The sequence below is a fragment of the Dromaius novaehollandiae genome, chromosome 11, assembly GCF_036370855.1.
Source record: "Dromaius novaehollandiae isolate bDroNov1 chromosome 11, bDroNov1.hap1, whole genome shotgun sequence".
Classification (NCBI taxonomy): Eukaryota; Metazoa; Chordata; class Aves; order Casuariiformes; family Dromaiidae; genus Dromaius; species Dromaius novaehollandiae.
The window spans coordinates 1,597,535-1,666,768 of NC_088108.1; the positions used below are offsets into that span (position 1 = coordinate 1,597,535).

The 69,234-nt window shown below is 54.3% G+C and overlaps 2 protein-coding genes across 4 annotated transcripts in view; one reads left to right on the plus strand and one right to left on the minus strand.

Moving 5' to 3' along the window:
• Positions 1 to 34,557: 34,557 nt before the first annotated feature.
• On the minus strand, positions 34,558 to 47,087 carry LOC112990888 (uncharacterized). 2 transcript variants are annotated; one of them, XM_064517946.1, is made up of 8 exons: positions 46,745 to 47,087; positions 45,134 to 45,229; positions 44,515 to 44,558; positions 39,744 to 43,362; positions 39,256 to 39,384; positions 37,181 to 38,887; positions 36,626 to 36,695; positions 34,558 to 36,446 (listed from the first exon to the last, which is right to left on the minus strand). In XM_064517946.1, exons 4-8 carry the CDS (start codon positions 39,810 to 39,812, stop codon positions 36,292 to 36,294), a joined length of 2,130 nt encoding a protein of 709 aa, XP_064374016.1. In that variant the 5' UTR covers positions 39,813 to 43,362; positions 44,515 to 44,558; positions 45,134 to 45,229; positions 46,745 to 47,087; the 3' UTR covers positions 34,558 to 36,291. The 2 variants fall into 2 exon arrangements, with proteins under 2 accessions (XP_064374016.1, XP_064374015.1); XM_064517945.1 differs by lacking the exons at positions 39,744 to 43,362; positions 44,515 to 44,558; positions 45,134 to 45,229; positions 46,745 to 47,087 and having other exon boundaries at positions 39,256 to 39,686.
• A 13,402-nt stretch (positions 47,088 to 60,489) lies between these two features.
• LOC112990895 (tumor necrosis factor ligand superfamily member 10-like) overlaps positions 60,490 to 69,234 on the plus strand; it is an 8,832-nt gene continuing 87 nt past the window's right edge. Inside the window, exons 1-5 of one of the 2 annotated variants that reach the window (XM_026112947.2) lie at positions 60,490 to 60,828; positions 65,305 to 65,466; positions 65,775 to 65,811; positions 66,357 to 66,464; positions 66,745 to 69,234. The exon at positions 66,745 to 69,234 is cut by the window's right edge and continues 87 nt beyond it. In XM_026112947.2, coding sequence (XP_025968732.2) covers positions 60,616 to 60,828; positions 65,305 to 65,466; positions 65,775 to 65,811; positions 66,357 to 66,464; positions 66,745 to 67,187 — 963 coding nt within the window. In that variant the 5' untranslated portion in view covers positions 60,490 to 60,615 and the 3' untranslated portion in view covers positions 67,188 to 69,234. The remainder of the gene's footprint in view (positions 60,829 to 65,304; positions 65,467 to 65,774; positions 65,812 to 66,356; positions 66,465 to 66,744) is intronic. The other variant, XM_026112949.2, reaches the window with a different exon arrangement.

The following is a 69,234-nucleotide window of genomic DNA, read 5'->3' on the forward strand; positions in this document are numbered from 1 at the left end:
CTTCTGCTAACAGGTCCCCAGAGACCCCTGGGGCCTTCTGCAAGCACCCGCCTGAGTCTGGGAGGTGGTCGCTGGTGCTGGGGGAAGGGGAGCCAGGAAGGAGCCCCGAGAGATGGTGTTTGGCCGGTGTGTGCAGGAAGGAAGAGCCTTGGCAGGCCTGGAGCGGGGCCCATGGGCCTGCTGCTGTGCCCATCCCCCTGCTCCAGCTTCTGAGTGTGTGGGAGCTGGGACTAGGTCCTGTGGGATCTAGTGGTGGAGCAGGGAGGTGTGTCCTCCAGGCCCCTGGGATGGCTGGAAAAGGGAGATCTTTCCAGCAGAGAGGAGGATTGTGTGTATGTGCACACGTGACCTCGGGGAGTTGTCAGAAGTCTGTTTTCTCAGCAGTTTCCCAAAGGGGCTGGGAATTGAAGCCAGCTCCTGGGCAGGGCAGCACCATGAGAGCTCCTGCCCCAGCCCTTCCAGGAGGCATAGCAAAGCTGCTCTGCTGTGTGGGGCTTGGGCTGGGCAGAGCCCCCGCCAGGCCAGCCTTGAGGAGCGCCCCCAGCCCTGCCCCAGGGCTGCTGCTGTCCTGCCATGCCCCTGGCATCTCTGCAGCCTCTGCTTGCATGCTGACGTGCTGTCTGGGGTGGAAATCAGAGGGAGCCTCCAACTAGTGTCCGTGCAGGCTTTTGGGCTGGGCGATGGCCTGGGCAGTTCCCTATGTGTAGCTGAGGCTGAGGTTGAAGTCAGGCCTTGACTCAGGCCCTAGGGAGCAGGGCTGCAGCCTGGCCTCACCAAGGCTGCTGCCACAGGATGGTCACAGGCTGCTCAGAGGCTGGACCTGGCACCTGGGCCAGGCGGGGAGCCACGTTTCATGCACGCAGCCCTCCCTGGCAAGGCCCTTGCATGGCCCATCCTGAACCATGCCTGGCACCTCCATGCCCAGCGCCACCTGAGCTGTCCCTCCCCTGCCTTGGAGTGGGGATCTCGTGCCAGGTGATGGGGCCAGAGCTCAGCCACATTTCTGTTGGCACATTTGAACAGGAGCTCCTGCCCAGGCAGCAGCACCAGGAACAGCTCTTTCCCAGCCCTAGGGGATGTGCACACTCCAGCTGCGGCTGCATTTTTTGGGCTTGCTGGGCTTTAGTCTCCTGGGGCTCTAGCTACAAACTGTCTGTTTCTCAGGGACCAGGAGCAGTCAATCCTGCCTTCCCCTCCAGGAAGCCAAGCTACAGCTGGGTCCAGCCCTGGTCCTGGCAGAGCCAAGTCCGAGCCCAGGGCAGGTGCTGCCAGCAAAGGCTGTCTGAGCCACAAGGGCCACGACTCCATCTCTGTGCTCCCACAGTCCAGCGCTGTGGCTGACAGGAGTGCCAGGGCTCCTGCCGTGCTCCTGCAGGCCCCGTCGAGGCTGCTGCTCCCTGTGGAAGGCCCTGGCCCCTGGGGATGGGCTGTCTGTGCTGACCAGGCCCTGGGGAGAGGCAATATGCCCAGGGCCCCAGGCTGGGGCCAGGCAGGGCCTCACAGTGGATGATCAGGACAGGGCTGGCTGAGCGTCTCTGCCCCGGGCGGGGCTGGGGCACCGCTCTGGCCTCTCCAGCCCCGAGGAGGAAATTTGCTGGAGGAATAAAATCAGCAGCTGATCTCAACTGCGCTGGGAGATCCCAGGTTTATTCATCAGGTTCCTCCTCCTCCTCCTCCCTTGCCTTTTTGTGAGGGCTGGTTTGGGGGTGGGAGCAGCAGGGTTGTCTCCCCTCCAGATGCTGCAAGACCTTCCCCAGATGTCCTTGCTGCTGGCTGGCCTCGAGCTGTCTGAGCAGTTGGTGAGCAGCTTGGCCACATGCCTTCGGCCTTGCTGGCTCCAGGAGGCCAGGTGGGCTGAGCCAGAGCGAAGGGTATTTTCTGGGCATGGAGGGGCCCCAGGAGCTTTGGGGCTGTCTCTGTGTGACAAGAGCAACTCCAATTTATGGTGGCGGGCGGCTGTGCAGGGCCCTGGCCTTCTGGCTGTGACAGCCGGGCTCTCCTGGCCACAGCTTCTGGGACGGATCTTGCTGGGCACCTCCAGTGCTTCAGGCCCCCTCCTGCAAAAGAGTGAGCTGGTGGCCGTAGCGGAATGGGTTTGCCCCAAGCAAAGCAGAGGCTGGCCTCTTGGAGCTGTGAACTGTCAATGAGAGCTCATCATTCTCCTCACCAGCCCCAGCTGCACATCTTTTGGGGATAGTTCTTCCTCTCTGTGTAATCATCCATTAGGGGACAACTCTGATGGAGTTTAATGGTGCTACCTGTCCCCTCAGGTGGCTGAAAATGTTATGTTCCATAAAACCACCTTTTTGAGCTTTGAAGGCCAACAGGACACTTGGAGACAAAGAGGCCTGCAGTGGTCTAAGTTGACCAATGGTGTAAGCAGCTGTCATTTGTGGGGTTGTTGAAAATTTGTTGTGTGTAGCCAGTTACATTTCTTTGGGTTTTGAATCTCTCTAGAGCTTTACAGCCTAGTAACAGTGTCTGGTTTGGTGACTAGGAACTAGTTCAGTCTCCAGTAACCTCCTCATAGCCTAGCTGATGAAGTATGGGCTGGCTAAGTGGACCAGGAGGTGGGCTGGAAAGTGGCTGAGCTGCTGGGCTCGGAGGGTTGTGACCAGAGTCTGCTGCTCTCCTTCCTCGCTTCCCTCAGGGTCTGCAACTCTACTATTTCATGGTCACTACAGCCAAAGTAGCCATGGACTCTCCTGGCCCCAACTCTCCTGGGTGTGAGCTTCCCCTTCTGGGTCTTAGGACCCTCATTATTCCCCTCACGCCCCAAAAGCCCAGCACTCAAGTGCACCAAACACGCACGTGAGCGTTGACAGTCTCTTCCCACTATGCAGTCAGGACTGGCCACCAGGAAGGGAGGCCCAGGCTCAACCCCTTCTCTGCTTCAGAGGGCTAAACCAGCTCTTCCCTCTTATCCCCAGAGACCCCTTGTCACCAGGCCATGTGCTGGCCAAGGCAGGGCTCTCTCCACAGCTTTGTCAGGGACCAAGAAGAAACAGGAGACCCCCCCTCCCCCTTGGCCACAACCATCACGGCTGCAGCCAAGGAGTTACAGCATGACCTCAGGAGAGAGCTTTCCTGGCAGCAGCAACTGATACCCAAGCCCTGACTCCTGACCTGTTGTCTTCAGGCCTCTCCAATGCTCACATGCTGCTAACAGCAGAGTTCACACCCCACCCAGGAAGGATCCACACCAGTTGGGAGATTTGGTTTAATTCAACAGCACAAAACTTCATGTGTGCTGGCATGGCTGACAGTCACTGCTGCTTCTTCATCTTCTTCTTCTGTTTCCAGACACAGCTCTTCTGCCCAGCGCTAAGGAATGAGGAAGCAAGAGGCTGTGTTACATACAGGGAGAAAGGCAAGAGAAATACTGCAGACTAGTTCAGGACATGTATGTTAGGATGTGCTTCTGATGGTGTTTCCACGCTCACCACCATGTGACAAAGGCCCCTGTGTCCAAATGAGGTCCCACGTGCTGCTCATCAGCCTGGGGCTGAGTTCGCTGGTGCCAAGACCGGGGGTGAACCTGTGTCTTGGCTTCAGCATTCAGGGAGAGGTTTGAAAAGGTGCAGACGAACACTGGAGGGATCCCTTTGTGCTCAGCTGTTCAGGACTTCTGGGTCCCACAGCTGAAGCCTATTCTGAGCACCCAACAGCTACCCCTTGGATGGAAGGGAAGTCTGATCCAAGGGCCAGCGTGGCTTGCTCATGGTGAAATGTGGCTGCAGCAGCACTGACACCTTTTCTCTCTCTCTCTCTCTCTCTTTCTCTCTTTTTCTCTCCTCCTCCTGCCTCCCTCTCCCTCTCTTTCTCTCTCTCTTTCCCTCTTCCTCTCTGGCAGAGATCTCTCCTGCTTCTCTCCTCCCCCAGCTCCTCCACCCTTGTCCCATTTGCAGTCACAACCCTTCACCTCCAAAGGAATGCTGGGCATTTGCTTGGGGCTGCAGAGAGCTGCTTAGTGTCAGGGTTGAACTGAGGTCAATCCCATGTCGTGGAAAGTCACAGGAGGCTCTATCCAACCCAGTGGCTCTGGCCTTGGGAGTCTGACCTGTCGGTGGGTCACTACCACTACACTGTCCCAGGCTTTTCCTGCAGCTGGCACTTATGTACTCTGTTGAGTCCCATGCTGCTCATCCAGCCTTTTTTCCTCCTCATCTATGTGGGAGAAGTAAACATTCAGGGTCACTTCCTTATCTTGTCCGAAGCGGTACTTACCAACTTCCTGAATACTTGGCTTTTCAGCCAGCTTCTCACCAGTCACCTGCGCTTTCCCACCTGGTGGCAGGATTGAGCCTGCCTGAACTCTTGGCTGCGCTTCAGTTCTCTGCTGAACCTACAAGACAATTCCACACAGATTTGTGCCCCACTTCCAAGTCCACTCAGCTGTTCTCAACATGTGCATCTAAAGCAGCCAGGGTCTGCAGGACCTGTGCAGTCACCAGCCCCTTTGGTCTGGCCTGCCCTCAGGCACCCCAAATGACAACTGCTGCCCCAGGCAGGGACACTGCAGCCTGAGCTGGAGAACAGTGAGAGGCACTGCAACATGCCCCAGGCTACGTCACAGCCTGACAGGCTTCACTATCTTTCCCGCTGACACTTCTTGCTCAGTCTCAGATCTCTCCTGGTGCCAAAAATGACAGGAGGGAATTGCCACTTGCAGAGCAGGAAATCTGCAGTGCAGTCCTACTAGGGAGGGAGGTAGCAAAGGGGCAGTGGGGGATACAGTAGGTCTGTTTCCCCTGAAGGGAAGGTTATTTCTCACTCTCCCCTCTGAGCCTTGTCTTGAGCCTTTCCATCAGCACCATTTTGCCCTTAAGTGAATCCTAGCAAGACTGAACATCATTTTATTGTTCTGACCAGTCATCTAAATAATCACAGAGCTGAACAGAAACTCTCCATCTCCTATCCCAGAAAGGCCCAACAGTGACATTTCCACCAGAAACCGGGCTCAAGAGGGTCTTTTGGTGTGATCATGGAGAATGCAGTAGCAACAGATGGACTACAAAAATAGAGCACAACCAGCCTCTTTGAAAGCAAGCCCTGGACAAAGTCCATCAGGGGTCATAGGAACACATAGGAAGAGGTCTTGTACAGCCACTGCCCATAGAACAATGCTTTTCCATAATTCAGGCTGGCACAAGAAGGATCTCAGTCAGGAGCACCTACCTGTCCTGCCCTCTGAGGGTCTTCATTCACTGGACGTGCAGCTGGCTGTCTGGCCTCAGGAGAGTGCTTCCTCCCACCTGTCGCTGCCTTCCATGCAGAACACCCTGGGATGGCTGGGAGCACACTACAAATACACACCGCAGGGAGGTGGTATGAGCACAGGGGGAGCTGGGTCTCTACCCCGCACTCACAAGCTGGGCGCCTGCTTCTGCAGCAGAAGGCAGTTCTGCAGGACAAGCACGTGGGTTCAACTGACTGTCGTCACAGCAATGGAGACAGAGATCACCCCCTGCCAAAACACACTACATGCCCAAAGGGAATCTCAGGGGGCTCACATCAAGGTTTTCTATCCATGCGGCAGGAGAGCAACAGGGTCATCTACAAGGACAGGCTCCAAGACACACCATTTCCCCCTGTCCTGCCAAGTGCATTAGCCACTGCTCAGTGGTCCCAAAGACTGTGTGTTTAGGGATGGAAAATGGATTGTTGCTGGGCACACAGTGCCAAAGAGGGAGAAAGGCATCAAGGACGTAAAGCTTTCCTGCCATTTTCCTACCCCTGGCACTCTGTTGTGCCAGCCACAAAAACAGGCTTTCAGACAAAAGACAAGGTTGCTTTAAAACTACAGAAACCTACGAAACTACGAAACAGGAATAACTGCTCTCCATTGTACTCCTTCAGGCTTCAGTCACTCATGTTCCACACTGAAATCCTCTGCTAAGCATCCCAGAACCACCCCTTGCCTCTAAGGGCTGCCTGATCCAAGGGCATACACTCTCAAACCTGCTGCTTCCCATCGCGGGACAGCTGCCTTGAAATGACCCTCATTCCTTATTGCTGCTGGGAGCAGAAGGAAGGGCATTGCACAAGGGGAAACATCCCTCCTTTTGGGAGATATTCACCCAAGGGACTCCTCCCAAGGGACTCCTCCCCTTCAACAGCATCCCTTGCACCCCTCTCCCACTTCGCTTCTCTCTACCTCCTCAACTAGGCTGCTCACTGCAGCTTAACGGGCCTGGAGACATTACTGGGAAAGGATCCAATGACAGCAGGGACAGAGGCTCTCTCTCATTCTGATGGGGCCCTCCTGCCTCTCCCAGCTCCTCCAAACACACACACACACACGCACGCACACACACTCCCTTTTGAACTCACAGCCACCAACTCTGGATGAGATTTCGGGACTCCTCTGGGGACACAGAGAGGAGCCTGCCAGTAGGGTGTAGCCACACCCTGCTTGTGCCAACCACAAGACCAGATTTCACAGGAAGAAAAGGGCTTCAAGGACACTAAATTAATCCCAAACTGCAATGTCCTTGGCAGGATGTCCTTGGTCGCAGGATGGCTTGAATTTCATTTTGCCTTACAAAGCAACATGCTTTCCAGTCAAAGAAAGAGCTCCTCTGTGTTTAATCCTGTCTCACTGCATGCTCACTGGCCTCTGGCAACAGCCCACATAGTGGGGCAAAGCTCAGACAAACTCTCTTCTTCAGAAGGCTTTACAAGAGCATGCAGACTTTTCGTCAGCCTCACAAAATGTCCTTATGCCTCCAGTCCTACTGTCAGCAAATAGAAAGGATCCCGTTTACTTCCATCTAAAGGGTATGAGAAAAAGGCCCTCCTCTTCCGGAATGAGGATTTGCATGGAGTTTCCCAAAGGTCTATAACCTGGAAGCAAAGACAGGAGAAACAGGAAGCCAACATGAGGGTCTCCCAAGAACTTGCTCTGGGTTGCAGAGTGATCCCATCCAACAAGGGACCACTAGTCATTGTGGCACAGGATAAAAGGCATTCAGAGGTACTATGGATGTTGCGTTCAAGGGACAAGACAGACAAGGCTACAGGGTCACCCTCATGCATTGTTCCAAGAGGCTCACCTGCCATGAGGCTCCTTCCCCTCAGCTTTCTCCTCCTTTCCTTCCTTCGTATTCGTAGCTGCCAGTTTGGGTGCAGGCTGCCTCTCTCACAGAAGGAGGCGCTGGCCAGGAACATTCCCTGTAAGCAGGAGACAAGAAAACACTTCAGAACAGCATTGCAATAACCATTTGAACAGGAGTGATGTGGGATCTGCTCCAGCCTGTGACAAAACTGTGAGGCCTCAGTCAGATTCCTTTATGCCACATTTCCTAGGCAGTCTAAGGCCCTGCCTCACGCTGGCTCCTGTCCAACTCTTCATTTCTACCCTGCAACACCATTTCTCAAGGTAGTGGTTTTCCACTGCTCTATCATGTCCATGTTACGAACAGGGGGACTCGCAGGGATATGTTGGTGATCTAACGGAGTCTCTTTGGGGCAACAACTTCACGTGAGGGGAATAGATCTGGGGATCCTTCTATGGATCTCACAGGCCTACGCTGCCTCTGGTGACACAGTCAACCCAAAGGCAGTGGTTTGGGAATGGGTGCGAGAAACTCACAAGGAAAGGGTAGAACTGCCTGCTTTGAAAATCCAGCGAAGTCTTGGCACACGTTACCAGACTTTTGACAATCTACTCGAGGTGGCTTTTCCCATTACAGGAAAATACTTTGATTCCAGGAGATAGGTCACTCCTCCCATTTACCATTCTGCTCCAGGAAGACTTGATGATTTGCAAGGATTGTCCTCAACCGCAGTTGGGAGTTCTGACCTGCCCTGATGTCTCGTTGCCTCAGGAGTCACTTGAGATTTCCCACCAGGGTGAGCAGCATTACACCTAGTGCCTCATGCTATCTGAGTCATTGTACTGGAGCCTTGGCTCCAATGACCTGCCAAGGAGGACTGAAGGAGAAGGCACAACCCCCTGCCAGGAATCAGCTGCTCCATTACCTCTCTTGCTGCTGGGGACAGTTTTTCCCTTCTCCTCTTCCCGAGTGGGCTTCACAGCTCGCACAAGTGTTTTTCTAGGGGCAGTCTCAAGCGTGTACCTGCAAAGAGGAAAAAGACACCACTCTGAAGGAAGAGCACCACATTTCCTTTGCAGCTTATATTAATTATGGGGACACACACACATGTCAGAGCTACTGTGAAGCTCATCCTTTCCCAAAGCAGAATATGCAGAATAGGCCAGATCCTGGAGGACTGTCTTAGCAAGTGAAGTGACCCAGTGAAGACCTCCAGTGCTTGGAGGGGCATCGCTTCCTGCTCAGGCTGGTCCAGTGCTTCCCTAGTCTTTCTATGAGAAAGCTTCTTCTAAGCTTTCCGAGCCAAATCCTCCAGGCTGCCATTGGAGACCATCTTCCAGCTCCTGTCCATGCTCATGTCCGGGCAGAACAGACTAGTCTCGTTTCCTTCAGCTTTCCACCACCATTTGAAATTCCTGTCTTGCCCTCCACATCCTTTGCAATCCCTCCTATGCTCATGTCAGTGCATCTGTAAAGGACAGCCTCTAGCACCCAGGCCACTAATGGAACAAAACACTTAGCAAGCTGGGAATCAGGACAGAACTCTGCAGAACACCTCACACAGAGCCCAAACTAAGGCAGAGCATGCCTAGATGTCACTGGGAACCAGGCGCAGGAAAGACTTTGTCCCAAATCACTTCCTGAGCAGCCTTCACAAACCCTGGCAATGCAACACTACCAAACATGCAGTGAGAAGCTGCTCACTTGGTCAGCCAGAGGCTAAGAAGAAAACAAACATACTCACTTTGGAAAGACAATGACGCAGCCGGAATGGGTATGGGAAGCAGCTGTTTTGGTGACTGAGAGGACTGAATTCCTCATCTCTGGCATCTGCAAAAGTGAGAGACACATGTGAGATGCTGCTAAGAAAATGATCTTGTTGCTCACAAGGGCAGCAAATGTTTCCACTGCTCAGAGAAGAAGCTGGCTCTCAGAATCTCTGAAACAAAGCTTGCTGTTCCTCACAGCAGCCCCTCAATTCAACAGAATAGCAGGTGCAGGGGAATACAGGAGAATGGTTAATAACAATTCCAGGCTTTGGGCAAGGGCAAGAATCAAGAGCCGCTGTCAGGGGACCAGTTCCTGCCTAATGCAGAAGTCAATGGAGGCAAGCACAGGCAAAGGCCTTTCACTAGCCTGCATTTCTGGCTGCTGCATTATGTATGATGGCTTGTGCTGCCTGCTCCTGAGTTGTGAACAAAGTGGTCAGATGTGAGCTCAACCCAAGTCTCTCCTGAGATTCAAATGGCTGCTTCTGCAGCATGCAGGAATAGAGACACGCAGCCCGTCCTTTTCCCTTGCACAGCGGGTAACAACTGTGAGTACCAAACTGCTGGTGTGTGTTCAAAGAACCGCTGAGGGTCCTGGTCTCAGACCCACCAGAACGAAGGCTGGAGAAATGGCCCTGGCCCAGAGAATGGGCTGAAAAGACACCATGGACTAGGACAGAAGGGAAAGACACCTGCAGCTGAAAGCCCAGGCTGAAGGACAGGGCTGTACTAGAGACTTGGGGAAAGGCACTGGGTTGGAATGACTATCTCTGTGACACACATAACTATTGCTCCACAACAATCCCCAACACGGCCAATGGAGGCACAGAGTCAAAAGTGATCCTAACTCAAAGGGGCACTAAACCCTGACTTTCTGGAAGACTTTTGGAGGGAGTCTAATGGGAAAAACTACACTAGACCTGCCTTTTTCTTGGACTTTTTCCCTGAGCATTTGGGGACAGGTTTCTGGGCTGGATGGCTCTTTGACTGGACCCAGGACAACTATTCCCCGGGTATTCTGTGTTGCTGAGTCCTCTGAATGCTCCAGAAGAACTGTGCAGGGAACTGACAACACTCTAGACTAGGACTGTCCAGGTGCCTAAACAGGTTGTGGCAGGCCAAGAGAAATCCGTTCACTTTGGCTTTGCTAGGGTTTCAAAAGAGTGAGAAGTAGCGCTGCAGAAATGGAAAACTCACCCCAAGAAGAGCTTTTACCAGCTGTTCAGACCCATTCAACCTTTGCAGAAGGCTTTTGTAAAATCTCATTTTCACAACATTGCCTTCAATAACTGGCATGCCAATGCCCTTCAGAACAAGGGCAACATTATTCCCACTCGTAAGGCAGCAAGAGAAAAGATGCATGGTCTCTTCTACGCAAGTCACCACTGCTTTCCAAGGAACAGAGATGTCTGAGGCTATGCGAGCATGCTGCAGGGGTTCAGCTTTCTTGTGACCTAGGCAGTAACAAAAGAGCAACACAAAAGAGCAACACAGTCACTAACAGCACTTCAGCAGGCTAAAACAGAGTGTCAGCAGCTTGAAGGTCTGCCAGCAAGACAGTGCTACAGAACTGTCTTTTTTAACCCTCTGGGAAAGCCCATAAAGGAGGCTGACATCATCCCTCCCTAGGAGAAACTCAAAGCACTCTGCAACCTCATGGGCCAATCCCACCTTCCTGGCAGAAACAGAAAGAAAGGGTCCTAGCCATCTCTTATGACCACAAGGCAGGATGGCCAGATAAGGAGAGGAGAAAGGGAGCTGGTTTCCAGGAGAAGGGACTGCTCACAGTAATCATGCCCACACTCAGGGCATGCCAGGTTTGCCAAGACTTAGCTGTGGCATGCCAGGTTTGCCAAGACTTAGCTGTGGCATGTCACAGTGAGTGCAGTGAAGAAGGAAAACACATGGCCTGCACAACAGCCCCTCATCTTGCAGGCTGAATCTTAATTCATCTTCTTTAGTAATGCATATTAATTAATTGTAATTTTTACCTTAGTCCTTCTGGCCACTCCCAGGCCATCAGAGTTGCTCAGCACACACCCCCACTGCCAGAGGTGGTGCCAGAGGCCTGCCCCTGAGGGGTGCGACTGATGTTCACAGCACAGAGAAGATGGAGTGATTTGAAAGGAAAGGCCCACTCCAAACACAGCCTAAAGCTCCTGCTGCCCCACAGCCATCACTGATGTCACACTACAGCTGCACGGCTCCCAGCACTGACCAGCAATCATCACACAGCTGGCCTTGGAGGGGTTTTCCTACACACTACTGTTCCCATCTCTGTTTCAAGGTGCCCTACAGATGGCTTTGATCCACTTCTAAGCAGAAGCAGCTTGGGAGAGCCAGCAGCAATGTTGCTGTTTGCCCTTACAAGGTTGCCTGTGGCATAAACATGGAACAGTTTTAACTACGTCGGGCTAGAAGCAGCAGCCCTAAAATACCAGATACGGAGCCAGCTTTTAAAGCAAGTCTGAGGGAGAGAGAGTCTCATTTGATCCTGCTTTATGATGTCATGATAATTAAAAAACACTGAAGCTGTTCTCGGGACCCGGCAAAGGAATTCTAGATTTCTAACAGCCACTGCCGAATAGCAGTTATCCACATCCCACAGGTGTCACAAGGCGAAGTAGAAGTTCCTATTTGTCTTCTTACCAGGAACATAGGCCTTATCATGGGTGAGGCCATGACGCTCTGCAAGATTCTTTGAAAGACAAAACATGGGTCTGCGAATCGTCAGAAGACCATTCTTGCCATCAATGTCTTGCTCTCTAACAACACCAAAGGTTCCAAGTCGAATAATTCTTACATCCTGCAAACAGAATAGAAAAGAATTCTAAGCATGTGAGATGGACAAACAGACCAAGGGCTTCTCAGAGCACAGCCATGGTGCTATGTGCCCTGCCCACTCCTGGCATACAAAGGGGCAAGACTGGAGCCTTCTGGAAAGCTTGGGAGAAGCCTTGGAGAGGTCCTTTGGAAGAACATTCCAGATGGTTTCCTCTCTCTCATCCTCACACTCTCAAAATTACGCGTAAATCATCCCTCACATCCAGAAGATCCATAAGAAGAGGTTCCAAGAAGGGAGATAACCTCAGAAGAATGTGCCAGGCTCTTTCTTTGGCCTTTCACTCTGCCAGGGGAAACTAGGGCCCCTGACAGGGGCTGCAGAGCTGAGGTGGGCACTGCCTTCAGGCTAGAACCTGTCATCTGACCCCAGCAGCGGTCTGGACCTGAAACAGGCATTAGGACATGGAGAGCCTGCCACGGGACATCTACAACGTGTCTCCCAGCTCAAAGCCTGCTCCGCCAGTCTGGAGGCACAAGGAGATCCGGTGGGAAGGACTAGAGGCAGTGGCTGGGCTCCTGGACAGAAATCCAAGTTGAGATGAGGAAAAGTCCAAGCATTCACTTCCAGCACATGCAGTTCCTGCAGCCTTGCCAGAGACCAGCAGGAGCCCTCAGCCTTCTTCAGACACGTCTCCTTTCCTTCCAGATGCAGATCTCATAGGGCGACCCCCTCCCTAGGGATATTGGCAATGGATTTCCACCCAGCAAGAGGATGGTGCTGTGCCTGTGGAAGTCTGGGGGCTCAGGGCATCCCCAGGGGGCTCCCCTGTGGGGCCAGTTTCCCCCATACCAGATCTCCACATGCACAGGCTCTGCACAGCCACCGGAGCAGCTCCAGCTCCTTCCCCCAGCTGGGACCAGGGCACAGTCAGGGCCAGGACCCAGCAGTCCTGGCAGCCACACTGGCACCTGAGCCAGAAGAGACCATCAGTCGGGGCTCTTGGGGCACCCACCAGCCCATCCAGCCTCCCCCACAGCCCAGGGTTTCCACAGCTGTGGTTAGAGTTCATACTCTCGACAACAACACTCGTGAAGGAGCTCCTCAGTGCCTTACCCCAAGGGGGAAATATTGGCACTCCCTCCCCACGCCGCATTCCGTGGCCAGCGTCCCAGAGCTCCATCCTTGTCCTCCTTGCCCTGGGTTAACCCCACAGCGGGAGGTGACGAGAAAACAGCTCCTCTCCTCCTCCTCCTCCTCCTCCTCATCCTACTCCGCCTCCCCTCGCCGTCTCCTGCTCGGGTTCAGTGGCTCCTTGCAGCAGAGCAGTGCCAAGAGCAGCCCCAGTGCCTGGGCTGCCTGACCTCACCGGCACATGTGAGGAGAGGCTGGGGCCAAGGTTTCCCAAAGCAGAGTCTCAAACCCAGAGTATCAAAACCTCATTTACTGTAAGTCGGCCTGAGCCTATGAGGTCACTTCTGCCCCCCTGCCTTGTAGGCCAGTGGCAAGCACATGGCTGCTGGCTGTACTTGTGAGGTCACTTCTGCCTTTTGTGCCTGATATGCCACTGGCAGGCCCACGGATGCTGACTGTGCTTCTGAGGTGACTTCTGCCTCCATGTCTGATAGATCAGGGGCAGGCCTATAGCTGCTGGCTGTGCTTCTGAGTCCACTTCTGCCTCAGTGCCTCACGGGCCAGTTGCAGGCCCATGCCGGCTGGCTCTGCTGGTGTGGTCACTTCTGCCTCAGTGCCCTATAGGACAGTGGCAGGCCCATGGGGCTGCCTGTGCCTGTCAGGTCACTTCTAATTCCATAGCTCATAGGCAAGTGACAGACCCTTGGCTGCTGGCTGTGCTTCTGAGCTCATTTCTGCCTCAGTGCCTCATAGCACTGGGTGTTCTTGTGAGGTCACTTCTAGCTCCGTGGCTCCTAGACCACCGGCAGGCCCATGGCTGCTGGCTGTGCTTGTGAGGTGACTCCTGTTTCCGTAGCTGACATACCAATGGCAGGCCAATGGTTGTGAGGTATGTTTGTGAGGTCACTTCTGCCTCAGTGTCTCATAGGTCAGTGGCAGGCCCATACCTGCTGGCTGTGCTTTCGCAGTCTTTTCTGCCCCAGGGCCTGACAGGCCACTGGGAGGCCCATGGCTGCTGGCTATGCTTGTGAGGTCAGTTCTGCCTTTTGGGCCTGATGGGCCAGTGGCAGGCCCATGGCTACTGACTGTACTTGTGATGTCACTTTTCCTTCCGGGCCTGACAGGCCAGTGGCAGGCCCATGACTGCTGGCTGTGGTCAGAAGGTCACTTCTGCCGCAGTGCCTCATAGGCCAGTGGTAGGCCCATGGCTGATGGCCATGCTTCTGAGGTCACTTCTGACTCAGGGCCTGATAGGACAGTGGCAGGCCCATGGCTGCTTGCTGTGGTTATAAGGTCACCTCTGTCTCTGTGGCTCGTAGGGCAGTGGCAGGCCCATGGCTGTGAGACATTCTTGGGCGGTCACTTTTGCCTCAGGGCCTGATAGGCTAGTGGCAGGCCAATTAGTACTGTATGTGCTTGTGAGGTCACTTCTGTGCCTGTGTCTCTGCCTTCTGTGTCCTCACAAGCACAGCCAGCAGCCATTGGGCTGACACTGGCTTATCAGGCACTGAGGCAGAAGTGGCTTCACAAGCACAAGTATCAGCCATTGGGATGACACTGGCCTATGAGCCACTGAAGCAGAAGTGACCTCATAAGCATAGACAGCAGCCTTGGCTGCCACTGGGCTATCACGCAATGAGGCAGAATTGACCTCACAAGCACAGCCAGCAGCCACAAGCCTGCTGCTGGCCTATAGTGCACTGAGGCAGAAGAGATCTCACAAGCAAGGCCACCAGCCATGGGCCTACCAGTGGCCTATGACGCACTGAGGCAGAATTGACCTCACAAGCACAGATAGCAGCCAATGCCTTCCACTGGCCTGTCAGGCATTGAAGTAGAAGTGACCGCACAAGCAAAGCCAGCATCCACGGGCCTGACACAGTCCTATCCGGCATGGAGGCAGAAGTAACCTCACAAGAACAGCCAGCAGCCATAGGCGTGCCACTGTCCTATGAGCCAGGGAGACCGAAGTGACCTCACAAGCACAGATAGCAGCCACTGGCCTGCGACTGGCCTACACTGCACCGAGGCAGAACTGACCTCACAAGCACAGCCAGCTGCCAGGTTCCTGCCACTTGCCTGTCAAGCACCTGGACAGAATTGACCCCACAGGCAAGGCAAGCAGCATTGCTCTTCCAGCAGCCTATGAGGCACTGAAGCAGAAGTAACTTCACAAGAACAGACAGCAGCCCTGCTCTTCCACTGGCCTATACTGAACTGAGGCAGAAGTGACCTCGCAAGCACAGCCAGCAGCCATTGGGCTGACACTGGCCTATCAGGCACCGAGGCAGAAGGGATGTTGGAAGCAAGGCGAGCAGCTATGGGCCTACAACTGGCCGATGTGGCCCTGAGACAGAAGTGAACTCACAAGCAGAGCCAGCAGCCGTGGCCTTCCACTGTCCTGTGAGGCCCTGAAGCAGGAACAACCTCACAAGCACAGCCAGCAGCCAGGGGCCTGCAATTGTCATATCAGGCATGGAGGCAAAAGTGACCTCACAAGCACAGCCAGCAGCCATTGGGCTGACACTGGCCTGTCAGGCCCTGAAGCAGAGATGACCTCACAAGCACAGCCAGCAGCCATGGGCCTGCCACTGGCCTATAAGCCAGGGAGGCAGAAGTGACCACACAAGCACAGCTATCAGGCATTGGGCTGACACTGGCCTGTCAGGCGCTGAGGCAAAATGACCTCACAAGCAGAGACAGCAGCCATGGGCCTGCCGCTTGTCTGTCAAGCCCCTAGACAGAGGACACCTCACAAGCAAGGCAAGCAGCTGTAGGTCTGCCAGTGGCCTATCGGCCGCTGAAGCAAAAGTAACTTCACAAGCACAGACAGCAGCCATAGGCCTAACACTATCGTATCAGGCAGGGAGGCAGATGTTACCTCACAATCACAGCTAGCAGCCATTGGGCTGACAGTGGCCTGTCAGGCGCTGAAGCAAAAGTAACTTCACAAGCACAGACAGCAGCCATAGGCCTAACACTATCGTATCAGGCAGGGAGGCAGATGTTACCTCACAATCACAGCTAGCAGCCATTGGGCTGACAGTGGCCTGTCAGGCGCTGAAGCAGAAGTGACCTCACAAGGATAAGTATCAGCCATCGGGCTGACATTGGCCTATCAGCCACTGAAGCAGAAGTGACCTCAAAAGCATGGCCAGCAGCCCTGGCCTATACTGCACCGAGGCAGAAGTGACCTCACAAGCACAGACAGCAGCCATGGGATTGACAATGGCCTATCTTGCAATGAGGCAGAACTGATCTCACAAGCACAGCTAGTAGCCACGGGCCTGCCACTTGCCTGTCAAGTACGCAGACAGAATTGGCCTCACAGGCAAGGTAAGCAGCCATAGCACTTCCAATGGCCTATGAGGCACTGAAGCAGAAGTAACTTCACAAGAACAGACAGCAGCACTGCTCTTCCACTGGCCTATACTGTACCAATGTAGAAGTGGCCTCACAAGCACAGCCAGCAGCCATGGGTCTGCTGCCTGCCTCTCAAGCTCCCAGGCAGAAGGGACCTCACAGGCAAGGCAAGCAGCCATAGGCCTGACAGTGGCCTATCAGGCACTGAAGCAGAAATCACCTTACAGGCAGAACCAGCAGCCATGGGCCTGATACTGGTCTATGAGGCACTGCAGCAGGAGTGACCTCACAAGCGCAGGGAGCAGCCATGGGCCTGCCACTGGCATGTCAGGGGCTGAGGCAGAAGTGACCTCACAAGCACGGCCAGCAGCCACTGGGATGACACTGGCCTATCAGGCACCAAGGCAGAAGTCATGTTAGAAGCAAGGCTAGCAGACATGGGCCTACCACTGGCCTATCAGGCTATGAGGCAGAAGTGACTTCACAAGCAGAGCCAGCAGCCATTTTTGGCAATATTTGTGTGCTGTGGCTGTGTGTGTGCATGGTGAGAGGGGTTGTGAGAGAAATGTGTGGTGTGCCTGTGCAAGATGGTTGGTGGGGGAGATGTGCAGCCTGATGGTTTGCAATGCTGACTGCATTCGGATCCACGTGAACAAGACGTGTAAGCTCTGTGTGTGTGTGTATGTGGGCACACACATGCATGCTGGCAGGTGGGTGAGTGCACACACCATGCTGTGCAGTGTGTGTCAGGCTGCGCAGGTCAGAGTCCATATAGACATTATTCCTTTCTGCTGCAACAATTAATTCCAGGATCATGCACAAGGTTTGTACAATCTGTGCAGAAAAGTCCACGACCAGGCATAGGCTGGTCACTCCAGCTGCGAACAGCAGCACTGCTCTTTATTTATAGGTGGATTTTTGCATTTGGGAAGCCCCTCTGCAAACAGCTGCAGTGCTACAAAAGAAACACCGACAGCACCAACGGGAGCTGCCACACAAATGCATCTCCACTCGGCCATGCAGGTGCCATTGCTCGGGGCTGGCCAAGCTTTAGGGCCAGGCAGCTCCAAAGCAGCAGCTCAGGACCTGTCTTTGGCCTTGCTCATGGTGCTCCTTTGCCTTGTGGACAGCCACTGTTCTTAGGGCCTTCCCATCTGCTGCCATGCCAGCATCTTCTCCATGTGCTAGAGAGTTCAACAGCAAGGTGGGCACTTGTATGTCCACTGAAAACCTACTCTGGTAGGCAACAACTGCCCCTTGGATTTCAGGAACACCCAGTTCAAGGCCAGACTCAGAAACTTGCTTCTACCTCATGAGGACTGTCAGAGAAAGATGCCCTTTCCCCTGATGCTGCTGTCAGTGGAAGCATGGGCATTGCAGCAAGGGAAAGCATCCTCCCTCTTTGGAGATATTTACCAGGGCAACTGCTTCTGCTCCTTTTGCTTCTCTCTATTCCTCTCGGCAACATACTTGAATATTTCCCGACGGGTTTTGTATGGGTCCAAGCTTTTCAGAACCTGAGCTGCTCGAGGGGAAAGGTGGCTGCAACAACAGGGACAAATCTCTCACCGGCTGGCTGGCACCCTTCCTGCCTCTCCCCTGGTCCAGCCCCAGCACCCACTCAGGCCCGTGTGTACCCACAGCCCCTTGCAGCCTGGGATGAGTTTCAGAGGTTAGCTGTGGGCTGCACAAAGGCCTCTGCGAGAAGGGAGGGAGTAAACCAGGTCATTGTCATGTCACGAGAAATCAGAGGATGTGGTATGCCACCTCAGGGACTTGCATCCATAATACCTTGGTGGGGTCACAGCCCCTTGACTGCCCCAGGCAGGCTGTGGCTGGAGCTGGTGCACACTTACTCAGACTGGATTCTCTGCAGTTTGGCTGCTGCTCTCTTCTGCTCCGCTGATGGCGGGTTCTCAGCTCTTTTCCATCTCTGCTTGTTCTCCTTTCTCCTGGGCTGGGCCAGAGGATGGGGAGTCCAAGTCTCCCCACTGCCCATCTCCTGCCAAGGACGAGAGAGTGTTTGCAAACCAGATGGGAGAGAGAGGAGCTCTTTCCCAGAGTACCTCTGGCAAAGAGCCTGCAGCAGGATCTGGGGAACCAGAAGGGTCTCCACCACATGCCCACAGGGGCATGTCCTGGTGGGACCAGGGCTACTGGTCACTACAATTGCCAGCTGGCCTTTTGCCTTCCTTCTGATAGCCCTGAGAGCATCATACAGCGGGAGGAGGTAATTGTCATTTGCAGGGAAAGCACTTCCAATGAGCTCTTTCCTGGGTTTGGCAGGGCAGACCAAGTGATCCGAGCCTTTCCAACGCGAGGTTTTACCCTAAGCTTCAGGGCTCACTGCCCCATTGGCTGCTCCCCCAACACCCCACAAGCCCAGCCATGGGCATGTAATAACACCATGACTTTTCCCCTTTGGTGCTTGCTCATTGACTGTTACACCACTGATGAGAAAAACCCTTCATGGGTTTCACAAAGACATTAGCGGGGTGGGAGTTAGTGCTTTCCTTCCAAAGTAGCTCCTACCAGATGTCCTCTGTTGCTGGGTATGCTTCTCTTTCCATCAATTTCAGCCAGCACCGGAGGGCCCAGAATCCTGGAAGAATCTTCCTTGGGGTTCAGGCCTTCCTCAAAGGCCAGCTGTCATGCCAAGAGAAAAACCAGACAATGCACTCTGGAGGGAGGTGAGAACAGAAGTTTTCCCAGCATCTGCATCTTGATTCTACTGGAACAGAATTGGGGGCAGTGCGGAAAAAGTAAGGAGGTGTAGGCTGTTTGTTTGGGTGGAGAGAGAGAGGTAGGCAGATGGTGACAAGCTGTTTCCAGAAATGGCTAAATTAGGAAATAAGGTATAACAAGAAAATGTAGAGGCAGCCAGAAATTCCAGCAGGAGTATCTTCCAACAGTAGGAGCGTGGATGAGCACAGATGGCAGTGAGGCTGCCCTGGAGACCCAAGCTCGTGCTAACATCATTGGAAAACCCACCAGATGCTGCATCTGGTCTGTGCCTGAAAGTCGGGGGGGGGGGGAGGGGAGAGTGAAGTAAGGCGGGGTAGACTTCACCCTAAACACTAAGTGCTGGGGAGGGAAGGGAGATAAAATGGTAGTTCAGGACTAGCTGGGGGGGATTCATAAGACTAAGCGGCTATTAGTGTTACTATAGTTGCATATGCCCTTAAGTTAATCTTGGAATTGCTTTGGTGATTTCCTCACAGTGTCATGCTGAATCAATAAGGCTTGTAGACTGTCAAATCAGTGATGCCTCCAGCCTGCTGTCTCAGGAGAAGAGTCAGATGTATGACATAACAGGTAGCCAAAGCTCAAGGAAGGGGCCATCAGCCTCTGCCCTCATCACAGCAGATTGCTGCTTTTGTCCCTTGCTTTTGACTGGCAGCTTCTCCCTCACACGGATGGGCAGGCAATGCCCTGCCCATCGACTGCACATCAATACTGCCCCACCTTCATCTCCTGGGCAGAGAGGATTGCTCTTGTCCTGAACGGTGTCAAATGCTGCCAGTACCTGGGCCGGCTCTCGAGCCTCCCCTGCAAAGCAGGCTTCCCATGCGGCCCATTCTGCCTGCGTTTGTTTGTGCCGCTCTCTGTACAAGGAGCCCGGGCTCTGCCTTCGGTCCCGCTGTGCAGCCATCTCCCTGGTTTCCGGTAGAGCCACACAAACGCAACAGCAGACAGCATTAGTCTCAGCTCCCAGGAGGGCTTTCTGCCGGTCTTACCCTCACTCCTGCACCCCCGCCCTGCTTCAGCCAGCCTGTTGGCCGAGTTTCACTCCTAAAAGGTTAGGAGGCCCCAAGTTAGGCTCCTCAGTTCATCACACACAATGGGACGGTCTGTTATGACCCACGATCTCCACTATCCCTGCTCTAGAAAAGACTTGTACATTTTCCATAGCCTCAAAATGCACCAGTTCCTGATGCTAAAGCAAGCAATGCCCCAAGGAAGTATCCACATGGGTTTTCTCAAAGTACCAGAGGGAATGACGCACTGTAAGGGTATAGCCTAATCTCTGTCCTGTAAGAGGCTCTGAAGGAAGTAATGGAAATGTTAAAGGGAACACCTCTTCAAGGATCTTTTCAGAAATGCCATGTGCACAGCAGGGCTTTTGTACAGTTCCAGAGAGCACGATAATTACAGCAACTTGTGGCATGTACCTTCAAGAGTCTCCTACAGCCCTCGGGAACAGCGAGTGCAGCTGTGGACCTGGCTGGAGGAGCTGTTTTCTGCTTGCTGGGCTGCTTCGTCCTGGGGGAGCTGCCTGGGCACGGTGGGAGTGGACTGCAAAGAGACACCAGGAGGAGTCTGCATGAGCACAGGGGGAGTTTGTTCTCCATCCTGTGCTCACAAGCTGTGCACGTGCCTCTGCAGCGGAAGGCAGTTCTGCAAAAGAATTAGCTGCATTTGCATAATGGTGTTCACATCAGCAGAGACAGAGGTGACCCCAAGCTGCAACGCTCAGCGGTGGCACAATGTGGCCTCAGAAACACTCCGGAAGCCCCTGTCCAGGCCCCTCTTCCTGGAAAAAGCAGATGAGCAGGGCCTTTTGCAAAGACGGGCTCCGAGAGATGCTCTTACACGCTGCCTGGCCACTGCGCTAACTTCTGCTCTGTGGTCCTTAATAGGGTGTGCTAGTTAAGAAAAGCAGTGCTGCCATTTCCCGATCCCTGGCCCTCTCTTGTGCCTTCCACATCTTCTTTCCCTCTCATGGGAAAGAAGAGGCTAAAAGCAGCTTCATCACATGGTGTCAACGCTTTCCAGGCTTGCAGAAGAAGCAGAGCAGATGGGGCCATTTCCCATACCAAGGTGGAGGGTGGCCACCCCCAGGGCCCTGAGGGTTTGAGAGCCTTTGCCATGCCACATTGAATAGATGGACTGCAGAAGCAACAGAGGACTGCAAAGCACCCCCAAAGATGATGCTGATGCCCATTCTCTCTCCTCCCTGGTACCCTCTGATGGGATCAGCAAATGCCCCTCCGTTGGCTCCAGAGCAGCCTTTCCTGGGATCTGTGTCAGGAACCTTTTCCGAGTCCCTGGGGCTGGTGTGGCCAAAGGGATGTCTCTCCTGCAGGGGTACAAGTGTTCCCCTTGCCCCTTTCCCCAAGGGTCTCACCTGGCAGGAGTCATCTCCTGTGTGTTTTGCTGCCTCGGGCATGCCCCCGAGCTTGGCAGCTCAGGGAGAGGAAGCTCCCTGCAGCTCTGCAGGAGCTTGCCAGGATGCCCCTCTGTAAGGAGGAAAGGAAGGAGGGTGCTCATCAGAGCAGCATCTTGGGGAGTACATCTGTACCTGGCTGAAGTCACCTGGTGTGAAGGACAGGCAGTGGGGACACAAGCTGGTCAGGAGGGAGCTCCTCCCTTACCTTTGCTGCTCCTGAGCTCTCCTTTGGCTGCCTTCTCCCACAGGGAGCTGTTGCTGGCAGTCTTGGCCTTTGGTTCCCCTTCCACTGTGAGCTGAAAGCTGGGAAACAAACGACAACATCGAGTTGAGGAAAGGCCACCATATGTCCTGAGCAGCTTGCTGGCACTAATGCTCCTCAGGGTCATTTGAGACCTTGCGTTCCTTCCCCTTTATGTCCACGCATGGGTGTTTTGGCCAGTCTCCCCCAAAAGACAGAAAATGTAGCCCACATTCCTGTCTGTGTGCACTCAGTCCTCTCTGATGAGAATGACAGCAGGTTGGGCATGAGAAATGCAGTCACGGTTCCCACTCACTCCAGGTGACAGGTAGACACAAGTAGTCCAAACTCAGCATTAGTTAAGTGGCAACCAGTTACTGCAGGAGTTATTCCCAAGGCGATGCTGAGCATCGAGCCCCAGCAGTGCGTGCTCCAGAGCAGGAGCTGGAAAAGCACCTGCTGATCTGGCCAAGGGCTGCAGCGGAAATGCACCTTGGGAACACCTGGACAAAGCTAGGCTGGATGCCTGGAGTGGTGGTGTCTGCACCGGAGACAGCTGGCTCTGTCCTCCACAGTCTCTGCAACGTGACACAGACCCGTTGGGAGGTTTCTAAGGCAGTTTTCTCATTGCACCCCAAAGCAGCAGCCTTTTCTCCTGCGGAAGGAGGAATCTGCTTCTCCAGAGCCCTCTTCAACATCTTCTTGCATGGAGACTAGCCCCCAATTCTGGGGTGGAGAAGCTGCACAGCAAAGAATTGCCACTGGGCAACAACACTGCCAGGCTTTTTGTAGGGGCAAGGATCAGGAAGCTCCGCAGATGCTGTCTTTGCTAAGTCAGCAGGGGCAAGCACCAGGGAGGGCATTCGATTAGCCCACCACCTCCCAGTGAGCCAACAGAGATCAGCTTGCTTGACCTTCAACAGGCTTGCCAAAGAAATCCAAGGGGCCCAGGAAACCAGAGCAACTTACAGTTGAAGGTGGGCCTGCCTTCTTCACCAGCCTCTGCATGCACTCGGCCGAAAACTGCATGCACACTTCCCCTTCTTCACAGGCCAGAAAGCCAATGTTCTTGAAGGTGAAGGCCACGGGCTCCTGGTTGCCCATGTGGGAAGAGAACAAGAGGATGGTTTCTTGCACACACTTCTCCACCATGCACCGTGGCAACGACATGGCCAGTGACACCCGCTGGTAGTTGAGCGGCTTGATCTTGACATCGTCTGCAAGGAAGGGGAACAATGTCATTGCTGCAGCAGGCCAAATGTCTCTTGCTGGGCCAGGGAGAAATGTGGGTGGGCTGGAGCCAATTCTTAGGGCAGCTCTGGGAGAGTCCAACTTCATGACCTATTCAGAGAAAAGTCTTACAGGAAACGTCATTTATGGAAAGAGTTCTTGGGGCAGAGATTTGTCTGGGGGGAGCTGCAGCTGTCCACCCGCCTTTGGAAGGAAGTCCCTACTTCTCTCAGCCCCTTCCAAAGAGCAGGCCACACCCACCCACATTCATGGCAAGGGGAAGAGGAGGGCGGCCACTGCCTTCTCACCAGGGAGAGTCACAGAGGGGTGCTTGAGCCCCCGCAGCCAGTCCGTGTCCAGGGCCAGCTGGAAGATAGATTTTCGAACGGTAGGCACTTTGCTTCTTTGCCGGTGCAATTACTCTTGGGCCATACAGAAGGTCCTGAGCCCCGCTACCAGGACACCCTGCACACAGGAAAGACAAAAAGGCACATGAATAACTACTTCGGATATGGAAAAAGGGATGACTGTCAGAGTGTGGGGACACTGCTCTGTGCCCTCCCCACTCCTGAGGTACAATGGGGAGAAGAGCCACATCCTCTAGATTTTGTCCACAACCTCCTTGAAAGAGCTGCTAACATCCCTCAGCTAGAGATGATGCCCGGGCGTTCCACCAGCCTCAGCACAGGTGCAGGAAACCTCCCCAGTCTCTCTGCTTGGCCTTTCTGCTCTGGCCACGGGCAACAGAGACAGCCTGTGACATGCCAAGCACTTTGTCAGACTAGATCTGGCCTGGTTCTCTCTCCCGGCTGCCTGAGAAGCTGTTCTGTGGCACGCTGCCTGGGCGCAGTGTGCTGCCACAGCACTGGAGAAAGGGTTGCTCCCTGGGGCCCAGGACTCGCAGGATGACAAAACCTTCCAGGCATGGGGCACTGGGGCGCCAGCCCACCTTGTCCAACATCAGTTGCTTCATGATGTAATCAGAAACAGCATTACAGACAGCAACAATCTCTGCAAAGCAAGGGAAGGACATGTCAGGCCCCAGACCAGTCAGCTCACAACCTCTCAACAAGCTCCTACCCAAGGGAGGGACAGGTAAAGGTGTATGTAAACCCTCCAGGAACCCACCGCCATGGCTGCAAAACTGAGCTTTGCCCCCGTTTCAGACTGCTGGCCTTACTCGTAGGCCAGGGGAGGTCCCGAGAGGAACAAGGAACATGGAAGGGGTTTGGGACAAGGGCTGTGGTCAGCTGAATATGGCATCTCAGAGACCAAAACATGCTCCGCCAAGCGGGGGGCATAAGAGGATCCATGGGGAAGGATACGAGGTTCTCCCAAACAAGTAGACGACTTGTGCTTAGTACAAGGTGGACGATCCATTTCCAACCTGGGCGCTTGCAGCAGGCTCTTGAGAGCCCCGCGGGAGCTGCAGCACACCCCAGCCTCTGGGACGCAGGACCCCCTTCCTCCCCGAGCCAGATCCCAATGCCAGGGAAACCTGGCCATGGCTTACCCCCACAGCCCCCACGGGTGGATGGAGCTGGCCCCACAGGGAGCCTTGGGGCACAGGGCAGCCCCAGCACCCAGGAGTCCTGGCTGCCACATTGTACCCTCAGCTGGTTGGGACCCTCAGGCAAAGCTCTCGTGGCAGCTCCCAGCCCTGTGCAGCCACCCTCACAACAGTTTTTGCAGTTTGCAGTCTCTGTGTGACACCTCAGGAAGGCACTCCCAAAGCCCTTACCCTCAGTGCAGAGCCGCAGCAGCACTGGGAACAAGGAACTGCGGTCTGAGCTGATGGTGTCGGTCCAGCAGCCCTCCATCTCGCTTGCCCCCTTGCCCTCAGCTCGCTTCTGCAGCCAAGGAGGAAGGACACTCTTCCCATCTCTGCACCCAAAATGCCTCTCCCACATGCCCCTGCTCCTCTGCCTGTCAGCAAGGGGACCCAACACGGCTCCGCTCCCCGCTCATTGCCACCAAGTGGCTCCAAAAGGCAGCGGTGGGGAGCGCCTTGACATCCCTGAGTCCTGCATTGATGGCTCTGAGTGCCCAGGAATATCCTTCTTCTCTAGACACATTACTCCAACCTCTTGCTCGCAATAGGGTCAGCTATGGTGGCAGAGCAGGTTTCTCCAGCCTTGATCCAGTCTTGAAACCTCCCGGGATGAAGACGACACAGTTTCTCCGGGCCACACTTTCCAGTGCTTAAGCACAGGCTTTGTGGAAAACCTTTCCATCTCTCCAGTCTGGCTTTGTCTACTTCATGACTTCCTCTTAGGTACCAGAAGGCTGCTGTGAGGTGCCTCCAAAGAAATCTCTTCTCCAGGCTGAACGAACCCTGTTCCCTCACCAAGCAAGCACTTCAGATCCCCAACTATCTTGGGAGCTCTCTGTGGTGGTTCTTTTCCCTGCTTTCTCTTTTCAGATGCATTCAGATGTGCACCTGCAGAAGATCTGGCGAGGGGTCAGGCGACTGGCACATGACAGCAGCCCCAGAGTGCGCACAGTAAAATGACTAGGTACAATGACCATTCTGGCCCTTTCCTTATTCTTCTGGGGCCACCCCTCTGGAAACTGTTTTCCTCAGATTGTTCTTACCATGCTTGAGCTGTGCCAAGATGATTCCCTGGCAGTTGGATCAGGGGCGTTCCCGCTCATGGGTGGGTCATCAGGTCCGTGGGCCAGCTGTCGGTCAGCCTGAGTCCACAGAGTGAGAGGCATGCAGTTTGCTTACTTTTATCCTTCCCAGGCTTCCTTCATTACCCAACCAAACAATGCCAGACCACGGTCACACAACAGAACAGATGGACTCAGCCAATAACAGTATGCACACCAACAGTACGCTGGTTCAACAGATAACCCAGTGCCAAATTCCACAGTACCTGGGTGCTTAGAGTGTGAGTCTGCAGCGTCACTTCCCCTTTGCTGCCTAGCTTTGTTCAGCAATCATGAGGTCACTGGAGGGCTACAGCAACTGCACAGTGTGGTGACTCTGGCCGTGGTACCCTCAGGCTTCCTTAGCTCTTGGGGAGCACGGTCTTAGGAAGTTATCTGCATTACCCACCCCTAAACCAAGAGCCCTGTATATGCAATGGCTCCCTCTGGGTGACCTGTTGCACCACAGCATTACCCTTCAAATGATATTTCTTCATCCTAATGTCCAGTCTGAACCTCCCAAGCTACAGTATGAGGCTGCTTCCCACTCCCAAGGAAAGCTCCTGGGACCCCCCAAAATCAGCACATTAGTGCTGGGTCAAGGGGGATAATAAATCCCCTTGTCTGGGTGGCCACCCTCCTCCTAATGCAGACCCCTAGGCATCTGGCAGCTATTTGCATTATTATTATTTGCACTGCATTATTTGCAGTAAGCACAGACCACTGGCACATATGGCCTCTCTCACGGTACCCAGGCCCTTGTCCTCAGGCTGCTCATCAGCCGGTCATGTCCCAGCCTATCCTGATGCACAGAGTTTTTCTTCCCCCTGTGCAGGACTTACCTCTTCTCTTTTTAATACTTCATGAGGTTTTTGTTAGCTGAATCCTCAAGTTTCTCAAGATCCCCTGGACTGAACCTGATTGCGTCAGTTGTTAATGTGTGTGTGCAGATGGCTCACCCTGACTTATGGTGCCTCTAACACAATAACAGTATGAGGAACTGTGTAACTCTACAAGTACTAAAAGGAGGTACTTGTGTAATGGAATTGCTGACCTAGGTAGGAATTGCCATGGCAACCATCTCGGAATGGTTCACTCTCACCCAGCAGCATCTCTACGCTGATGGAGGAGTTGGCCTTGGATGGTATTTATAAATCACGGAAGCTGCAAGTCAGCCTGTGTTCATCAGGGAGTTGCAGAATGGGGAACAAATAAACCTGTGGCTTCCTGCAGAATAAATGAGGATAACAGGCACTTAGTTCTGCAACAGCCCAGCCAGCAAATCTCTGTTTCCTACAGGTGTGAGTGTGATAAATCATCTCTGCATGCCTTCTCTGGTATCTAATAAGAGTTGAGCTCAGCACTGCTCTTCTTCTAATAGTGGGCAATATGCAGAGGGTCCCCCTGACCTTGCATGTTTTCATAAACTTGTAGGAATTGGTGTGTTTGAGAGTTGGTCTCTTCTGCCAAAGTTGGCTGGAAGCTTCTGGGGAGAACTAGAAAGATGGCCCCTTGTTACACCACCCTCACAGTGTTTCATGGTTTTTTTGGAAACCACACCGAAAGTATCAAGATGCTGCTGCTGCTGCTTGAATGATCTCAATGGGATATGGGTGCAGTAGAAAAAAAACCTCTGTTCCAGGGATAACCCCTCTTTTTTCTTCTTCCACCTGAGGGCACAGTGGTACCTTGCTCTGAGCTGGGGGAAATCACTGGAGAAGAGGGGAAGGATCCCCCAAAGGAGCTGCTTCAGCATCAAGCTGACTTTGGTTGTGTGTCTCCCGTGCTCCCTCTTGGGGAAAGGAGCTGAAGGGTCTAAACAGCAGTGAATCCCCACTAGATGCACACAGTTTACCAGGCTAGCCAAGCTGCATGTAGCTAGCAGAGCAGCCATAGGTCTGGTAGTTAACAGTCCTGAGTCCTGGATCTGGGACAAGATCTGGGGCACCCAATTGCAGAGTTGAGACCACTTACTCCAACCCTGAATAGGCTGGGCGTCATCCCAGTCGACTGCCCTGAGAATCCCACCCAATGCCAGCAGCTGACTGTATCCAGAGGAGCAGATTCAGCCTCAATTCCAAATCCTGGCCACACAGTATTCAGCTTTCAAGGTATTTAAGGTTTTATAGTCAAATCACCCACAAGAACAAACTTCGTCAGTCTGAAGCAAAGCAGACAGCAAATCGCCAGTTGCTTTTCTCGCATCTTCTTGCTGAAAGTTCTTTGCTTCAATACCAAAGCAGTGAGTGCTCCCTTGATGTGTGACAGGATCTTTCCAGGTCTGACATTCTGCTTTACTGTATTCATTTTATTTCATACTACATCTTTATCTGGCCTTTATCACTCTCATCTCACACATTTATGAGTCACCGCATGGCTCTTTCATGCTCCCTGCCCAGCTTGGCAAAAGCAGAGCCTATAGTACCCTAGCTATGATCTGCACTGAGGGAGACATACATCTCTCCCCTTTGCCAGGGTGCCCTGCTGCTCAAAAAGGATTCTTTCTATATAGACATGTAGAGAGATAGAAAGGAGGAACATAATTTATGCTCCTGCTGATGCCCCTTCTTGGATCAGCTTCCAACAAGGCAAGTCCCTGCAGTCAAGGGCCAGGCTGCCAAAGCTTAAGGCAGCCCCTTTCCAGCTGCAAGGGAAGTCCCGCAAGTGTCGTGCAGAAACGTGTCTTCATTCTAGAGGCCTGGAGCCAGCCCTGACAGCAGCAGCACGGGTATGCAAGGCCCTTGGCTTTTGGCTAAGTCACCAACTGCTGCCATCCATAGTGCACACAACATCGGCATTATGGTCAGCTCAGTTGTCCCCAGAGTTCTGGCATACATGGGTCCTCAGTGCTGAAGGAACTGGTTTCTTTTCTCTTTCTCCTTCCCATGCCTGGTGATTTTAAGCTCTTTCTCAGGTGCTTTCAGAAAGGCAACATCACTTTGTGCTCTTTCAACCTCTGTCAGGACAAGGACTGGATGCAAGGATCTTTTAGTACTTGTGAGAAGATGCTCTGATTCTCTTTCCCTGGGGAAGTGGGATGATTTTGAAACACTTCCTCCTTCCTCTGATTTGAGTTTCAGACATGGAGATGCAGATGCTGAGGCAAGGCTTGCTCAGGGCCCAGGTTCCCCAGGCAAAGCAACCATTTTACCTGCAGTGTCCCCAGTTTCGTATCATTGCCTCATGTCCAGACCAGCTCCTCACTGCGTTGCCCCTAAGAAAACCTAACTTTGCCACCTTGGCTAGGTGCACACGAAAAATAAAAACAGGCATAACCACACTGCTGACTATGTGATGAGGCTCACTGATAAATTCCTGCTCACTTCCCAGCCTCCTTCTTTCTCTGAAGGGTCCGAATTGGGCAGCTCAAATCTGAGAAGCTCAGACCAAATGCTAGCTTGCAGCATCCTGATAATGGAGCTGGAGGCAGACCTCTGAGCAAAGTGCAAGTTATGGCCTGGTCACCTTTCCAGCATTAATCCTTCTCTTCTGGTTAGCTTGTTCTCCCCAGTGCTCCTGGTGAAACAAAACACTGGGAAAGTCAAAGCATCATTCAGTGGCTCAGGACATCTGACTGGAATGAAGATGTAAGTCTCTGAGGTCTTTCTGGCAGAGTGACATTTGCTTCCAAAGCATAACAAACAGGAAATAATCCCTATCCTTACCATGAAACCAGATAAGAACAAGACCTACATCACAGGCCCTCACAAGATAAAAATTTCCCTTTTGGAAAGCAACTTCTCCCTTGTGGTCAATAACTTGGCCTGGGACAATGAGTGAGTCTACGAACTGAAAAATCCAGATGCCAAAACAGGCAAAGCAAGCTTCCAAGATGTGACTGCTGGTGTTCAGTAACTGGCCATTTGAAAATGCTGGTACACAAAGTTACTGAGGGTGTGATCACCCAGTCTCTTTGCCTGAGCACCAAGGATGTCACCCCTCCCCCATTATTCATGTGTACACACACCTTCCCATCCATGGGTCTGCCAACAGAATAGAGCACACAAGCACTCCTGCATCTGCTTCAGTGCAGACTCAGTCCTGGTATCTCAAAACACTCTCACTGATACCCTAAGGCAGAAAGGAAGACGTGCTCCCAGGCTCCATTCCCCATCAATGCTCCAGTACTGCTCAGCTCTTTGCAAAAGTATGGTAAAAAACAGCTGAGTGACAGTCACATGTTCATTAATTCTGGCCTCCTCAAAATCAAAATCAAAAATGCTTAATCCCTTAGCTGCCTTCTCTAATTGGGCTGTGACAAAATTTCAGGGCATGTTCTGGCCATACCAGGTTAGGAAAGGCCAGGAACAAGGAAGCACAAGATTTGTGCACAGTATTAAATGGCAAAAGGTCAGCGAAAAATACAGTTTCAAAAGAAGTGATAATTTTGAGTCTGGATTGAATTCAGTGAATAATTGCAGATGACAATAAAAGGGATCATTTGTAAACACTGTATTTCAGCATCTTAAAATAATTTGTTTGGCTCTTCTGTTCAAATTGTGTTTTGTTCCAGAACCGACTTTCTCACAATGATACTAAAAAGTGCCTGGAGCAGAATTTTAGCTGAATGAAACATTTCAGACTGACCCAAAAAAGTAAGATATTTTTTGTTTGCTTTTTGTGTTGAGAACAAAAAGAAAAAAATATTGTTAGCAGCAAACAATCTTCCCACATTTTTTTTTCATTTCAGTTGTTCCCCCCAAGGCAATACAATGCAGTTGTGAATTAGCTGTGTCACAGGGAAAGGGAGCAAAGCCAGCTACACACCATTCACAGAAGATAATGCAGTGTGCTGGGACTCAGGAGAAATGGGGTTCAGGCTTCAGATTTGGCAAATTTCTGGGGTGACCTTGGGCAAAAGACCTTGACCTTCCTCTTTCCATATCCCAATCTGTGTTAACACCAGATTGCTCCCAGCCTTGTGTGATATGTCCATTTAGCCCTGGCAGGTAACATCTCTTCCTATGTATTTGAATGACTGAACTCAGCATTGCAGGGCATCCACCATATTCGATGTTAACAAGAGCTGACCCTAGTTTGGGCCCATGACACCTGCAAGCTGCCCTATGCACTGCCAGGGGATGAGGAATAGGGCAGGACCACTGAGACAAATGGTGAGACGTGGGCCCAAAAAAACAAAAAAAAACCCTAAAAACCCAAATCCTGTCTGGAAGCAACGCCTGTTTGTACCTTAACAAAATGTTCTTTCTTTTGCATGTCCTACCTCGAAGGAGCTACCCAGAGCCCTGTAGATAGACCCTTAGTTCACCTCTCTTGCTGCCTGTGGCATTATGGGCAGATCACAAAGCCCACAAGTCTCTACATTAAGCTAACCAGCAGAGATTCAGGGTTCCTCAGCTATGCCAACCATCAGCCTTTGAGCAGAGTACAGTCCTTTAGCATGCCTGGGAACTGATGCAGACCCAAGTGCTGCCAGACAAGTCAAGCGCATGACAGGGAGAAGGAGCTGAGTGAGCTCCATCTCCTGCTGGTGTAATCCAACGGCTTGGCAGCTCCACTGGGCATCCTCAGTGCTTCCTGAAGCCAGGACTGAGGGAGTGACTCAACTTGGTGTGATCCCAAAGGATCCTCAGCGAGAAGAGCTTCATGTTTTGAAGCTGTTAATGTGACATTCCCCTCCCTTCCCCCAACATAAAAAAAATCTGGAGTATCTCTTAACCACTGCAATGCAATGCTTGTCTGAGCACCAAAGACTCTAGAGACCATAAGCTGGCTTTGCTTGCCAAGTCCCAGAGCACAGATGTGAAATCATGTCTGATGCTTTCTTACAGACATCTGTGGGTTTTATTTCTAGCTTTAAAAAATTAAATGGAGCCTGTTTGCTCATTGGGGTGCTTTCTGACCACCCAGAAGTCAGAAGTCACCTCACATTGCCTCTGCTCTGTGACACTTGGGACCAGAGTAGCCCTGCAGCAGCACGCAGCAGTGCTCCTCTGCCCACACAGCAACCTCCTGCTCATCTCAGACATTGCAGGGATGTAACAAGGACTCGTGAGGCACAGAACATAGATGTGGGTGCACAGGTTGTGCAGGAACAGTTTATGTTACAACCTTGGACTGAGAGAGAAGCAAGAGCAACAAAACACCAGGAACAGCCTGGAGAAAGCCAGACACTAGATGAGGGTGGTGTCCCTACCCTGGGAAGAGAGTAGCTTTGCAGTCCGCATCCCCTTGGAGGGGAGATGCTGTGCTGAGATCTTTAACCTGGGATGATGACAGCCTCATTAGCATGGCTCCAGGGGACACAGAACAGGGAAAGGCAAGTGGAAGAGGCAGGCTAGGTGTGACTCCATGCAGAGCACAAGGGGCACAGCCACCCCAGCATGCAGAGGGGCTCTGAATCCCGGGCCACACCTGATACAGCAGCAGCTGGAACTAGGAACCTCAAATCTGCTTGGATCATGAATTCACACCTTTGAACAGCTCTGTGTGCACAAAACCATAGGATGAGCAGCAGTCCCCAGGAGCACGGAGGCACATCTGCAGGATTTGGGCTAGCAGGGCAAACAGGGGGTGCAGAGGGCACAGACACAGAGCAGGGCCAGCTACCAGCACAGCACATTGTCAGTGATGTGGCTGTGAGTGCTGGGAGGTCCCAAGCCAGCTGGTATCAGCCAGCACTCCCAAGTTCTGCTGTAGATAGCAAGCCCTGCTGGAAAAACTCACCGCAGGCTCATGGCTGGAGGGGGGAAATCTTGCCCTGCTTGAGCGTCAAGGCAACAGAAAGTCTCTTGGAGCCTGGAGCTGTGGCAAAGGCCTAAGCATCTCTGTTGGCCTCACCACCCATGTGGCCATCACACACTTGACCTCTGATGAAATCATTGCTGATCTGCAGCTCTTCTTAGCATCCCCAGAATTTGTCTGGGTTGTGTGACTACCCCTGCCCCTTTATCTCTGCTTAGATTTGGGAAACACTAGGGAACAGGGCTGAAGTAAGGAAGTAAACCTCTCTCTCTCTCTCTCTCCAGACACACACAGCACACACAAAGTACAACACTCAAACTTCATTTCCTTGGGATGCCATGATGCCAGCAGGAAACCGTTCTTCATCCCAAACCCAGCTGCATTACAAGAGTCTTCTGGCAGCATGCTTTGCTGTACTGCAAGCTACAGTCTTTCCAGGAATACTTCATTTGTTATTTGTCACCTGAACCATTTTTCAGCGATAGTGGCAATAGCGACAGGCAGATGTTATCATTGTGAAAGCTGTGCTGCACCTTTGGGGACAACGGTTCCTGTAAGTCATTTGCATCTAAGTATGACCACGAAAAGTTTGGAGCATCTGCCCTGTTGTCCGCCACACAGTCCGAGACTGTGCACTGCAGAAATGCAGTCCATATACTGAAATTCAGTGCTAGCCGGAGCATTAGCTAAACAAATGCACTGTCCTTCAGCGACCAGTAGTGTGCTCCAGTTTAATCACAACACAAGGCTGCATTTTTTCATAGTAACCCTTGCTGGAGAGAAAGGAGGACAAAGACCTGTTTCAGTCTTTGTCGCCTACACAGTTTTATCAGCTTGAGAACTGACTGCTGAGAAAAAACTATCCCTCGGAAGGAGGGCAGGGGAGCATTCAAATAACCCAAGAGTTGAATTTAGTGTTATTTTAAGAAGCTCCAAAGCTTCGGCAGAAGCTTTGGCTCTGCTCTGTCCCCTTCCCAGACCCTCGGTTAGAACCCTATAAGTGTCTGAATTTGCAGGGCTCCTCTGTGTCAAAGGCTGTACCTTTCAGGTGCGAGTCGCTACCCCGGTCCTGCCCCACCATCACCACTGCCATCATCCAACACATTGGCAGACTCGGCCACTCCAGTTTTTGAGACGATTTAGGGAGCATCCCAGCAAGTTACACCAAGCAGTTCTCCATTCCTCACTACATTAAATAAAGGCCGTTAGGTACGGAAGCACGCTGCTGGGTGCCCATTTCCATTTGACGACCTTCTCCTTGTACAGTAAAGTGGGCAGTAGCATCATGGGGGTTCAAATACCGACGGAGCGGAGCGGAGCGCTGGCAGCGGAGGAAGAGGCTGGTAGCGCACGTGCGGAAGAGCAGCAGTAAGCGCTCCATCCCTCAGGACCACCAGGGAGGCAGCGCCCCTGGGCCAGAGTCACACAAGCGAGGCGGACACGGCGCACACTGACGGGAGCTTTGCCAGCCAGAGGAGCCACCTGATTCCTGACCAGCCCCTTCTGCCGGCCGCAGCACAGCTGCCATCGCCCACGGCTTTCCACGGGGCTCGGCGCAGCGCCCCACCCCGCTCTGCTCCCGGCAGCCCCGGCGGCGCGGGTGGCCGCTCCCCGCCCCTGAGGCGCCGCCACACAGTGGGGCGCCGCGCGCCGCGGCCGTTGCGGTGGGGGGGCGCTGACAGGCTCCTCTCAAATGTCCTCTCTTCTTTCAAGCCAAAGGCCCTTCCCCGGGGAATTCTTCCCTAGAAACATCCCCAGTGTAGAAATTCCCCTTCTTAAGACACCTGCAGCTTTGAGGAGAGGAGCGAGTACACATAGCATACGCTGGGGTTCTTGGGGGCACAGCAATTCCTTCGGCGGCTCAGTTCCCGTTATAAACGGAGTAAAAGTAGACAGAGCATGAGGGGTTAGTAGTGCTCCCAGGGCCCCGCATGCGCCTCATTTCACCTGAGAGCAGAGCTGAAGAGTACCTAGGGAAAACAGGCCAGAGAAGAGAGGGACCCTCCCGCTGAGCCACCAAGCTTGAGAGGAGCCCCCTTGCTTTGGGCAACAGCCTTTGGACAGTCTCCGTGCGGCTGGACCCCACCCCGTTCTCTCCCAAACTTGCTCAGCAGTTTATGTCCAACACAAAAACAAAACCAGCAACATACTAATCCCTGTCTAGTTGCCTCTTAGATGCTCCCAGATGCAAATGACAGGGCTGGCCAACAGGTTCTGAGCTGACCTTCATTCCTTCAAAAAGTTCAGGTGCAGCAATCTCCAGGTGCTTTGGGAGCCTGCGGCCTGCTCTCTGCCAATGCCCCCGCAGGCATTTCAAGAGGTGCCTTACCTCTCTGTTGGTGCCAGGGCTTCGGCGAGGAGTGACCTGCGGTCCTCTGAAGTGAAGCGAGGTGCGTGCGGTCCGAGTCACTGCACCAAGTTGCCCAATAAATTCACAATACTTTTGGTTTGGTCGGAACAGAAGCTTTATTTGCTCTAGCTAGCTACAGGAAAGAGCACCCGGCAGCAATGGTGACAATAAGCCTCACCAATACGGTGTCTGCTTACAAGACAAGAACAAGGCTTTTCAGGTACTTTCTTCCTTCTCCGAGAAACTTCTTGGCCAAGCAAAGGTCACAGTCAAAAACTTTTCCTTTAAGGAAATGCTATGCTTCCACTGCACCTCAAGAGCCCTTGGATCCAATTTAACTGGTAATGAACTAAGAGTGAATACACCCCTCCCTGTCTGTAAATATGAGGTCCTGCAGAGCACCTCTCCTCACTGGCTCCTCTACCACCCGTATCAGGAAGTTCTGCTGATACTCTCCAGGCACCTCCTGGATTGCTTGTGCCTTCCTGCGTTGTCCCTCCAGCAGATATCGGGGTGGTGAATTGTCGACTCGCAGTATCCATCCACTCCTCCTCGCATCCTTCCCCCTCACTGGCAGGACCTGCCTGCTCTGCACGCAGACCCTGCTGCCCTGGCAGGCTGGGGCAGAGCGATTTCTTCTCTCCCTGAGCCTCCCTGTGCCCCGGGAATGGCCAGGGTGGGCTGCGGAGGGTGGCTGGCACTCACCAGAGAGGTTTGTCTCCAACCGTCTGCATATGCGCATGAAGCCTCCCTGTGCTGAGAGCGCGGTGGTCTGGGGAGCTGCCCTGGGCTCCGCCACCTCTGCCTTTGCTATTGCCAGGGACTCCTTGGGGAGCTGGTTGTTGCTGCCTGCTCTGGCCTGGTGCAGACGGATGGCTGCATAGCTCCTGGTGTCCAACTACTGACCAGATTTCCTGCGAGGCTGACTCGGGGGCAGCTGCATAAGCAGGACAGAGATGCCACGGCTGCTGCCTTAGTTGTTCCAGCCGCTGCCTAGCTCTGGGTTTTACCCGTGAGAGGGTCGTGCTCCGCACTGGGTTGCCCTTAGCACCCGCTGCTGCACTGGTTTCACCCGAGTTCTGTCCTCACTTGCTGATGAGGGGCTTTCCTTTAGCATAGGCCATGCTGTGTCATTGCAATGAGGCCTTGCCATCCTGTTGTGTTGCTACCTGTGCGTGGGGGCAAAATCGAGAGGCTGAAGCTATGGAGGGGCCTTAGATGCCACAGGGCAGTAGGGTGGTCCAAGACTGGAGCAGGGGCCCAGGGTCATGGGGGAATCCGTCCTTGCGGACAGTCACACCTCGATAGTGCCAGGCCCAGGGAAACCTGACCTGGCAGCAGCAGGTTGGAGCAGAGATGTTCAGGAGCCCCCTCCCGCCCCAGCTGCTCTGTGTTTCTGTAGCTCAGCAAATGGGTTTCTCTCCAGCTCTGTCTGCCTTCACTGGCGTTGCCTGCACTAGTCTGTCTCTTGAGAGGTCACTGACACCAAGTAACAAGTCCCCAAGATTTTATTCCAAGCAGGAAATGGCCCTAGCCTGACGAGGCTTTATGCACGAGTCCATGCGCGAGTCCGTGTTTGTCCTCGAAGACCCTCGTCTCCGGCAGGGTTGTTGGGTCTCCCTAGCAGCAGGAGTGCTCTGGGGCAGTTTTTGTGTTGCCCCCAGGACAGAGCATGGCTCTGGCTGCCCATCCAAGCCGGCAGGTCCTCCTTTTGTGCCATGAGCTGAGGCAGCAAGTGGCAGGTGCTCTGAGGCAAGCTGAACACCTCTGGCACCATTGCGTGCGTCTGTGTTGCTCTCCCTCTTTGCGCTCCGCATCCACAAGGCCAGCTGCGACGTCAGGGGAGCCGCCTGGCACGTGCATCCTGCCCTCGTCCCTCTCGTTGCCCCGTGAGACAGCTGCAGGAGAAAGCTCTGTGCAGAGCCTGAAGCAGCGTCGTGAGGAGCGAGGGCCGTTGCCTGGGAGCCGGTGGGTCCAGGAGGGCGGCGACGGCTGTGGGGAGAAGGGGAGCCGTGGGTGAGGGGCTGTGCGAGCGCAGGCAAGCACCTGCTGCCCCGCGCCACCAAGGGCTTTCCCGAGAGGTGGTGGCTTAGTGCCGCCAGCCTCAGGGGCCCTTGCTGGACCAGGCCGGGCCTTCTGCCCACAGCACGGCTCTCGACTCGCATACGTACCTGGGTCATCCTCTGGCATGTCTCTGGAGGAGGAGGATGAATTGACATCCGCTTTGTGCTCAGAGGGAACCTGCAGGGGCAGAGCGAAAGACCACAGCTGAGCGCCATCAGCTCCCAAAGCTCAGGGCACTGGTGCCCTGGGATGAACGGGGGAAAATGGTGCACGGTGTGGGGATGCTGCGAATGGCCGCGAGTGCCAAGGCAAGGGTCCTGAGACTGGTGTGCCAACAGGACGATGCCTATCATGGGGCCGTAAGAGCAGGGCTGGGCTGGAGGCCGTGAAGGGCCCCCCGGGGGGCAAAGGGTGCCAGAGGAGGGGGCTGGGAGGGTGGGTGTGGGAGATGGCTGCTGCTGTGGCCGGCTCCTTCCCTCCTCGCTCTGCACCTGTGCCCCCAGCTTGAACGCAATGCAGGGCATGGAGGGGGTGCCAGCCCTTGGGCCTTAGGTGGGCTGAAAAGGACAGCACCAGGCGTCTCCCCACCACGCACACCCCAGGCGGACCTCACATGTCCACTCCCTTGCATGGTCAGTGTTGGCCACCTGCTCCTTGCTCACCTGGTGCCGAAGGCCTCCAGCCGAGGGCGAAGCTGCTGGTTTTGCTTCTGGGGAGCCTGCCGTGGGGAGAGGCGTGCTGGTCCCCTCTTGCCGAGAGCCTCCGGCCAAGGGCGAATCTTCGGCCTCGGCTCCTGTGGCCGCTGCCTGGGGGAGAGGCGCGCACTGCGGGTTGCCTGCTGCTCCTCTGTCAGCGTCTGTGGCCTCACTGTCGAGCGAGCAGGGCACCTCCTCGTTGTGGTGCGTGCGTGTCCCCGCCAATAGGCTCTGGAAGCTCGGTCGGACCCAGATCACGTGGACAGAGGCAGAGTCCTCCAGCTGCTGCTCTTCTGGCAGGTCTCTGTCAGCATCCTGCTGCCCTGCTTCCTCCCCTGTCAGCTCCCCTTGCTCTTCCTCCAGCGCTGCCTGGACTCTGGTTCCCGCTGCTTCCTCCTGCTCCTGCTGCTGTTGTAGGCCCCTTGCTGTTGGTGGCTGTCTGGGATGCCCTGACCTTCTGCCTCTGCCCAGGAAAGCTGGCACGCTTGCCCCCACGAGCATGGGGAGCAGGTCCTTGCTGACGCACCGGGGCTGTGCTTTCCGCATGTGGTGCCGTCTGGTCCTGGACTGTGCTTGGCGGAGGTGCCGAACAGAGCGCGTGTGCCAGCAGCCCCCGTGGTGCAGCCACGCTGAGCTCCTCCGCAGCCTCATGCACGTGCGGCAGTTGCGGATAGCTCTCCTGCTCACGTCCACGGCTGACTGCAAGGCTGCAGAGACGAGCAAGTTGACTACATCGTCAAGAGAGGCGTCAGATGGTGTGGGGCTGTGTGGGGCAGGGCCCGGGCTCTCAGCCCTCCCTGCGATGTCCAGGTCGTGGAGGGCATGGCCAAGGGTGGCAAAATCAGGCAGGGAAGGCGACGAGGAGTCGGCTTGGGCCATTTCCCCGTGGGGCCTGGCAAGGCCGTCTTCTGCAGAGCCATGCAGTACCTCAGTGAAGGAGAGGCTGGAGCTGGAGCTGGAGCTGGGGCTCTCGCTGCTGGTGAGTCCAGCCTCCTCTGCCGTGACTCTGCTGCTGGTGTCTCCGCCTTGCGACGCTGAGGACTCGCTCGACATCGAGTTGTGGCTCTGCACCCTCGTGTCCGGCACCTGTCGCCGACTTGGCAGCACGGGGTATCTTGGCCAGGGCTTGTCCCACTCCAGGGATGCTGGGCCACCTCGGCTTGTCCCTTCAGCAGCGCTCTGGGATCCCAGGAGAAAGGAGGAGTGTCTTGAAGGCTGCCGGCTGATCGGGGGAAGAGTGATCCTGCTGCCGTGGCCTTGCGATGGCCTTGGTGTTGCCAGTGCTGATGTGGAAGAGCTAGGCCTGGCCTCGGGCATGGCAGGGAAATGTTCTTCCCTTGCCCCAGTGAAAGCAGAAGCATCCTGCTTGGATAATCGAAGGGGACTGCCACTATCAAGTGGGAGGTCTTCCCTGCAGTCATCTGCTGCAGAGTTCTCAGCAGGCCATTCCAGTTCTTCGGGCCTGCTTCTGGCAGAGCGTCCCGCGGATGTTGGCAGAGCGGGCAGCTTGAGAGGCCTTGTAGATGCTGCCGCTTGACCTCTACCTGTGCGCAGGGACACATCTGCCTGGCTTGCTGCCTTGGTGGGGAGAGGCGGCAAGCATGGCACAAGTGGCAGCTCTTCTCTGGTCAAACTCCGGCAGGGCAGAACCACCCGCTGCTCCACCCTGACTGTCTGCAATAGAAGCCAAGGAGAAAGGCTGAGTTACTGGGGTGCTTCCTCCCACGTGCCCCTTCCTTCCCAGCTGGCAAACTTCCCTGCTGGGAGCCCCAATGGCAGCGCTCCCCCAGGCCAGGCCACTGCCACCCTGCTCCCAACCGCTGGCTGGGGACGGGGCTGGTCACTGCCCGGGCAAGGGACAGGCAAAGGCAGTGCCCACGGAGAGCCCCACGGCGTGCCCTTGCAGAGTGCCCTGCGGAGCCGGCAGTCAGCCTGCGGGGAGGCAAGGACCTCCTGTTCCCTCCCAGCACCTGCCGCCTGCTTCTCGGCAGCTCCGGGCAGTCAGCAAGAGGCTTTGCCAATGTCTCTGGTCAGCTTGGTACCTTTGTGCTGCCATCTTCAGAGTCCTGTGAGCTCTCTGGGCGGGGGAGCAGAGGCAGCCTGTCCCTCTGGTGGGACGAAGCCGAGCTCTGGCTCCGCTGCGTCGCGGCGGGTGGCTCCTGGTGGCCCACCTGTGGGGAGAAGGAGGTGCACGATGGAAGTGGTTGTGATGCCACAAGTGGCCCCTGAAGCACAGGAAACCCCAGGCCCGTTTTGAAGGGAAGCTCCTGGCCGAGCACGGCCAGCCTGAGCGCGGCCCAGGGCTGCTCTCTGCCTCTCGGTGCAGAGCTGCAGGGACTGCGTGGGGCTTGGGGCATCCACTGAGTCAGCTCTGCCCGAGAGAAAATCCCCAGGGCCCCGAGGAGACACCCGCTTGCCGCAGGAGCTCAGGGCTGGCTGTCTCACGCCAGCTCCCCCTCCCCACCATCCTTGTGCCCTGTGTGCGGGTCCCATGCCCGCTGCCTCCTCTCCCTCCAGCCCCACGGCTCACCTCGCTGCGCTCCCGCGTGCTGGGGTGCCCATCTGCAGGCTGGGAACAGGGCTTCGCCTCCCGCTCCATGGGCGTCTCCAAATACGCTGCCGGACACCAACCACGCCGGCACCAAGAGGAGCTGCTCCCTCCTGATGGAGTCGCTCTGCTCAAGTGGGGACCCCGGGGCGCTCCGGCCCTGGCAAGTCACCACGGGGACACCCCTGTCACAGTGGCCTTGTGGCCACGATGCCACCACCATCACAGAGCCCTGCCGTTGCCGTGGGCACCCGCACCGCCTTGTGTGGGCAGTCGCCCACGGGGACTCCCCATCACTGCGTCTGGGCCTCCAGCCCTCTGGGCCCAGTTCCTGAGCCCACCTGGGAGCTGGTGTCTGGGGAGCAGCAGCAGTTTTCCTCTCCCCAGCTCTGTGCTGCCCTGGGCCTTGCAGAGGCGGCTCTTCTCCTTGGCTCCCTGCCTCCCTGGCCCCTCACAGGCCCTGGGCAGGCCCCCATGTACATGCTGGCACAGGCTCAGCATGGGAGGGCCAGGTCCTGCAGGCACCTCAGGAGAGACCCTCTCGGCAGACCTGGGGCGCAGCCAGCACTGTTGGGAGAGCCCTGGGAGGCCAAAGCGTGCCCAGGCGCTGGGGACCCCCGCAGGCACAGCGGCTGGGGCCCTAAGGGAAGCAGGGATTGCAGCACAGCTGTGTGTCCAGGCTCTATAATTGCCAGGCACAACTCTGCTATGCTGGCTTAGTGCTGTATTCAAAACCTCTCCTGAATGACCAGAGCCCTGTGGTGAAGTGCTTGAAGACCATCAGGCCTCCGTGACAGCATGCTGTCTGTAGCCCAGAGGGGATGGTTTATTTTTTCAGGTGCTGCAGTGTGCAGAGAACCTTTGGGCTCTCTGGCCTTTCTCCTCTGAGCCCTGCACATAGGCAATTCCTCGTGGTCCTTGGCTTCCGCCAACACAGGGAAACATGTCTGGTGAAAAAGTGCTTGCTGGGCTGGGTAAGGCCAGGCTGGGCCTTCTGCCTGCAGAACAGCTCTCGATTTACATATGTACCTGGTGTGTCTCTGAATTGAAAAAGAACTATTATCTGTCTAAAGGATTGGAAACTGCCACCTCACAGTAAGAAAAGGATCTGCAAAGCACCAAAAATAATAAAGACAGGCAGAGATTAAAAATGCATAAATGGCAGAATATGACCACAAACACAAACCCCACTGAGTTTAGCAATGGGACACATCCTGCCTGGGAATCTGACTCTTCTGCCAAGGTGACTTGCCATGTCTTTTATTACCAAACCCGTGGTATTTATGTTACCTGCTACATTCTGTTAGCACAGACTTGTACATACAGCCTCTTCATGTATATGCTTCTTCCCTGGTCACAGCCTTGTCAACACTCCCTTTTCCCCTCCCAGTCATTACAGAAGATTTACATCCAGGAACTAGTTTTTGGCCGGCTTCTCAGATCCATATTAACTACTGGTAATACAAGTTTCCTGCAGACTAGTAAGATGTGACTCATATTGTCACTCATATAGTCAAATTCCTACCTGTCAGCAGGAAGCTCTTGCACCAGCGCTTTAATCTCACAGAAGGCAGAACCATTTATAGCAGCCTGTGTGACCTACTCCAAACTGCCTGACTTCATGGCAGAGTTCCATCACCCACAGGTGAGCGAGAGTTATCTGAGCCCTGACTACCTCCCTCCTGCCTGAATGTGTGGCTGGGGGCATCAGAGTGTCATTCCTGATCACAGCATCACCCCCACATACCGCTACCACTGCCTGCATCAGCAGGGGTGGAACAGCATCCATACACGATAAGGCTCCGTGTCCGCTGGGGGTCTGCTATCTGAAAGCAGCGCTGCATGCCCCACTGTTGCTGAGCTGCACATTCTGGAGCAGCAGGGATACATTCTCAGGGAAAAGCACAGCACAGCCAAATTCAGTAAGCTGATCCTCCAATTTAGGGAAACCACCCACTTCTCCAATACCTAATGTGCCTTCTAAGTCCTTTGTTTCAAAAAAAGGCATCAGAAAAGGTCTCTTCCTACCACAGCCTCAGTGCAGATGTCAACTTTCATGACCCCCAACATTCATCAGGAATAAACCCCAAGCTACAGTTACAGTGGAGTCATAGTGCTGCAGTGGGTCACATCTGGATTGAACCACCGTGGACACCACCATCTACATCCCCCTTCTGTTGGTCCTAGTCAGGCACCATTTGGTCCCACGTAGTACAACCCTCCACCTCAGGCCTTCCCAGACTTACTGTGGAAAAGCAGAATGAAGTTGAGCATCCAGCAATGTGGGGAAGAGCCTGTGTCTCCTTGCCTTGGGATATGGCCACAGCAGAGACCATGAGGAGGGGAGCTGCTGATTATAGATGTCCATAGGGCACCGAAAGGAACTGAAAGCCTTCACTGGGTGTTTTCCTCCCTCAGGAGGAAGACTCACAGCTCAGAGGACAGCAATGATGAGACAGATAGAACAACACCTTGACATCTCCATTGACCTGCTGGACTTTTTCTGGGTAGAGAGAAACTGAAGCTCTCCAAAACAGCACTGCATCTCAGTGTATGATTACAGACAACCTGAGCCCCCCACCTCTGTAATGCTTGGAGAGGTTTAGTCCATAAACAGGCAGGAATCAGTATCTTCTCCCTTTCCTTAGGGATCAGGATTTGAGCAGATAAGTATGTGAAATACAATTTCCTCATTTTACAGCTGCAGATATGACGTACGTTCAATTTGCCTTCCCCAGTACATGAAAGGATGCATGGGAGTTGTTTCCTCTCTCAGAAGTGTCCTGAAATTGCTCTTACTGGAGATCTTTAAAAAAGAAGCAAGGATCCATTGGTAAGGCTTTATGGACCCCAGATGTCATCACCAGCCCATTTCTGTGGGAAATGGCACATGGCTCAGTCAAGAGACGTGGAGAAAATAACAGCAGCATTTCAGTCCCAACAGTGTGTAGTCTCTTTTCACAGTGAAAGTGCCATGCATTTGGCATCCTGTATTCTCAGTTAGTTCTTCTCACTGAGAAATCCTATAGATGTGTCTTTCCCAAATTATTTGTGATTGCCATAAGACTCCCTTCTCTGGTCAGGAGGAGTTCCCAGCGCTGCACACACACCGGCCGGTATCTGTATACTCTCAGATGTTGTAGGGGAAAAAGGGAAAGGGAACTGTATATTAATGGTAGTGCAAGTTCATCATCTCAGCTTACACTTAGGAGCTCCAGTTCCCACTTTCCCTGCCCACGGTGTGGGCAGAGTCACCAGTCCAGAATGGGGCACATGCAGCATCCCCAGGAGCAGAGCCAGCATCAGAGGTGAAGGTGTCCTATTCACCTCAAGGAGTTAGTTGTCTGGTTGATGTTACAATTTTTTCTCAGGTAGGTTGTGGAGGTCTAATGCTAGACAGTCCCTCAGTTGCTGCCCAAGACGATCACAGCCCAGGCAGTCTGTTACGTTAGGCCATGTTCCTGTCAATGGACAGCTACAGACCGCATTCAACTTTTGGCATTACTCTGGGCTGTGTCTGGTCACTGCCGATCAGCGCATAGACTGTGGATATATCCCTTCTCAGCTTGTTCTCCATGTAGGACTCATCATGACTGAGAGACTAGATAAATACAGATAAATGGAAAAAACAAAGACAAAAGTTTTCTCCAGAAGGGTCAGTGCAGATTGGAAAAGGACAAGCAGAATTTGTCCCCTACTGGAAACCACAGCAGCAGCAGAAGTACAGATGTGCATCATCCTATGCCTTGGACACAACAGGGCCCCACAGCTGGTTTCTAACACCATCATGGAATAAGTGTTAAATAAATAGTAAAAACAGGAGCATGAATTTAGAATCCACCTATGGTTCTGAGCAAGTCAGAACTCCATTTTGCAGTGTCTGCTTTTTACTGCCACCTCTTTGCTTTTCTGGTTCTGGTTCCTTGCTCCAGCCAGCATTGAAATTTGCCATATAAATACTTGGATCTCAGCAGCAAGGCTGGCTTGAGCTTTCAGGCTCTTGTTCCCTCTGAGCATCCCACTGGGATGGGAGGCCTGCAGCCTTTGCTCTGAGACCAAAGCCAGAAAAGTCAGTTTCAGCAACAGTATTACAAAATCTAGCCAGAAAAGTCAGTCTTTTCCCTGTTTTCCTGTCCAGGTTCCTCTGCCCACATATTTTGATGCAGAAAACTGTTCATAGCCATGGATGAGTTCTCCTGAATAGACCACTTTGCACAGATAACACCTGCCCCTGTGCATTCATGTACATAAGCTGTGGTGAGAGCTGCCTAGACCATTCTCTGACCTGACTTAGTCTCTTACTTCCTGGTCCTCTCCCACTGCTTTACTCAGGTTGATGGTTTCCAACAGCAACACTTTTATGGAAAAACTTATCTTCTAAGGTTAGTCCTCAAAAAGGGCAAAGCTGGACTTGCCTTCCCTCAACAGACAGCTGGCTCCAGGCAGCACATGGGCCTCTGTACCTGGATTTGTGTTGCAATAGTTTCCTCTTTGGGGCAATAAAAAAGAATCTAACTCAAACCTTTGAAAAGATATAGTATAAAGAAATTTAAGCCTAATGTAAGTATAGCTGAAAAATCATCAGGCTAAAACAAAAAAAAGAATATTCCTGGTGGCTGGTGGTTTTCCAGTAGCACAATATCACTTTATATTTCAATACTCAGAAATCAACTTATAGCCATTGATTCTAATAGCAACTGTTAGTTAACTGTCATCCACACAACCCATACCATTTTCTTATTTCTTTCCATACCTCTTGCTGCCTTATAACTCTAGATGTCTTCAGAAGAATTGTACCTGTAAGAGATTGATTTGTATTTATCAATATTTGACAACCAGATAAGATAATCTGCATGACAAACGCAACCTCCTGTTTCTACATAACAATGTTTACATAATCTCTTCAAGGCATCAGTGCAAGATTTAGGTAACTTCAATGTGTAATGTACTGTCTTTAAAGTCAACATTTCTGTAAGATTTCCTTAGAGTACAAACAGAAAATATTGTTTCAAAATCATTGCATCCGTGTGACTAATCTGTCCCAGGGAGCCTGTAAAGCAATAAAGCTTTGGAGAACCATGCATGTCCCTACGTTTTTCTTCCCTGCTAAGCCTTTGTGATTGGGAAAAGATAGGTTATCTTAATGCTGAGAAAAGTCATGCTGTGCATCTTATTAAGTTAGATCAAAAAAATCCCTTAAACACTCAGCAAGTTCTCCTCTACCTGAGATCTTGCCCAGTGGCTTGGAGGACCACATTTTAGAAGAGGCTGTTATGGAAAGAATCATTCTGAAAATAAGCAGCAAAACTCAACTTTTCTGGTTATATTCCTTGTAAGGCTACAGCCACAGAACACGAAACAGATCCACTCACCAAAATGCCACTTGCAGTAGAGAAGGAAGAGCAGAAGGAACAAGATGAGACAGCCTCCAACAGTGTAGGCCATTATTGCTTTTAGGTCTTGTACTGCTGTGAAAAGATTCTGTATGAGTGTGGTATAAAGCAATAATTGTCCTGCCTAAAATACCTTTAGTGCACCTGGGGCTGCACCTTTAGTGAAGAATGTAACAGTATGTCCTTGCCATTGAGGACAAGTTTAGTAGGTGACTGTTCAGCCAAAAGTGCTCAGTGTTTATGGGAAGCTTTCAACATGAAAAGCTGGATAGTCAGCACAAGTAGCAGATTGCTCCCATTCTCGGACCAGCCACGCAGCCTCGGCTTCCTGCTCTGTGTACCCTGTGGACATGCCCCTTGGTGTCACCACAAACCTTGCCAAGAGCTGAAGGCACCCAGCACAGCACAGCGGTGCTCAGACCTCTCCAAGACACGCTGTGGAGCCCTGTTTGAGCTCCAGGGCACAGCATAGGCCAGGCAAGAGTCCAGACAGTCTGTTGCACCCCTATATGCACAGGCAGGGCAGGGCACAGTCACAGCCCACACTGTCAGGAGGACTGGATATCCCACTGAAGCTTTCGTTGCAAAGAACTCAGTCAAATCAAACCCTGTTCTCACTGGATTGCGGAAAACTAACACCCCCACTACTGAGAACATGTCTTAAGGATCTTCTTACCAGATCTGGAAAGTTTCTGCTGCTCTGAAAAGTCAGCTTTAAGATGTTTTGATTCTGGGGTATGACTGAAATGTTTCTATCCTGTATGCAATATTTGCTTTCATCACAAATGCTAACCTACTTTTTCATAGCACAAAACTTTGAGTGCCAGTGGGAGCTAAACACTTAAGCAGTTAATAGCAATTAACAACGGAAATCAAAGTGGGAAAGGTGTACACTAGCCCTGCTCACAACTCACTGAAGAGGAAAATGTTCTTAGACCTTATCTACATTTGTGTGGTTGCATTGGGCCAAAGATGAAGCAACTTTGATACCCTGCAGTAGTGATTTGGATTGCATCACAGCTTGTACCACTTTGTTTTCCAAAAAGATGGAAGCAGACAGTCAGGAAAAAGACATCTTCTTCAAGCATTAGCATGAACTACCACAGGCATGGAAATATCAGTCATCCTGATAACGAGACCCATAATCCAAGATACAAGGTTAAAATGAGGAGCCTTAATTAGAGGGTAACTACTTGCAAATTCACCATTTTCAGAAGCTTGTATTCATCACAGAGTCTGATGAGCCATGCACAGTCAGAGAAGAGAAGCAATACACAGCGATAGCTACATAAAGAATAGTGCCAAACTAGGGGCAATATAGATACATATTATGGAAACATAAGGCTAATGAGGACAACAAAATGGCTTTTGTGGCATAGACAACTTCTATGTCTAGGGTTTAATCTACAGTAGAGGGTTAGGATTCACCTGCTACAAAAAAGCCTTGTGTAGCAGGGCCACCTCTGAATCATTTGACACTCTGCAGAATAAATAAATATTCACTCTTCCCATTCTTGATCCTGCTTATATTTGGCCTTGGGGGAGCTCAACCAGTGTCAGAGCTGCAAATATCTTCAGCTTACGACTTACAGGTATTGTCATCTTCAGAGGTGAAACGATGCCTGTACACAGTTAAGGTGATGTGCCTGGTTTGAATCTGCTGTTTGAAGGTGACGCTGTAGACCCCGCTGTCGCTGAGCTGCAGGTCCTGGAGCAGCAGGGATGCGTTCTCAGGGAAAAGCACAACACGACCTTGGTATGCGGCGTGTGGGAGACGGTTTGCAGAGCAGTGCTTGGGAGCCTAGCTTTAAGCAAGGCCTCTTGACATGGCTCACAGCTACTTAGATGGGGAACCATCAGCTCCAAGCAGACACCAGCCAAATGTTTGCACCCCTCTGGGGGAAGTGCCAGGGATCATGAATTCACACCTTTGAACAGCTCTGTGTGCAGAAAACCACAGGATGAGCAGCAGTCCCCAGGAGCAGGGAGGCACGTCTGTAGGATCTGGGCTAGCAGGGCGAACACTGGGGTGTGTTGTCAGGGCTTTGGGGTTGTTAGCTCATTCACTGGCATCCTGTACTCAAGCAGGAGACTTTTAGGATCTAGCAAAACCCTAGGAAAAAAGCTTCAGAGAAGCAGATCAGAGTAAAGCCCTGTCTAACCAGTAAGCCCAGGAGGCACGGGTCAGCTCTTAGCCCACACCATCCTGCTGGAGACCAGTCTCCTTTTTCCCCACTCACAGCCTCTGCCAAGACACATTAGCAACGTCCTCCCAGCATGGATGGTGGATGCATGCCATCCAGCACTCACAGCTTCATACTGGCACAAAAGCCTCCTGCACTACATGTCCTTTCAGCAGGAGGGCAGTGCCTACCTAGCCTGGCAGCCCGCACTACCTGTCACCATGCTCCCTGTTCCCTACCTTCCTCAAACAGGCAGCAAAGGTCCGCATGGCTACATAACTCAGCTGATTTTCTATGTGATAGCTTCTCAGCATGGGCAGAAGGCCACCTCTGAAATGATTTGCCCTCCAGCCTCCTCCTCTGTAATGTGCTGCTGGTGCCTGGCTGCATACCAGTGCAGTTGGAGATAATCACACAAGCACATTTGTGCTTTCCCTGGCCACCAGCACTCAGCTCTCTGCTTAGCAAAGCTGCTTTAATAGTCACCTCTCAGCAGGAGAAGCCACCACACTGCAAGCCTGCCACTGATAAAAACCAAGTTCAGGCTGTCTCCTGGAGATTGCTCTGGTCCTGCCTTGGATGCCAGAATGTGTATTGGGAAAAGTGAGGGGAGCAGGGCTACAGGGAGATGGATTAGCCAGGCCAGGGACCAGATCCACAGTGGTGGGAGGAACTGCTCGAGGAAGACATCAAGTGAGAGGCAGGAGGAAAAACACTGGCATTTGTATGGGCACAGGAGGGGAGGCCGCACAGAGAGCCACACCAAACAAAGTCCCGCTAGAGGGAGCAAGAAGATCAGCTGTCAGAGGAGGCAAGCAGGGGAGTTCGGGTACGGAAACATGCCACAGAAGGAGCTGCAGGCAGAAGCTGCGCCTTCATTTCCCACTGCAGCCTGGGGATGCTCCTGACCAAGGCACACGTCTCCCAGGAGCTAGCAGTCCCCCTGCCTCTCCTTATTACACAGGGTTTTGCACAGGTGTTGCTGGATCAGCAAGCTTTAGGGTTCCAGTTCCTTCCCTGGGGAGCGTATCAGTCTGGGGATTTATGCTCTGGCCCCTGCTCTTCCTTCCTCCAGTGCTCCCCTGCCAAGCTAACAGCCTCCCACCCAGAAGAGCAGAGAGCAGCCCTGCTCCTCCCTTACTGCTCTCACCACCCCTTGGCTCTCACCTCAAGCAAACCCCAGGTCCCACTTTGTGGCATGTGGGCCGGGAAGAGCTGCAAGGCTAGCTAATGTGCTCTCAGCAAGACAGATGCAAGGCAAGGAGCAGAGGAGTCAGCAAGGAGGTTGGCAAACCCAGTGCAGAACACATTTTCCTTCTCAAAGTCCCAGCCTGAGCCTGATGGCTCCGAAGGGTACAGCACTGCCCACAGGCCATGTCCACCCATATGATAGGGGTAAGCAGGCAGCATCCCAGCACTTTGTGCCTTCTCCTTTCCAGGCAGCCCTGGCACCTGCAAGAGAGTCCTTGAGCAGTCACAGGGAGGTTGTCTCCTACATAAAGCCCCTGTCCTTGTGCTGCCTGGATGGAAACAGCCCCTCTAATGTGCTGTCAGGGCACAGCAAGGGCTAGCTTCTCCCTCAGGAACAGGGAGTCTACAACATAGCTCTGGCAGGGACTGAGGGCCTATGGTTGAGCTTAAATGGGATCCTGGGCCCATGGGCAGGGTGTGGGTGAAGGCCCCAGGGGAGGCTGCTCAGGGCCTTTAAATCCAATTAGTGGCCTCATGGCCCTAACAGCTGTGATGAGTGAGGAGGAAGAAATACTGAGGTGACTGAGTCCCTCTTTCAAGCTCCTGGCAGGACCAGGCGAGTGCAGCCCTTGGCACGGCCTCCCCTCTAGCTTGCCACCTGGTTCAGGAGTGAGGTGCAGTGTCCTGGTGGCTGGTTGGCTCCTGCTGCCTCCCTTGCATCCCCCAGGGTACCGCTCTGCTCCTGGCAGCTCGTCCTTCACCCCAGCCCCTGTACCAGAAGGAAACCTCCCCAGCCATGCCTGTGCAGCTAAGGACCATCAAGAAAATGTCGCCAGTGCTTTCCAGTGGCAGACCCAGAGACACTCAGGAAGGCTCAGATGTGCAGAGGGCTCTGAGCGTCGAACACAAAGGATGCAGTAGAAGGAAGCCAGGAATGGACATGGCTCTGTCCTTTCCCCCTGCCCTTGCCAAGCTGACCCAGGCCTGCTGTCACTGCCCCTTTAAACCTGAGCACCTTGGGGATGCTCCCAGCCCAGGGAGTTGGTGGAAGACATGGAGCAGCCATGATGCAAAACAGGACAGGGGACTTAGAGTGCCAAAGGAGAAGCTGTCTGGGAGAAGCAGCACAAATCTGGCTTGTGGGCCAAGATGACAGCAGACATTTCCTGAAGGACAGAAAAGTGGCTGCTGGCATCAGATGCTGAAGTGACAGAGAAGCAGCTCTGGGTAATGCTGCTAATGCTCATTAGGTCAAACAGTTCTACCTATCTGCTCCTAGCCACATGCTCCTGCTGCCTTTCATCCCCCCGTGAGCCGATTCAGCCCACTAATGCAGCAAAAGTGGTCGAAGCAAGGAGGGAAGCTATCATATGAGGGCCACCTCACACCTTCCAGGGAGCCCACATGGGCACCAGTCCAGAGAAGTACCCCAGCACTCACAGCATCACAGGTCTTTAGCCAGCCCAAGGCTCAGAAACTGGCTCATCAGACAACAAAGCTGGGTCAGTTCACATCTTTTTGGAAGTCTGGTTGTGGGGTTTAAGCTTGGAAGCTGGAAATGAGCCAGTCCCCAAGAAAAGGGTTTGGCCAAAGCTGGCCCAGCCCCAGAGTCCTGAGGTCCTGTCATGCTGAGGCAGTAAGAGGGTAAAAGCAGCCAGCATCTCTGTCTTCTCTTTCCACTCCCGCCTGCTGAGCATCACAGAAACAGCTTTTCCCAGGCCTGTGTGTCCAAAAGAAAAGGGAGCAATGGCTTTTTGGTCAGGCTGGAAAATTAACCCATTACCCCTGTAACCCCTCCCAGCACCTGGCTTGACACCACACCTGGCTACATATTACGGAAGCAGAACCCAGAAACATCTTTCTTTATATCCACCCTCTCCCTGCACTGTAGGATACCCTCCTTTCATGGAGGGTTGTGCAGAGATGTAACCTCATGTGTTGAGGGAGCCAAGGACAGCAGCAAAAGGTGGCAGGACATAGGGAGAGGCTACCCCAATGCTCTCTGCTGGGCTGTCCCCAGCTTTCCGTTCCTGCTGTGAGAGCAAGAGTGGAGCCAGCTGTGGCTCAGGAGAACGAAGAAGAACTAGGCAGAGCGGAGCTGCAGAGGCAGGGACGGGAAGCACGGCTGGCCCACATGGGCAGCTAATGCACCCAAGATACCAGCCGGGCTGGGCTGCGTCTGGCCTGGGCCTGAGCCTTTTTTTTTCTTGCTTTCTTTCTTTTTTTTTTTTTTTTTTTTTTTTTTTTTTTTTGATGCTCAGCTTTGCTGGGAGGTTGCAAAATGCAAACAGTGAATCAGAACAGGCTGGAGTTCCCTTTTCCCCTTCCGCAGCCCAGAAGCAGCAGAGGGGCAGCTGTCGCGCCCAGAGTAGTGCCCCAGCTTGGCAGCTCAGGAATGGCAGAAGCAGCCCTAGGATGGAGGCATCTCTCCTCTGGAGGTGGAGAGATGGACCCTAGGGCTGAGCTGGAGAGAGCCACACCACGTGAGGAGAGCTGAGCTGAACGGACCCAGACCCTGCCAGCTCACATGAGGTCACACACACCGGGTCCCCCACCCCAGCATCTGAGAGCAGGAGCTTCTGGCCAGCAAAGGCTGGCTTGTCCTCACTGGGGTGACCAACACACCCCCCCCCCCAACTCAGCTCTCCATCTTGCAATGTGCAGGGTGGGAGCAGTCGGCCCAGCCTCAGAGATGTCCCAGTGCAGCTATGTAGGGCAGACCTTGCTCCCTGATGATAACACGGAGACAAAAAACCCTGGCCCTGATCCCTGAGAAGGAGCGGACTGATAGGCACAAGCAGGGTCTGCAGGTTGCTCCCAACCCAAGTGCTGGGAAGTATGGGGTGAGAAGAGGCTGGGCCCTCATGCCTAACGTACTCCCCTTCCCTGTCCTGCGTCCGGCTTGCAGAGGAGAGCAGGGCTGAGCACCTCCTAGCCAGCACACTGCAGGGCAGTCCAAAGGCTGCTGTAGCTCCAGTTCAGGCTGGGCAAATGCGGCAGGGCTGGAGCCTGTTGCCCCTCAGCACTGCATAGCCAAAGCCAGGCACAGACGCCAACCCAGAAAGAGCAAGGTTCACCCAATGCTTTCCAGAAGGATGTTTCTACTGAAGCTATAACCAGGCAGTGAGCACAGCCTGGCCCCACGAGCTGCCTCAGCAAGGGGAAGGGGGCCTCTCACAGCTCTGGGGTGCTAAAAGCATCTCAGCCCCCTCACAAGGAGAAGGACAGCTGCAGAGACGGAGAATGCGGCAGCTGAAAAAGCCCTTAGCCAGCAGGAAACCTGTGGTGGGAAGCTCTGAGTCAGCTCCGACCGCCGCTTCACTGAAATCTGTCCCCCCGCCCTCCTCTCCCCCTGCAGCCTCCATATGGTTTCCATGTTTCTCCCAATTCTCTGGAACAAAGCAGAGAATCTGTGTGCCTTGCAGAGAGACAGCGTGTGTGTGTGTGTGTGTGTGTGTGTGTGTGTGTGTGCGCGCGCGCGCACGCGCGCGCATATGAAAGAGGAGGGCAAGAGGCTTGGGACTTTGCTCAGCCCACTTTTAGATATCACCTGGAAGGCCTCTGCCCAGGTCTAGCCAAGGAACCATCTCTCACATCACCCAAACTGGGAAATTTGAGGCTGACCCAGGTGGGTTTAGGTGAAAGGACAAGGCTGAAACATGAAGTGGCTATTTAAATGGACTGCTGCACTGCTCTCTGCAAGGGCAGCAAAGGATGCTGCATTCAGATAGAGTGCCATGGGGAAACTGAAGCAGCGGCTGGTCACCTTTGCAAGAAGCAGGGAAAACTGTCTGCTTGGGTCACTTGGGAGGCAGAGCACAGGGGATGAGAGAGATAGGAATGGCCATAAAGCCTAAACCAACTCTTCTAAAAACTTTACTGACGATAGCAGCAGGGCCAAACTGCCAGGCCAGCCCCTCCAGAGCCCCAGGGTGCTCACCTCATGATCCCCCAAGGGATGCAGAAGCAGCATGCCCACCTGCCACAGCACACACACAGCAAGCCCGAGCACACTGGAGCTGTGGCTGTCCTCTATACCCTCCAGGATCACTCCTGAGCCAAGCAGAGCTGGGCTTGCCTGGTCTCGCTCATCTCGTTTCTCCTTCCCCGGGAGCTGGGACTCGCTTTCTGGAGGGATGTTTTGGATATGGCTGAGAGAAAAGAGTGTCTCTCAAATACACAGATCTCTCACATCATGCAGACTTTCAGGGGAGATTTTCTGCTGGTACAAGAGTGGCTTCAGGCAGACAGAGAGTAGCAGAGAGCAACAGGTCCCCCAGTTACTACTACATCAGTGCTCAGGGGTCAGCAGACAGCATTTCGGGGGTGCTGAGTCATGCAGCCTGAGTGCTGAGTCATGGCTGCCTGGGTCACCATGACAGGCCTTTCTACAAAGTCACCCATGACTCTCCAGACCTCTCCCACCATGGGATCCTGCATCACGCTTGGCTGCCTGTGGGCCTGTGCCCCCAGCCCACCCCTCTCAAGGTAACAGCCACATTGCCAGAGGGCAAACCCAAACCACATCCACTTCCTACTCCTCTCCCCTCCACAGACCCACAGACCCGTCTCCCAGCCCACCACCCTCCAAGGCAGCCCAGCTACTTGCTAGCTTTTTGAAGGACCGCGTGTCCTGCCAGTCACCCTCATAGCAGACTGGGTCCCTGCACAGATGCACAGAGTGCTGTGGGTACAACCCACACATGCACTGTCCCCCCCAGGATATGGGGGGAGATGTGGGGTTGACCTCTCCTTCAGCTCCTCCACAGGGGGACACTGAAGCCCCACTTGTTCTCCTCTGCTGTTCGTCTGTCTCTAAGGCACAGGCAAGATTTGGACCAGAGGTTAAACACACTGCAAAATCACTGGACCTCTGGGTGGGGGAGAAGACAGAAACCTGGCTTTAATCATCCCTCTGTGCTGAAGGCAGCAGCGGGACTGCCATGGCCATTTCTGGCTGGTTTCTGCCCGTGCCTGATGCAGGGATGGTGACTTTCTGCTTGGAAATTTGTGGTGAGGGTTTTTTTTCATTGATTCCAAAACTGGCTTCAGGAGCTGGGTGTCCCAACATACTGGGCTTGTACCCTGTTGGCATCCATCCCTTTGTGTTCTGGGCCTCCCAACATCCCTCTTGCTCCTAACAGATCCCAGTGCCACACTTCAGTTTCCCAGGGAAGCAGCGGGGGGACATTAAAGACCCTCCAGCACAGCCCTGGTTAGATGATCACCCCAGTGATTCCTGCACCACAGACGATACAGCAGAGCTGCAGCAAGCCCTTTGGACACTGAGTCCCCCTGGAAGGGGTCTGCAGTGGCCTCGTAGAGGTGCCCCAGCCAACAGGCAGGTGGTCCACCCTGTTCCTGTGTCCTGGTCCCCGTGGATCCATCTCCAGTTCAGTTCTTCAGAGACCCTTCTTCTCCCAAGGACTCTGTATTGGTGTCCCCCTGCAAAGGTGCTGCTGCTAGCAATGAGGTCCCTGTGCCACCACTGCATCTAGAGACCCCAAAGCAGCATAAGAGTGAGTGAAGAGAGGCCCCAGCACACATTCACTATAGGGTCTGACCTAGTCCACAGCAAACTTGCCCCATAGCCCAGTGTCAGTGCTCCTGAAAGCCTGACAGGCCAGATCCTTGCTATGTGGGCACCAGCTATCCTCCAGTCCCTGATTTCCACTCACAATTCAGAGCATCATCCAGGGAACGTGGTATCACTCTGAGAGGGGGTGACCTGGCTGTGCCGCTCCCTGACATCACCCGCCTCTCCACATAATAAGAGATCTGGGAGTCCCCTGCTATTTATGTCCTTTCTAACAGCATCTCTCTCATCTGCCTCCAAACCACCCTACCTTTCCTCTTTCCAACTGAACACACTCAGCCAGGACACATTGCTGCAGCAGGCGGGTCACAGCATTCCCTGGGACAAACAAACACCAGGGCTTTGTCCAGGCTGGACATTCTCCTGCCAAGGATCTCAAGCACTTGGGAAACCACACAGGAAGCAAGGCCCTTCTGGAGCTTATGCAAGATGGGGGAAACTGAGGCACAGAGTGGGCTCAGGGCCAAGGCACATCATCTGCAGTCTCCTGTTTCTCGGGTTCCTGCTATAGCTACTAGGCAGGAGGTTGCACTCCCACTGATGCCCCTGGAATGGGGTGAACCCCCTTGGCTTCACTGGGCCACAGGAGAGGGGTGGCTGAGGGTCCACGGCTGGTCCAAGTGGCTGCGGGTGCTCCCCACAGCAAGGGCAGAACCAACACCCACCCAAATGGGTTGCCCACATGGTCAGGGCAGACCCACTCAGGTAAGTGAGCTGATCCTCAGTGCCAGCCCCACTGAACCCTGGAAGGATAGTGTGGTGGGGAGAAAGGTTTTTTTCCCCAAACAAAACTCATCACAGAAATGGATCAGGTCAAGCTGAAAGACAAATGTTTGAGAGAGCATACCAGGGGGGTGAGAAAAGGCTTTCCTGAGCTACAGGCAATGATTTTATGTCCCAGCGGGGGGGGGGGGCTGCTGTTTCCTGACTAAAGATCATGTAGCCAACACATGTTAGAAATCATCAGCTGCTCAAGCAAGCGAGGTCAGGCTGTGGCTTGCCTTAAAGGAACAGCCTCAGCCAGATCTGCGATCTAGAACTGGATCTATGGTCCTGGAGATGCGAAATAGGGAGGGAGGCTATGCTGTTAAACCACATTAGGAGGGGTCCAGTCTGGAATAGCCCAACAGATCCTGCACATGCCATCACCTCCATAAAACATGGAAACAATGCATGTCTAAATTGTTCATTCATCTATCCTGCCTGTAAGCGAAGCCAAGCGAATCCAAAGGACAGGCTGGAAAATCCCTCCCCCACAACCTCCGTGAAAGCAATCTCTTTCCGTTTTCCCCCATCCCAGTGCCTTGCTCACAATACTGGCAAGACCTCAGCAAAAGTCCCTCTCCTGCTCCCCTGCGCTTGCTCTGTGCCATTGAGTGATGAGGAAACAAATCTCCAGGCTGGGCTGACCCAACTCTCTTAGTGCACAGACCAGGAAGCATTAAAAGTGAAAAACAAGTCCTCAGCCAGTCTCAGGAGGCACTTTTTATCTGGCTGCCACCCAGTTTTTCTTTGCATAGTCCCAGTCCTGGTCGTGCCCTCACTTGCAGGCTAACCTGCATCACAAACCTCCCATCTCCAAGGCACAGAGGGTGAACCAAAAACCACCAAGTTCTTGTAGCTCCAGGCGTCTCCCTGCTCATCAGCAGAGCCCACATGCACCCTCTACCTGGCTTACACAAGCAGCCCAGGATCACGGCACACACAGGAGCGGTACCCAGGTTGCTTCTGTGCATATGCCCACATCCCAAATTGCAAATACATTCAGCTCCTCCAGCACAACTCCACCAACAAGCAGGAGCTTGGCTGTCTCTACCATCTCTCCATCCTCCCCAGCTGACTGCTCTGAAGGGCAAACATTGCCCCTAGCACATGGTGCCCTTCAATGCATGCAGCTCTCCTGTACTGCAAGCAAGTAGAATTGCTGCCTGAGACTAGGGCAAGGTTTTGCAAGTGGTTCAGAATACAGATGCCCCTTTTCTAGCTTTGCCCACCTGGCTCTGAAGGTCATGAACCTTCGTAACAAGGAAAACAATTGAGAGGGTTTGTTTTCCCTTGCAACTTTTAAAAAGGAACCGTCAGATATATATCCGCCAAGCACCCTTCCCCAGCTTCAAGGCAGGCATTTCCTCCAGGGGCAACAGATACCTCTCCTGTCTGTCCTTGGTCATGTCACTTGGCTTGTCTCCCACTTCCAGATGCTTGCCAGGGCAGGGATGGTGCCCACACTATGTGCCCGAACAGAGCAGCACCTGCCTCTTGTGGGCTCTGGGCAGTGTGCCACGTACTGAGCTGGCAGAATGCGGGGGGGGGGGGGGGGGGGGAGCCCAGAGAGCCTTGAGCTTGGCAGATCCCCTTGTCTCAGGAGCATCCTGACTGACGGCAGCGTGGAGGGGGCAGGGACAGCATTTCCCCTCCAGGTCCCTTCAGGAGAAGTCACCAGGAGTTCAGCAGTCACTTCCGACAGACAGAGCGGAGGCGAGCAAAGGGTGCTGGAGACGAGCGCAAGCGGAGATCAGCGAGCAGTCCAGACTAAAAGGCTTTGCCTGGGGCCACCAGTAATAAATCAGTTCCAAGCCCTTCAGCATCCCCCCCTGCAATCCCTGCCCCCATCCAGTCCCATCTCCCTCCCCCTGCTCCCTTCAGCTTTGCTGTTGACAGGGGAATAGGGAGAGCTGAGGCTCCCAAACAGGATCAATGCCGCCTTTCTGCTAAAAGAACAAGATGAAAAACTCTTCTGCTACCAGGAAGATGCCAGTCTCCCCCACATCATCTCCCTTTGCACATCACAGGCCACTGGAGATAAACGCACAGCGAGTGATTAGATCAGTGATCTCAAGATGTTTGTGTGGCGTTCGCATTATTCAAGCCTTGGCGAGTCTTTAACAAAGGCAATAAAAGCAGATAAAGTGACTAGTTACCCATTTTCCCTGTTGTCTGGGAGGACATGACTGCTAGTCATGTGGCTCCTCTGTGTGCTGGGCAGACCGGGGCCCTGAGACCGGCAGCCCACCAGAGGAGGTCAGCATGCCCAGCCAGCGCTACAGAAGGGAATATTGCAAAGCTGTGTATGTCTAGGGTTAAAACTGGGCTTGGTGGTACCAAAGTGCTGAGAGAAAAATGTCCCCCCAACTCCTCCCATGGCAAAGCAAGCATGGGTGGAGGCAGGTTTGCAGCGAAGATCCACGCAAAACTGCTCTTAGGGTATCTGCACTGCCAACACAGCCAGATTGCAATGAAGGGTCCAGAGAGCAAGGGTCAAGACTCAGGGCGAGCATGCAAACATCAGCCCGAGGGGTGAGGAGAGAGCAAATATTGACCCTGCAGGGAGAACTGCCCAGGGGCTATGGCAGGCAGCCGTCACCCCTGAAATGAAAGCGTCTGCTCTGCCAGAAGCATGGGGCAGAGCGGGCAGAGCAGATGGCTGGGCACAGGGCTCCCAAGCATTGCTGCTGCAGCATCGCAGGCCCTTTCCGCGCAGCTACACCCTCCAGGTCACGGCAGGCTTTTCCTCCACAACGAGCCACCTCCCACCTCCCTGCCCCATACGGCCGGGTGCTCAGCAGCCTTGTGCCAGGGCGCAGCACCTGCCTGATGAGTGTGAGCTGCCACAGAGACTACACCCACCAGGAAAGGCCACAGGCAGGAGCCAGAAACACCCACGGCCAGCGAGGGTGGCAGCTGCAGGAACCAGCAACAGCTGGGGTGGCTGGAGAAGAAAAGGGACAAGGGCTGGGGGGGGGGGGGGGGTCCTGCCAGCACATGGGGACAACCCTGTTTCTTCAGGTAGGATTGCTCCAAATTGGGCACAGACAAGGCAAGACCTGCTTGAGCTTTTGTCTTGCTCACATGTAACCAGCTTAAATGACATGGCCACCCACTCACAACCCCATGCACTGAGCAGTGGCTATATTCAGGGATGGGCAGGGGGACCCCAAGCTGCTCTCTGTCCATAACCTCCTCCAGACAGGGCCCATCTCCTCCAGGCTGGGGAGGGAACCCCGAACAGCCTCACACTAACTCCTCCTCCTCCTTCTCCTGACCTTGGCCTTGGAGTTCATCTCTCCATGCCAGTTCAGGGCCAGTTTACAACCAGAGGCCAGTTGGTCCTGAGGAATTCAGCGCTTCTTTCTAGAAAGTCCACAAAACGAGCCTAAGAAAGATAAACTCACACATGCTACATCCACCTTGGACATTGAACCAGACTCTCCCTGTGCTGGGAAATCTCAAGGGCTTCCCACGAGGAAGAGGCTGGGACAGGCTGGGATATCTGTGTGCCCTGGAGCCACCCCTGACTGGGTCACCTCCATGCAGGCACCATGGGGGACAGCTCCACAAAGGCATCACGGCCACCAAGCACAGCCCCAGATGTAGCCACAGCACCTGCCGAGGCTTTCCTCACCCCACTGCCCAGGACTGGAGGGATGCCAGCGCACAGTGCCTTTGGGAGTGTGGGAGCTGCCTTTGCTTTCCAAACTGCGCTGCAGGGCAAAGAGCTTGGTGGCAGTCTGAGGACAATTGGAGATCATCTGTAATGGGGACAAGAATGCACAAGTGGAGAAGTAGGACTGGGAAGCAGCTCAAGAAGTTTCTAATTCAGTCTTCACCTCTGCATTGGGAGGGGAAGGGGAGCGAGGGGAAAGGACAGTTCCTGTTCCCCTACTCGAGCCCAAGGTGATTGCAAACCAGAGAAGGAGCTGCTGCACCCCCGCTTCATGCACACCAACAAATCAACAGATCCTGATCACAATGGGAAAAGAGAAACTGGAACCACTCTTTTCCTTTTAATGAGGTGGTACCTGTGAATAGCACCCTTCTCCTGCATTCCAAAGAGCAGCCATGTGTCCTGCTGGAGCTCCCTGCAGGAAACTTAGCTGCACAAAGCAAGGGGGAGGCAATAGGATTTGGTGGAAGAGACAGTGGCACCCTTTCTGGCAGACAGGATGCAAAGCAGAACAAGTATTTAAAGGAAAAAAATGTCATTCATTGTTGGAGAGTGCTAAAGAAGTGACCTGCTAGTGAGGTGTCTCTTCCTAACACTTCCCCCCATTCCCAAGGCAGAGAGTTTCCTTAGATGATATGTACTCTACAAAGGCAGTATAACACGGCCCAGAAAGTTGAGGCTTAAGGGCTGCATCCTGAGCTGATGTTATGCCTGAAATATCACTGCCAGGTTTTAATCCTCCTCAAGGATCAGAGCTCAGCCTTGCAGGGCTTGGGTACATGGCTCCCGCTGATGGACCGCAGCAGCCAGCAAGCAACCCCAAGGCCCAGGGGCACCCAGGGGAAGCAGCCCTGACTGACTCAGAGCAGCTCCAGCTGAGGGGCCATGTCTCTGCGAGAAGTTGTGACCGCAGCACAGTTGTGATCCCAGCCCAGGGACGGCTGCAAAGCCCAAAGTCCTGGGGATAGGATGGGGCCGTGAGGCAGCCACTTCTTACCTGGCCAGCATGGGCCTTGGCAGGGCCCATCCTTGCCCACTCACAGCCAGTCCTTGTTTCACAGTAAATCATAATTTTGCTCCCAGCACACCACTCGGTTACTGGAGCTGTTTGTGGATTTGGGCTGAGGCCAGCCCACAGGTTTCCCACACCCTGTTCTTAGCGGAGAGTGAGTGGTTCCAGGAGGGCTGAAGCGCTTGTGTATTTTATCAAGATCTCACTTTCTTTCAGAGGTAAAAACACTAAAGGCCAGAAAAATCACCTGAGCATGGAGCAACTCTTGCAGTTGCCAGGTGACAGCCTTTCTCCAGGTTTTCTGTTTGCTTTCCAAATAACTCAGCATTTCTATTTCAGAGCAACCCGGAACACTACTCATTAGTAGGATGGAGCTTCTGGGGTCAGCGGCAAAACTTCAGACTGCACCAAAGCAGCCTGCCTTGCCCGGAGCCCGGTGCTCTGACCACTAGCTCACATTGCCCTGGCCCAGGATGGGCTCTTGTCGGAGGGCAGAGCAGACACAGGCCCACCTGGCACACCTGGTCGGCAGAAATCAATCCCTTCCTGCAAACCTTTGCCCCTCCGAGCCTCGTCCCTGGTGCCCTCCCTCAGTCCCTGTGTCCCTGGGGCCACCCTTGGTCCCTCCTGGTCCTGGGCGTCACCCTTGGCTCCCAGCCTCAGGGACCAGGCTCAGTAGTTGTGTCTCAGGGGCTACCCTCGGGCCCCATCCCTGGTGCCCTCCCTCAGTCCCTGTGTCCCTGGGGCCACCCTTGGTCCCTCCCGGTCCTGGGCGTCACCCTTGGCTCCCAACCTCAGGGACCTCCCTCGGGCCCTGCGTCCCTCCTCGGTCCCCACGCCCCGTGTCCCCGGGGCCACCCTCGGTCCTTGCGCCGCGGAAGCGCGGGGCCGGGCCGGCGAGCGGGGCCGCCCCGTCCCGTCCCGTCCCGTCGCGCCTCGCCCCGCCCCGCGGCCGGTCCCTCCCGCCGCGGCCGCGGCCCCTCCGGAGCGCGGCGGGCGCGGGGCAGCGGCGGGCGGCGGCGGCCGGGCCGGGCCATGGCCCCGCACCAGCCCAGCGCCGGGCAGTACCTGCGCTCCGACAGCGGCGGCTCGGCGGCCCGCATGCTGGCGGCCGGCACCGGCGGCGGCGGCCCGCGGCGGCGGCGCTGCGGCCCGCTCTGGGGCAGCGTGGCCGTCATGGCCATCGTGGCCCTGCAGATCGCCTCCACCACCGGGCTCTTCGTCTACTTCACCATGGCCATCTCCAAGGTGAGCCCGCCGGGCGCGGTCGCCCCGAGCGAGCCGGCGGAGGGCGGCGAGGCGAGAGCTTTTGTTCCGGGGCTGTTGCGGTGGGGGCTGCGCGCCGCCGAGGGAGCGCGACCCGCGGCGATCGGGCCGGCAAGCCCGGGGCAGGGAGAGCGCCCGGCTCCCCCGGGACAGGGAGCTGCCGCCTCCCCCCCGCGGGAACCCCGCCGGCTGCGGGGATGCCTCAGCCTGCACCCCCCGCATGCCCCGGCTTTTGCTCACCGGGGCAGGCACCTAGGAGGGCTCCCCAGCGAGTTTTCCCGGCTGGAGCCGGCTTTGGCGCTGCCACCGTGCCCGGGGCTCAGGCTGGAGCTGCGGATCCAGCTGCATAGGGACAGAGCCCCTGGGCCAGGCTCCATCTGGAGCTGTGCATCCAGATGTGGAGGGAGGGCACCTCTGCCCTGGGTGCCATCCAGAGCTGTGCATCCAGATGTGGGGAGATGGAGCCCCTGCTTTGGGTTCCATCTGGAGCTGTGGATCCAGATTTGGTGGGAAGGACCTCCTGCCCTGGGCTCCACCCGGAACCACAGATCTAGATGGGGAGGGGGACACACTGTACTGGGTTCCATCCGGAGCTGCGGATCCAGCTGTTGAGGGAGGCACCCCCTGCCCCAGGCTCTGTCCAGAACCGTGGATCCAGTTGTGGAGATGGGACACCCCTGCCCTGGTCTCCATCTGGAGCTGTGGATCCCAATACTGAGGGAGGGACCGCCTACCCTGGGCTCCATCCAGAACCAGGGATCGAGATGTGAAGACAGGACACCCCTGCCTTGGTCTCCATCTGGAGCTGTGGATACAATGTGGGAGAATGGAGCCCCCACTTTGGGCTCCGTCTGGAGCTATAGATCCTGATGTGGGGAGGAAAATAACCCCCTGCCCTGGGCTTTGTCCAGAACCATGGATATAGATGGGAGGGATGGAGCCTCTGCCCCAAGCTCCATCTGGAGCTGCATATCCAGGTGTGGAAGGAGGGACTCCCTATCCTGCCTCCATCTAGAGCTGCAGTTCCAGAGGTGGAGGGATGGAGTCCCTGCTCTGAGCTCCATCTGAAGCTGTGGATCCAGATTTGGTGGGAGGGACCTCCTGCCCTGGGCTCCACCCGGAACCACAGATCCAGATGGGGAGGGGGGACACACTGTACTGGGTTCCATCCAGAGCTGCGGATCCAGCTGTTGAGGGAGGGACCCCCCTGCCCTGGACTCCAGGCCACATTTACTCCCGGTTCCTATCCCAGCTCCTCCCCACACACTGCCCCCACCATTGTCATCCTGCTCATGCTCCAGGACTGCTAAGGCCTTCTCACCCACTTCATGAGACTCTGGAAGTGGCCTAGGTGGGGAAACCCCTGATACCAGGCGGTCTTCAGTGCTTGCTTCAGCCATAATCACATCAAATAATCATGCTGGCATCCAGCCTTGCCCACCTACACTCGGCATCACTAATGTCAAACAGTTCCCAAGCCTGGCACCCTGTGGCCCAGGTACTACGGCCCAACAGCCAACCTTTCCTGGGGCTCAGCAACTGACCTGCAACACTGCCGCCTGTTAGACACCACCAGCCCTAAAACACTGGCTCCCAGCCACAGCACCAGCCCCACTGCTTCAGGACCCCTTCAGACCAGGCAGTACAGAGATACAGTCTTTGCTACAACAGGCCTGAGCCTGTTAACAGGTCCCATTGCCCCCACTGAATTGGGTGCTACAGCAGGGAAAACACCAAATAGAAGGGATCATTGGTGTGAGGTGAGAGAAATTAAGGATGGCCAAGCAGTTTTCTGGGCAGTTCCACTAATGGTAAGGCTCAGGCCTGATGACGAAGGGCCCATCAAGAAAAAGGCCCTGGAGTGCCAAACATTGCACAAAACCACAATTAAAAAAAAAAAAACAGAAAAAAGCAAAAAAAGCCCTGCCCGGGAGCTCAGAGCCAGCTGTGCATGCAGGAGGAACAGCTTGGCTGCTGCCTGGCTGGGCATCCATCTGAGCAGACTCCAGCCCTCGCTTTGGGGTTTGTTTCCAACCCCCTACCCTGTGTAGCACCCACTGTGGGGGCTTTACGTGGAAGACACCAGAGAGAGGAGAGGAATGTGGGCAGACACGCCATAGGGGAGGGCTGGGGCAAGGAGGAGGCCACCTAAGTGTCCTCATCTCCCTCATTTGGGAGACTAGTCACTGGATCCTTGTATGCAACCAGTGCTACCAGTGCAGGTAGATGGTCAGAGCTCAGCTTGTCCGAGAGTATGTTGTTGCTCGATGCAGCCAGCCTCCCCCAACACACACACACACACACACACCTGCTTGGGCCTCCAGGTGTACAAAACTTACCCTATCACTTTGCACTTGATTTAAAATGCAAGTCTGCTCCTCCCCACCCTACCCAGCACTAGGTCTCCAGGCCAGGACACAGATGGACAGAAAAACAGAGTGGTTATCCTGGAGTGAGAGACATGCCAGTGGTAGACATTGCCCATCACAGCCAACTTTAATCGAGGCAATTGAGCACAAAGTAGTCAGTGCCAGATGGGTGTTAAGCGCGGAGGGACAAGGCAGGCAGTGGCAGTGCCCATGCTATTGCTGGGAGCATGCCGCCCTCATCACCTGGACCAGCTGGACATGGGCTGCCCAGGTTACGTGGGCACATGCTGCAATTAGTGCTTCTGGCAGTGCGGAGCATTAGCATGCACTGGCTCTGCCCAAACACGTGTTGCCAAATGCACATGTTGCCAAGTTTCACGTGAGCAGTCCCGTAACTGAGGGATTCACGCCTCGGTGCCATGGGCCTGCTCACACAGGTGCACCTTTGCGCAACTGCAGCCCAGTCTGCTGAACCCACCCCAGGCAAAACACTCTCAGGGCTACCCTTGCCTGTCTCCCAGTCATCCAGATGTGGGAGTCGCTGTACCCAGATGTGTGAGCCACCACATCACCCCCTCTCAGCTCATCTCTGCATCCCATCTCCCAGGAGTGATGGTCCTATTCTTCCAGCCAGCCTTCGCTTGGACAGATTGCTGGCCCAGTGGCACCCGCCCCTCGCCAATTTTATCTTACCTCACAGTGTTTTTACCAGTACTAAAGTCTCTGTATTGATCCCAAACATGGCTGAGGGTATCCTGGTGGTAGATGGTGTGCAAGAAACATCAGACAAAATGAGCCACCCACAACTGTAGCTGAGGGAAGCAGGCAGGTAGGAGTCTGGTGGGAGCTGGGGATGTGCAGGATGCTGCAGGGACTGACAACATGGCCAAGCCCAAGAACTCCTGGGTCCTATCCTGGGATCTGAGAATGACCCAGGTGATAAGAGCAAGATGGTCAAGGTGCCTGTATTTATTCCCAGCCGTTGGTGCACCGATTTCAGGGCAGTCATCTGTCTGTGCCTCGATTTCCCCCCCATCTGATGCAGCAGCCCAATGTACTGAGATCCTATAGCCAGCTGCACTCCACTGGGGCTCCACAGTCAGGGCCGAGCCAGGTCAGCCCAGGGACACACTGCGAAGGGGTAACTCACCATGCAGCAGGCCACATCACGTGGAGGAAGGCTTCCCATCCCAAACCACAAGCCAGCACAGACTGGTAAGGGTTCGAGGTCTGCCTGGGCTGATGCAGCACTGCGAGCACTTGGGATCCAGTTGCCAGCCAGTGTGGCTCAGCAGCTGGAAGGGAAGAGCTGTGTGAAGTCGCATTTTGCAACTCCAGCTTAGCTCAGCAGTGATAATTAAAGCATCAAGAGCATGGGCCAGGCTTCCTGGAGATTTCCAGTCTCGAGCTGCAGCTGTTCCTCTGTGCATGGTGCAACTACAGGCAGCCCCAGAACAGGTCCAAAAGCATTGCAGGGCAACTGATTCCCCACGATCTGTGAACATCTTGTTCAAAGCCAAGGATGATTTTGCTAATTGAGAAGCCCAGTCCCCCCAGGACAGGTGCAGAAGAGGAGGAAGGAGATAGAGAAAGGGAAATTTTATTCTTCTGCTTTGCTAGGTGCTCTGTGGCTTTGCAAGAGTCACTGTCTCACCTCCTCCTCACACTCAGCACTAGGACTCCACGAAAGAGGCTGCTACATTTCCCCAAGAGCTGGGACAAACAAGACCCGCTTCTGCCAGCTCTCAGGCACTGTGAGAGGATGAGATAAGATTTAAACCATACAAATCACAAAGCAGATCTGGGACAGTGCTTAGGCTCCACCTCAGCCTCCTGCCAATTGACCCCTTCCCAGGAGCACCGATACAGTCTCTGTTTGCATTCTGACAGCACCATTCTGTCCCACTGCCAGCTCTGGGATCGCAGAAGTTCAGGGGTATTCTCTACTCCATGGTGCAGCAATGAGAGCTCTTACGCCGGAGGAGCCATGCCAAAGGGGACTGCCCTGTGCACAGGGATCCCCAGTGCCCCCTCCAGCCAAGCCACACATACTGCCCTCATCTCTTCTATTTAACGTGTGAACGTCCAGGTATTTCCATTCCAGCTCAAAGCCCAGTCACAGGGAAGTTCGGAGGAGCTGAGGTGTTTGCAGCTTATCAACCAGCAGCAGGAGGGCTTGGACTTGGAGGAGCTGATCAGCAACCAGTCCTGCCTCAAGCTGGCCAACACCATCAAAGCCTACGTGACCACGGTGAGCCTAGATCTGCTGGCTGAGGGGAAAGGGGAGAACAGGGCACCCAGAAGGAGAGCTCCCATCTGCCTCCCAGCCTCATTTTCCTCATCCACCTCACAAGAGGATGGCAGAGGGCAATTGCAATGCTTGATTTAAGAGGGGTCAGAGGAGAGGGGCTGCATGCAAGGCCACCTGTGGGTCTGTGCAACAAAAGGGCTGGTGGAGCCCAGAGACATACCATGAAGGACAAGAAAGTGATGAGGGGAGCAGGGAATGTCCTTTACACCTTTAAACCATAGGACTGTTTTTCTTCTCTAACGGTTCAGGTGACAGAGAACGTTATCCGCAGGAGCACGGTAAAGGGTGAGTTCCTTCCAGCCGGGATCTGGGGGTACGAACTGGGACTCCATTCCAGGGGCGTTGGAGCTGCAAAGCACTGAGGACTTGTTCACCTGGGCCCAGGTCGCTGTGACAAAGCCAGTCTCTCACAGCCAGACGGTTGGAGCCACAGTTCAGCGTGTGGCCAGGGATGCCAGTGGGCTGGGGGGGGCTTGGTCACTCCTGGGGCAAACGCCACCGGGTACGGCACTGCGGCCACAAGCTGGGGCAGGAGGGGAGCAAGGCTTGTCCTGCCGGGCAGGTGAAGGGCATACATCCCCAGGCACAGTCTGGAGGGACAGCCCTGTACGTCTGTTTGGAGTTAGGGAATCAGGGCTTGCCTGCCCAGGGGTCAGCACTGAAACGTTAGATAATCATTGACTAGGCATTTCCCTGCCCAAGGAACCGCCCTCTTGGAAGGGTCAGTGGGGTACTTCCCTGCTTGCTCAGTAAGGATATGCTCTGCCGGCATGGCGCTGGGGGTCCCCGAGTGCACTGGCCTTTACAGCCATTTGTACCTTTCCCCGCAGAAGCCCAGCGGAGCTACTTCAACAGCTCGGAGGGGCAGGCTCCTCCCAAAACACCCGGCAAACCTTCAGCGCATCTAACCCTCCGCCCACAGAGCCTGGCCCAGGATGGTGAGTCTGGGAGCCCAGCTGAACACCAGAGGGTTTCCAAAGTGGGAATAGGGAAAACATCCCACCCAAGGGCAGGGGACCAGCATGGGAGGAAGGATTTGGTGACAGCTAGGGACATGTTCCTCCTCTCTACTCCAAGAACACCTTTTCCACACCTCCAGGCTGGGGGACTGGGTTCACTGTCAGAGGCAGATAGAGATACCTCCTCCCTTGCCCCCACCTGGATGCCTACTGTCCGGAGGAGCTTGCTCCCCTCCATGACCCTTCTGCCTCTCCCTAGGAAGTTCCAAGCGCTTCGGGAACCTCTCCCAGTCCTGCCGCCATGCCATCGCACGCTGGGAAGACAGCACTATCCACTCACACCTGCAGAACATCACGTACCGGGATGGCCGGCTGCGGGTCAACCAGGCAGGAAAGTACTACGTCTACTCCCAGATCTACTTCCGCTACCCCAGCGACGGGGCCAGCACCCGCATCTCTGTCCCTCAGCTTGTGCAGTGCATCAACTGGAAGACCTCCTACAGCCAGCCCATCCTCCTGCTCAAAGGGGTTGGCACCAAGTGCTGGGCACCTGAGGCAAACTATGGCCTGCACGCTCTCTACCAGGGGGGGCTGTTTGAGCTCAAAGCTGGTGATGAGCTCTTCGTCTCCGTCTCTTCCCTGGCCATTGACTACAATGACGCAGCAGCCAGCTATTTTGGGGCTTTCCGGCTCGACCTGTGACATCCTCCTCATCCTCATGTCCATCCTCTGACCAAACCTGCTCCTTCCATAGTGACTCTCCTGTGTGGCCCACAGACAGTCCTCGCAGTCCTGTTGCCTTCACCTGTGCGAGATGGCAGCCAAACAGCCGGAGTCCAAGCCAGGGGGACGTGATGCAGTTTAAAGCCCTCCACATGTTGTCCCTTGTGGAGAGGGACAGAGCCAGAGGAGGGCACAGCATGTGGCTCCCCACAGAGACCTGCTGTGGTGAGTGCTATACAAGGGCGGACGAGTCCCACAGCCACTGCACGCCTGGCCCCTCAAAGAGTGGAGGGGAGGAAACCAATGAGCCAGGAAGGGTCTGCTCTCTGAGGGCCAAAGAGGGACACGCATAAAGGATGATTTTGCATCCTTGGCAGCACATGACCTCCCCAGCTCCTATCTGAGCATATGGAGCAGGGAACATGAAACAGCTGTCACACTAGCTCCAGCAGCGGCCTGCCCTGTCCGGGGAGCTGGAGGGCACACGAGGACCCTGCCAGAGCTTGGGTAAGGTTACACAGGGAACACAGAGCAGGACAGGCCTCTAGCAAGAGCCACATCACCAAGATGCCTTGCAACCATGCAACATGCACCCACCTATCTCCCATCCCCAGGAAGGTGAAGGCACAAGGGTCACATCCACAACTGCACTAGCAGGACAACCCTTTGCAAGTCCAAACACACAACTGGCACAGCTGGACATGGCAAACCAGGCTGCAAGCTGCTGAGGAGCACAGCGCGGAAGGTATCAGGCCAGAAATCGGGTTTAGCAGAGAGCAGCAGCGTGGTGAGTGTGGCCACAGCGCTGGCCTTCCTCCCCTCTGCCTGCAGGTACACGGGAGAGCCAGCACTAATGGGCACCAGTTATCAGAAAGGTAGGAAGGCATTTCACTTCAGGCCAGTTAAAGCCTGGAGTGACATCAGCAATCTGCTTCAGAGGGTCAAAGAGCAGAGCCACAAAGCTGGATTAATTACCAGCAGAAGTGGCTGCACCTAGGCACGTGGCAGAGACGCACATTTTTCCTGAGCCAGGTTAGACAGCAAGGCGACACGTGAGCCACAGATATCCCCAGTGACCCTGCACCAACAGAGGCCAGTGCCTAGTAGCTCTGGATCAGCATCTCCTTACCAGCCCCAAGCAAACACAGATGTGTCGCACCAATGAGAGGGTACAGTGCTGCCACCCAGAGCCTTAGGGAAGCTGGTCAGATCAGGGGAAGCCAGGGCAAGCTGGAGACCTGTAAGGTTGAGGCACTCCTGGGCTGGCCATCAGCAGGCTGGCAAAAGCAGCAGCATCTGCAGGGCCTTGAGTGCTTCTTCATGGCACATAAAAAACCCTGAAAGTAAGGAAAAGTCATCAAACTGCCCCTATCTTCTGTTCCCAGGGAGCAGTCAGCCCTGCAGCAGCTCTCATGGTGCCACATGCTGGAGCCCCAGCTGGGAGGCTGCATGTGGGGAAGGGGTATTGCAGAGACCTGGCGCTAAGCTGAGCTGACCTCAGGGTGCCGTGAGCGAGCTGGTCCGTCCCGCGGGGCAGAGGGCAGCTAAAACGCACAGGACCACAAAGCCAAGGAGCTTCACACCAGGCCTCCCCTTCACTCCAGTCTCTTCTGACCAAGCCTCGCTTTTCTCCAGGTTTTGTTCCTCCAAGCCCCCTGGGGCCAGTGCCACCACCCTCTGGCTCTCACATAGTTAACTGTCAGGATTTCAGCTCAGGCCACGCGAGTCCCCAGGCAGCTGCATTTCCCCTGCTGCTATCTACCCCAGCGTTACGGCAGCAGTGACACCAGGGCTGCACGAGCCCAAGTGATTGGCAGCGCAAGCCCCAGGACAGAGAAGAGCAAACCACCATGGTCAAACTGCACGGACACCTCAGACACAGAAGGTGGGTTCGAGCAGGGCAGAACATGATTAAGTTGGCTCGGTCCGTGGATGCTGGGGTGGATACAGCCCCCTTTTGTAATTACTTGTATATTCTCTGTATCATACTAAGACTCTTGATGTGTACGGACACCTGACGGCAGCA

What these genes read in the sequence shown, in the direction of transcription:
- LOC112990888 (XM_064517945.1), bottom strand. Translation starts at nt 39,570, where the DNA reads ATGCCCCAAGCCCCACGCAGTCCCTGCAGCTCTGCACCGAGAGGCAGA. An exon ending in CTGAAGATGGCAGCACAAAG is followed by an intron (nt 38,888 to 39,255) that starts GTACCAAGCTGA and finishes CTTCTATTGCAG; the next exon opens with ACAGTCAGGGTGGAGCAGCG. An exon ending in CTGGAGGCCTTCGGCACCAG is followed by an intron (nt 36,696 to 37,180) that starts GTGAGCAAGGAG and finishes CTGCCCCTGCAG; the next exon opens with GTTCCCTCTGAGCACAAAGC.